Source organism: Bubalus bubalis, chromosome 5, assembly GCF_019923935.1.
Source record: "Bubalus bubalis isolate 160015118507 breed Murrah chromosome 5, NDDB_SH_1, whole genome shotgun sequence".
NCBI classification, from domain to species: Eukaryota; Metazoa; Chordata; class Mammalia; order Artiodactyla; family Bovidae; genus Bubalus; species Bubalus bubalis.
This window is the reverse complement of record NC_059161.1, coordinates 126,096,247-126,165,698: the sequence shown is the minus strand read 5'-3', so window position 1 is coordinate 126,165,698 and position 69,452 is coordinate 126,096,247. Positions and strand designations below refer to the sequence as shown.

General features: G+C 47.2%; 4 protein-coding genes across 18 annotated transcripts; 1 reads left to right on the top strand and 3 right to left on the bottom strand.

Annotated features, from left to right (window-relative positions):
• Nucleotides 1–11,084: 11,084 nt before the first annotated feature.
• Nucleotides 11,085–23,581, bottom strand: LOC102409878 (RNA-binding protein 4). 8 transcript variants are annotated; one of them, XM_025286726.3, is made up of 5 exons: nucleotides 23,447–23,581; nucleotides 21,954–22,377; nucleotides 18,611–18,689; nucleotides 18,005–18,280; nucleotides 15,945–16,157 (listed from the first exon to the last, which is right to left on the bottom strand). In XM_025286726.3, exons 2-4 carry the CDS (start codon nucleotides 22,363–22,365, stop codon nucleotides 18,013–18,015), a joined length of 759 nt encoding a protein of 252 aa, XP_025142511.1. In that variant the 5' UTR covers nucleotides 22,366–22,377; nucleotides 23,447–23,581; the 3' UTR covers nucleotides 15,945–16,157; nucleotides 18,005–18,012. The 8 variants fall into 8 exon arrangements, 7 of the variants coding, with proteins under 7 accessions (XP_044799674.1, XP_044799672.1, XP_025142511.1 ...); XR_003109679.3 differs by lacking the exon at nucleotides 18,005–18,280 and adding an exon at nucleotides 17,675–17,839; XM_044943737.2 differs by lacking the exon at nucleotides 18,005–18,280 and having other exon boundaries at nucleotides 15,745–16,157.
• Nucleotides 23,504–39,527, bottom strand: LOC102409101 (RNA-binding protein 14). 4 transcript variants are annotated; one of them, XM_025286724.2, is made up of 3 exons: nucleotides 39,079–39,525; nucleotides 33,288–33,398; nucleotides 23,504–23,642 (listed from the first exon to the last, which is right to left on the bottom strand). In XM_025286724.2, the coding sequence occupies exons 1-3, from the start codon at nucleotides 39,413–39,415 to the stop codon at nucleotides 23,626–23,628; spliced, it is 465 nt and encodes a 154-aa protein (XP_025142509.1). In that variant the 5' UTR covers nucleotides 39,416–39,525; the 3' UTR covers nucleotides 23,504–23,625. The 4 variants fall into 4 exon arrangements, with proteins under 4 accessions (XP_025142509.1, XP_025142510.1, XP_006044409.1 ...); XM_006044347.4 differs by lacking the exon at nucleotides 23,504–23,642 and adding an exon at nucleotides 30,278–31,158 and having other exon boundaries at nucleotides 31,934–33,398; nucleotides 39,079–39,526; XM_006044348.3 differs by lacking the exon at nucleotides 23,504–23,642 and adding an exon at nucleotides 30,950–31,158 and having other exon boundaries at nucleotides 39,079–39,524.
• An 11,348-nt stretch (nucleotides 39,528–50,875) lies between these two features.
• On the bottom strand, nucleotides 50,876–64,485 carry CCS (copper chaperone for superoxide dismutase). 5 transcript variants are annotated; one of them, XR_003109678.3, is made up of 9 exons: nucleotides 64,326–64,485; nucleotides 63,921–63,993; nucleotides 56,697–56,834; nucleotides 56,305–56,482; nucleotides 55,683–55,743; nucleotides 55,364–55,509; nucleotides 51,455–51,532; nucleotides 51,280–51,383; nucleotides 51,160–51,199 (listed from the first exon to the last, which is right to left on the bottom strand). XR_003109678.3 is itself a non-coding variant. In XM_025286718.3 (9 exons), exons 1-8 carry the CDS (start codon nucleotides 64,362–64,364, stop codon nucleotides 51,501–51,503), a joined length of 849 nt encoding a protein of 282 aa, XP_025142503.3. In that variant the 5' UTR covers nucleotides 64,365–64,485; the 3' UTR covers nucleotides 51,280–51,383; nucleotides 51,455–51,500. The 5 variants fall into 5 exon arrangements, 4 of the variants coding, with proteins under 4 accessions (XP_006044415.2, XP_006044416.2, XP_025142503.3 ...); XM_025286718.3 differs by lacking the exon at nucleotides 51,160–51,199 and adding an exon at nucleotides 53,452–53,633; XM_006044353.4 differs by lacking the exon at nucleotides 55,364–55,509 and having other exon boundaries at nucleotides 50,876–51,199; nucleotides 64,326–64,484.
• A 106-nt stretch (nucleotides 64,486–64,591) lies between these two features.
• Nucleotides 64,592–68,533, top strand: CCDC87 (coiled-coil domain containing 87). The gene has a single exon (XM_006044355.4). It carries the CDS (start codon nucleotides 64,618–64,620, stop codon nucleotides 67,189–67,191), a length of 2,574 nt encoding a protein of 857 aa, XP_006044417.3. The 5' UTR covers nucleotides 64,592–64,617; the 3' UTR covers nucleotides 67,192–68,533.
• The last annotated feature ends 919 nt before the right edge of the window (nucleotides 68,534–69,452 follow it).

Genomic DNA, 69,452 nt, shown 5'->3' with positions numbered 1-69,452 from the left:
GGTGATGTAAATTCTGCGAACCTTTAAAAATTGCATTTTCCCCACATATTTTGTACTTAAAATATATCTGTCTGACATAAGTGAAATAAAATTTCTCCCTGATTTTTGGGGGTAGTAGACAACAATCTAGAAAGGTTCCCTGCTCTGTGCACACACTCCCAACTAGAGCTGATGTACGCGAACTTTAGCCCCAGGAGGCAGAATTGTCCTAGTCGGGTTTTTTGGGTTTAAGGGCAAAGACACAGATTTCATTGTGATTGATCTGTAAGGCATCATGCAGAGCAAATGAATATGTACAGATTTTGTTAGCCTCACTAAAACCTCTGGTCCTGCTCTGTGCTAAGTTAATGTTGCATTTCTTAAAAAATATTTGACTGTGTTGGGTCTTAGTTGTGGCATGTGAAATCTAGTTCCCTGACCAGGGATTGAACCCGGGCCCCCTGCATTGAGAGCGTGGTGTCTTAGCCAGTGGGACACTAGGGAAGTCACAACATAGCAACTTAACATATCTTGATTCCGTATCACTGGCAGAAAAAGCCAGAAAAAAACCTGGATTCAGTTACAGTTCTACATCAGCACTGTCCAGTAAAACTTTTGGCATTGTTGAACATGTTCTATATCTGTGGTCCAATTTATAGCTACTAGATACATGTGGCTATTAAAAGTACTTGAAACGTGCCCAGTGAAGCTGAGAAACTGAAGTCTTTAATCAGCTTCATGTGACTAGTGGTTACTGTACTGCACAGCACAGTCTAAACTGAAGGACGGACCTCCCTGGGGGTCCAGTGGTTAAGCCGCCATGCCTGTACTGCGGGGGACTCAGGTTTGATCCCTGGTTGGGGAACTAAGATCCTGCATGCTGCATGTTGTGGCCAAAAAAATTTAAAAAAAAAGGTAAAGGAGAAAAAGCCTTGAAGAATCATATAAAATACTTTTCCCCTAGAAAATCCTTTCACTCTCCCCAAAACAGATGACACTGGAAAGGGGTTAGTTTTCAGACAACATAAGAGGACTGTTGAAACAGGTTTATTTCTAAACCTCAGTTTAAAAACTCCATGTGGGGGTACATAATTCCTTTTATCCACCAAGACCAAATTCTCATTATAGACCATTTTAAAGTGCCACAAGGCATCTCACACTAAAAGTTCCTGAATTGATTCATCAGTGATTTGAATTCCAAACCAGGATTTTGATGAATGAGATGTGATTTTTGCTGTAAGCACTGCGGAGGGACGAGTACAGGGTACTTTGAAAACATGTAAATAGTGGCTGACTTTAGGGGCTGGGTGGAGGGGGGCAACTGCTATTCCAAGTTGAAGAAACTGCATATGTTAAGGCCCCTGATCAGCAAAAGTGTGGTGACCATTAGGAAGCAAAGTCTATATAACAGAAATCTGAAGAGGTAAGTTCCAACACAGTTACAAGCGCGTTATGGGCTATGTTAAGGAATTTCATCTTTAACTGGAAACTGGAGAAAGAAATAGCGACCCAATCCACTATTCTTGCCTGGGAAATCCAAGGACAGGAGCCTGGTGGGCTACAGCCCACAGGGCCACAAGAGAGACATAGTGACTAAAGAAGAACAACAATGACTAATGATATTGAGCACCTTTTCTTGTACTTACGGACCATTGGTATATTTTTTCAATGAAATGTCTGGTTCAAGTCTGCATATTTTTAAAAAATGAGTTGTGAAAACCACCCAAATGTTTGTCAACTGATGAATGAATAAGTACAATGTGATAACATCCGTATAACCCATTAATTATCTAATAATGATATCTAAGAATGAAGTACTAATATATGCTACAACATGGATGATGCTGAAAACCTGCTAATTGAAAGACACCAGACACACAAGGACCACATGCTGCGTGATGCTATGCACATGAGATGCCCAGAATACGTAAACCTACAGGGACAGTGAAAGGCGCTCAGTCACGTCTGACTTTTTGTGACCCCATGGACTATATGGTCCATGGAATTCTCCAGGCCAGATTACTGGAATGGGTAGCCTTTTCCCTCTCTAGGAGATCTTCCCAACCCAGGGATCGAACCCAGGCCTCCCACGTTGTGGGCAAATTCTTTACCAACTGAGCCACAAGGGAAACCCCAGAATACTGGAGTGGGTAGGGTAGCCTTTCCCTCAGGGGCTCTTCCTGACCCAGGAATCGAACTGGGGTCTCCTGCATTGCAGGCAGATTCTTTACCAACTGAGATATCAGGGAAGCCCGCTCATCTACTTACCATCACAGGGATAGTATATGAGTGGTTGCCTAGGCCTAGAGAAGGGTGTGTGTTGGGGGTGGCAGGGGGGCAGGGGGTTGGGGGTAGACAACCAAAATGAGCAAGATTTCTTTTTGGAGTAATATACACGTGCTCTAGAATAAATTGAGGATGGATGTACAGCCTTGTGAATATACTAAGAGCCACTGAATTATTATTAAATGGGTGAATTGGGGACTTCAGAGCATATGCAATTCAGAGGATATGGGTTTGATCCCTGGTCAGGGAACTAAGATTCCCCCAAGTCCTAAAGCAACTAAGCCCATGGTGCTGCAACTGCTGAGCCCACTCAGCACTACTAGAAAGTGCACACCACAATGAAAGCCTCTGCATAATGCAACGAAGATCTGGCATGCTGCAACCAAGATCTCATGAAGCCAAGTAAATATTTTTTAAATGGGTAAATTGTACGGCATGTGAATTACATCTCAATAAAGCTGTTAGACGTGAAAAAAAATTGTGTATATTCATAGTTGCAAACATTCAAATAAAGGCTGGCTAAGGGGGAAAAAAATCTGGAAGCTATAAAAGGGCTTTAAGTTTGAGGATAATAGGATCAGATTCATTTTTCATGAACGATCACTATGACTGGACAGGAATAAAAGGGAATAGCATTATACTTCAATGTTCACAACAGTATTATCTACAGTTATTATACCAAGGTATGGAAGCAACCTGTGTCCATCAACAGATGAATGGACAAAGATGATGTGTGGAGTGTGTGTGTGTGTAGATGGTGGTATTCCTATAACACTACTCTGCCATAAAAAAATGGATTTTGCCATTTGCAGCAACATAGATGAACTTCTGACTAAGTGAGGCCTTCCCTAGTGGCTCAGAAAATGAATCTGCCTGCATTGCAGGGAACCTGGGTTCGATCCCTGGATCAGGAGGAAGATCCCCTGGAGAAAGGAATGGCTACACACTCCAGTATTCTTGCCTGGAGAATTCCATGGACAGAGGAGCCTGGTGAGAGTCAAACACAACAGTGACTAACACTTTGACTTCACTGTCATGCTAAGTGAAATAAGAAAACAAATACTGTATGATATCACATGTTGAATCTAAAACTACAACTGAATGACTAAAATAAGAAGACTTACATAGAGAAGCCAACTGGTGGTTACCAGTGGGGAGACAGAAGCTGGAGGGGCAGCATAGGGGTAGGGGGGAAAAAGTTACAGGATTATATGAAATTGTGTGACTCTTGAAAACTGTAAAGCACTACAGAATTGAAACAATCATCCAAAATTTTAAATATTTTTTAAAAGTTTAAAAGAATATTGAGATTTGCCTGGTACATGATAGAGGTCTCTCACCTAATCATGAAGCCAATAGAGTTCATGTTTTGTTTTAAAGGAAGAAAAAATACTTCACAGAAAAATAACCACACATACACAATTCCAGGGCACAGGGTTTAACTCCCTGAGGATGACTGGTCAAGCCTTTGCCACGGATGGGCTGTGCCTCTCCACTCTACCACCACCAAGCACCTGCTCCAGGCCAGGCCCTACCTAAAGGCTGTACACCAGGCACTGCTGAGTGCTGAGGGGCAAGGGAGATGAGGTCAGTCTCAGAGATCTTAAGAGAGAAGCAAGTATTGACTACAATGGTAATTGCTATAAGAAATGTTAACAGCACTGTAAGAGTTCAGAGAAGAATTATTTGTGCAATTCTACCAACAAAACTGACTCATCTCACACGGTAGCAAAGTAATGCTCAAAATTCTCCAAGTGAGACTTCAACAGAACGTGAACTGAGAACTTCCAGATGTTCAAACTGGGTTTAGAAAAGGCAGAGGAACCAAAGATCAAATTGCCAGCATCCATTGGATCATTGAAAAAGCAAGAGAGTTCCAGAAAAACAAAGCCTTTGACTGGGTGGATCACAACAAACTGGAAAATTCTTCAAGAGATGGGAGTACCAGACTACCTTACCTGACTACTGAGAAATTTGTATGCAGGTCAAGAAGCAACAAACCAGACGTGGAACAATGGACTGGTTCCAAATTGGGAAAGGAATACGTCAAGGCTGTATACTGTCACCCTGCTTATTTAACTTATATGCAGAGTACATCATGCAAAATGCTGGGCTGGATGAAGCACAAGCTGGAATCAAGATTGCCAGGAGAAATATCAATTACCTGATACACAGATGACATCTGATACACAGATGACACCACCTTATGGCAGAAAGCGAAGAGGACTAAAGAGTGTTGTGATGAAAATGAAAGGAGAGTGAAAAAGTTGGCTTAAAACTCAACATTCAAAAAGCAAAGATCTTGGCATCCAGTCCCATCACTTCATGGCAAATAGATGGGGAAACAATAGAAACAATGACAGACTATTTTCTTGGGCTCCAAAATCACTACAGATGGTAACTGCAGCCATGAAATTAAAAGATGCTTGCACCTTGGAAGAAAAGCTATGACCAACCTAGACAGCATATTCAAAAGCTGAGACATTACTTTGCTGACAAATGCCATCTAGTCAAAGCTATGGTTTTTCCAGTGGTAACGTATGTATGTGAGAGTTGGACCATAAAGAAAGCTGAGCACTGAAGAATTGAATCTTTTGAACTGTGGTGTTGAAGACTCTTGAGAGTCCCTTGGACTACAAGGAGATCAAACCAGTCAGTCCTAAAGGAAATCAGTCCTGAATATTCATTGGAAGGACTGATGCTGAAGCTGAAGCTCCAATAGTTTGGCCACCTGCTGTGAAGAACTGACTCTGAGAAAGATCCTGATGCTGGGAAAGATTGAAGGCGGGAGGAGAGGGGGACAACAGAGGATGAGACAGCTGGATGACATCACTGACTCAATGGACATGAGTTTGAGCAAGCTCCAGGAGTTGGTGATGGATAGGGAAGCCTGGCATGCTACAGTTCATGGGGTTGCAAAGAGTTGGACATAACTGAGCGACTGAACTGACTGACCAAAACTCTATAGCTTATTTTTTGTGCTTTAAGATTAAGACTTTAAGAATATTTCTTTCCTTTGAAATGAAAATATACTCATCAGGAGTCCACAAAGCGAGTGAAATGTTTGTGAGAGATGAAGGCCGAGAACATGTCCCTAACCCAGTTTGGAGAAAAGAAAAAGGAAGGATAATACCCTAGGCCTTCCGTTTCCATAAATTTCTTCCTGAGCAGTCAGCTATCAGAGGCGGAGTTTCTGGGCACCACTCAAGCAAGGCCCAGCCGTAACAGCAGCACCTTAAGGTACTTCAAGTACAAGGCAAAAGAACCCCAGCCTAACTGAAATACTACAGCCGGAGAAAAGCATGCAGATTCCCCTCAGATGGTGTCTCAGAACCCCCTGGGTTTTATTCCTAGGGTGGTGGGGGAGATAAACCATTGAGCCACAGCTCCAACTTAGCAAAAGCTTAGACTACTGCAGCCCAAGCCCCACCTTTCAGGCCTGGGGCAGACTCAGATCTACCCTTTCCTCTAATTTCTGGCCACACAATGAAGTTAGTGTGGCATAAAAGATATAAGGCCCTCTGGGGACTCAAGGCACTGCTCAGAGATTGTCCAAGGGCAGGAAAAGGTTTCCTGGCTGCAAAGTAGCCCAGAAAAGGGAAGGAACTAGCCTAAGATTGGCCTCATGGCCTTTGGCTCACAAATCTGGGCCTCAGAGATGAAGTGTCTCTGGGACATTTGGGAGGAAGAAGATAAAAATACATTCCTAGGAAGAGTTGTCAGTTTTGTCAGAATCCATCTCAAGGCTTTCTTAAGATCAGGGCTATTTCTATTGCCAAGAGAACTGAAGAGCAAGAAATTATAGTTCAGTCCCAGGAACCCACAAAGGAAGAGGGAAAGGTCCGGCAGGATGATTTCAAATAGTAGTATCTTAGATTTGCAGATCCTTTGAGGATCCAGACCAAATTTAAACTGCACAGTGGCCCAGGTTTAATGACTCATCTATCAACTGTGCTAATCCACAAGAACTCAATGAGGTAGTAATCAAAGCAAGTACGGTTTAAAAAGGGGCTTCTTTGGTAGCTCAGTGGTAAAGAATCTGCCTGTAAGGCAAGAGCCACAGGAAACTCAGGTTCGATCCCTGGGTCAGATCCCCTGGAAGAGGGCATGGCAACCCACTCCAATATCCCTGCCTGGAGAATCCTATGGTCAGTGGAGATTGGCGGGTCACTGCCGGGAGCCGGCATATTGCATATTGAGTGCATATCGCATATTGCATATTGAGTGTAGCACTTTCACAGCATCATCTTTCAGGATCTGGAATAGCTCAACTGGAAGTCTATCACTGCCAGGAGCCAGCGTGAGGAACTCCTCCCGTGGCAAAGGTCATGAGGAAGGAGGCTCGGCATACGCAAAGGCAGGATCGAGCCTCAGGAGTCCCCCTGGAAATTCTCGAGCATCTACCCCCAAAACCAGAGTCTGCCTACTTTCTGCTTTGTGCTTTCACCTACACCTTTGACTTTACAGGGGGCTGTCCCCCACTACCTCTCCCTGAAAAAAGAGTTAGCTTACAGCTCCAGTTAATAATTCCTGGATGTGACAGTGTTTCAACCTACAAACTCCTTTGGAAATCCTCTAGCCTGCCTGAATAGGTTTTTCTGGCCACATGTGATTGTTCAGAGCCTCCCAACTGTGAGAGGCAGATGTTCTAAACTGTCTAAACACAGATTCCTTTGAGTAGTTAAAAGAATTATTAGAAATTGTATTGGTGGAGGGTTTTTCACTTATTGGGCCAATGTTTGCTGCTAAGTCTCCATACCCCTTACCTACTGTGTCCTTGGCAGTGTATTGATTGATATAATGGGTGTATAGAAATGTAAGTAGTAGCCTCAATGTTTGTAACCTTGGACCCTTGAGTTAATTCTTTTCTTGATTGAGCCCACCTCACCTTTGCCCTATAGGAATGCAACTCTATCCAATGCTTTTTGGAGGCTGGCGCCTGACTTTAGAATAATCATCTTTAGAGAAAAATAAGTTTCTTAAAATATTAACAGGCCTCCTGGCCAGAAGATGATGTAAATCACCTGAATTTTGCATATGATAAGTTTCAAAGCTTGGCTTGGATTAGGACCAGGAACTGCTGTCCTTGCATGACTCCACCCGTTCCCCCATTATCCTCTATGCACAACTTAAGAAAACTTTGGAAAATAAAGTACGCCCCCTTTTTTTGTTCACCAAAATTTGGTCTCCCCATGTCGTTCTTTCTTTCACCTTCTGGCTGAATTTTTCCTCTGAGGCGGGGAAGCTCGTCAAGCCTACTAATTTTGCCTGGGCTTCTAAGATCTGACCGGGGAGGCCTTAGTGTCTCCTCTCCTTCGGAAGAATGGGAGGACGCCTGCGGCCTTCGTAGCTGACGTTAATTCCTTGCTTTGGAATTTTATTCAGCCTCTTTTCTTCACTGAATTTTCCTACTGAGCTATCCTTATTTCAGCCGCTTTTCTCCACTGAATTTCCTCACTGAGCTATCCTCATTCTATTACTCTTTATATCTTTGATAAATATTTAAATAAATAGGTTGCCTACACCATCTCTCCTTCGAATACCCTGGATCAGCCAGGGCTGGACCCCGGCAGGTCACGGTCCATAGTGTTGCAAAGAACTGAAGCGACTTAGCACACATACCATGTATGCAGGGTTTGAAAAGGTTAAATAGGACTTCCCTGGTGGTCCAGTGGATAACAGTCTATCTGCCAATGTAGGAGACATGGGTTTGATCCCTGGGCAGGGAAGATCCCACATGCTGAGGGGCAACCAACCTGTGTACCACAACTACCAAAGCCCAGGTGCCCAGAGCCCGTGTTCCCAACAAGAGAAGCCACCACGGTGAGGAGGCCTGAGCACCACAGGACAGCAGCCCCCACTTGACTAGAAAGCCCTCACACAGCAGCGAAGACCCAGTGCAACCAAAACTCAATAAAATAAGAACACCCTCCCCACAGACACACAACAGTGAGGAAAAAAGACCCCCAACTCCTGCTTCTTGTTCACCACGGGAGAAAGCCAAAGAAAGCAGCTACTGAAATGAAGAAATGGCAAAGGCACCAGCAGCCCTAAGGCCAGATGCGAGATCTACCCTGCATGCAGGGGGTGTGGTGAGGGGGCAAGTTCCCTCTGCACTGGGCGAGGTGAACTAACTTCCAGGGACCGTGGCCCCGCCCACCCTTGGCTCTGGTGTCCTAGAGGAAGGACAGGGGCTATGAGAATTAGGAAAATGAGTGGTTAGGGGAAAAGACCCTCCCCACCCTAAGTGCCATTATACTGCCTCCAAGTTGGGGCACAACCGGTATGCTTCAGTGCCGTGTTTGTGAATCATGTGTCCACGTTTGCGCCTCTCCATAGGGACACAATGAGGCATTTGCGCCAACATCCTTAGCAGAGCAACTGGCCAACAATCCAGAGACCAGGCCACTGCTGCCATAGGCCCCCTCCCACCCCTCACCTGGAACCACATTGTACTAGACAAGGTGAACCAAGTTCAAGACGGGCAAGTGCAGGGCTGGCCGGAAGAGGCTCAAAGGTCTGGACGCTGCAGGGAAGACAGAACCTTGAGTGCAACTGAGAAAGGAGCTCACAGTGCCACAGGTCTCAGGACAGCCTGACCAGACTAAAGGTTGAAATTCAGGCTGCAGAGCTGGGTTGCCAGAACTTAAATCCATGCTCTTTCTATAGTCCTAGACTTGCTACTTAACCTCTCTGAGACTGCTGCCTCATAATAAGCTTCCTCTTAAAGAGTTGTCTGGAGTAAATGCAAAGCACTCAATTGGTTATTATCACAGAGAACTGTGATGTGTGCAAGCAAAATAGACGTTCCACCCCATCCATGAAGGGAGCTAGAGGGAGAGCAGTCATCACTTCCTCTTCAGTCTTTAGGGATTCCAGCTCCCACTTTCTTGCCCAGCTGTGGAATGCTGGGCACCCAGCATGGCACCCAGACGTGGAACCCAGACAAACCTGCTCAAGCTCTGCCCCGAGGGTTCATCAGCTCTCAAAGCTAAAGGGCTTTCCTAAGTTATCAGTTTCACTGTTTCTGTCTTTGCTGACTTACAGGATGGGGCATAACACCAACCCTAACGGGCCATCCAGGAATCCTCTGGTCCTGCCCGAGTCTGGTCCTAAGCTGACACTCAGCTTCTTGAATGACTGGTGACTGCTAAGGCAAGGAATGAATGGGGACAAGGGCAGAGGGTAATAAGTTCCCAACAAGAGCACATCATTCAAATGCAAGCTTACACATATCAGTCTATGAGTGTGTGCTCAGTCACACCCAACTCGTTGCGACCCCATGGACTGCAGCCCACCAGGCTCCTCTGTTCATAGAATTTTCTAGATAAGAATAGTGGAGTGGGTTGCCATTTCCTCCTCCAGGGGATCATCTCAACCCAGGAATCAAACCTGCATCTCCTGTGTCTTCTGCATTGGCAGGCAGATTCTTCATCCCTGAGCCATCCAGAAAACCCACACATATACACATGTATTATTAAATGCCTGTTTACATGTCAGGCACTGTTGCTAGACACTGGGGCAGTTTCCTAGCCTCCTAACTTACCATTCTGTGAGGCAAAAATTCAATAAATGAGTAAGCAAAGAAACTTAGATAAGTACCACAAAATACACAAACTGGGCACAATGGTGGGAAGAACGGGGTTGGGGAGGGCCCTCTAAAGCTTGATCCTGAACCTAAGACCTGAAGGTAAGACATTAGCCCTAAAGTGGTCAAGGGAAAGGCCCTTCCAGGTAGAAAGGCCGAGAGGCAGGAAAGTCTTTGGTGAATAGGATCTGAAAGAAGGGCCCATGTGGTTAGAAAAATGTGTATGAGGGGAAAGGGCCTGAGATAGGGAGCGCGTTGAACTGAGTTGTGATGGTGTCTGATTTCCATTTTAAAAGGATCAATCTGGCTGTTTTATTAACTGGATGGTAGAAGCAGGCACATTATTTAGTAAAGAACTTAGGAAATCCAGGTGAGAGATGCTTGATGCTGGCTCTGACTCGAGAGTACTACTGGGAATTCTGAGTAGACCCAAGACTGATAGGCTGAATGCGGGCAGAACCATCATAACCTCCATTTTCAGCCAGGTGCATCACATCATGATACTCCTCTGCTTAAGAACGATGAAAGACTCCTTTCAGAGTAAAGGCCAAAAGGACCCCTCAGATGATCATTTAACTGTCTCACCTCTTCTACCTCCCCCACCCTCCCCCACTACTCTGGCCTCCTTACTGTTACAATCTGACCTTGAGGCCCTCGCTCAAGCTGTTCTCTTTACTTGAAGTACTAGAGGACTGTCTGGCCAACTTCCGCCTCCTTCAAGACTGCTTAAATCTCAGTGTCAGTATTCTGCACACGTACACAGCGCTCTCGCTCTCCCAATCCTTACTCAACCCTACCCTCTTTAATACAAAGCTCTTATTTCCTAACATACTATTTGCTTATTTACTATGTTTACGGTCTCGGGCTGGAGTGGAAGTTCCAGAATGTGGAGCCTCCATCAGCTTGGGTGATGAGATGAGACTAACAGAGAGGAGAAACCAGCATACAACAATAAGGGACAAGTAGCAGAGCCTTGACCTTTTAAGTTTAAAAAAAAAAAAATCATTTTGGAAAAGAGTAAATAAATTTCTTCAGTCAAAAAAAAAAAGATCCTTTCGTGATTTAGCATGAAATCACTAGCAACATTCCTATGGAATGGTAGGGGTGAATGCCTGATTAAAAGTTTAAGAGGAAATGAAAAGCAATCATTACATAGGGACAGAAACCATATAAAACATTTTTGAGTTTTGTACAAAAGAAATGAAGAAATAAAGTGGTGATAACCAGCAGGGAAAACAAAGCTATTTTTTATTATTTTTTTTGTAGAGGTGCTGAGGATTGAAGACATGTTAAAAACGGGAATAACAGAATGTTTGTAATGCAAATAGGACTGACTTAATAAGGAAAAATGGATGACCTAAGAGGAAAAGGTCATCCTCCCCAAGAGCAAGAGGCTGGGTGCTCACGCATGCGCAGAACCACCAACCTCAGACAAACGCAGCTAACTGGGCTGCTGGAAGGTGGGCAGGTGTGCTGATTAATTCTCTTCGGACTGCTTTGGTTTCTTCTGCAAGGTATGAAGCAGGTCATTCATTATATGCATAAGCAAGACAGGAGAGGAACTGAATGGGAAGGCAAATGGACCAAGGATCTATTTTCCAATTCTGCCTGGCAGAATTGGAATTATGGGTCTACACAAGATATGAGGTTTGTAGTAACTTATTTAAAATGAAAGCAGTCACTGAGATTGTTTTTCTCCAGTAACCTTCAGCCTCATCAGTCAGACAAATGAATAGATGAATTGTATTTAACCTGGCAAGTTTTTCCAAGTATAACAAAGCCTTGGGGCTTGCAAGAAAAATGCTGCAGCAAAGAAGTGAGCGACTGGCACGGTTTTCAAGTTGGATAAGGAGATGAAACAGCAGAGGGTGAAGGACACTGAAAAGTAAAATCAACAGACTGTTAAGTTCCAATGAGTCAAAAGGGTTGGCATACTAAAGAAAGCAATCTGGAAAAGACAGACGATGGCTGATTTGACAGTAAGAAATAAATTACAAAAGATTAAAAGGATGGCATTTTTGAAGGGCTATCTCCAAACCAAAACAAACCCCCTCCCCACACTTCCATTTCAACTGGTGTTTTAGTTCACCATGGAGGTGCTTTACCCATTCCCCCTTGGTGAAAACACTACTCGTCAATTTCTTATCCATGTTATCTCAAGGGACATTCAACACTAAAACCTAAAGAAATTTGCTTAAAGAAATCGTTTTATGACTAATCTATGACTGGCTTTTGAGGATGCCCAGGTACTATTTATATTCATTCTTTACTTTGGTAAAGCAAATCAGTATGGTTCTAAACAAGACTCAAAATCCGAAGTTATAGCCAAGTACCTAAGAGTTCATCTCTGATTAAAAACTGGACCAAACAGTAGAAATGCCTGTCTACATATACCAAGTCAAATATGAAATCAGGGGTTAAAAAAAAAAAAAAAAAAAAAAAACCTATAGCTTGACCTACACAACCATCACAGAAAACCAGTTGGGTAAAGGTTCAGCAAGTCTTCCACCCAGTAGAAAACATGGGGAAGATCTCTGCTGAGGCCAACACTGTGGCCCCAGAACTTGTTAAGTCTAAGGTATGTCCTGCAGCCAGGGAACTACACATTCTTGGCCACCGGACCACCAGGGAGTCCCTCATATAGTAAACCTTAGACTCAGTCTGAGTCATTCCATTCTAGAACTCCACCTTCTCCACTTTCAACCTAGAGTACTGTTCTCCAAACCCAAGTAGAAAAGCAGTGCTGGGAATTCCTAGCACAAGACCACACGGAGAATTCTAGTACTAAGTAACCTTTAGGAATTTGCACCAGAATGTAATACCATGTAATGCAAATGCCTCTCATGATTCCATCCCCCTAGAATCTAACTTATTGCTGACATCACTCTGGAATAAGGAACCTGGTTTAATTAAGCATTCACCCAATTCAACCCCAATTTTGAGGGTGTCTGGAAGACTTTTGGAGAAGGCAATGGCACCCCACTCCAGTACTCTTGCCTGGAGAATCCAGGGACGGGGGAGCCTGGTGGGCTGCCGTCTCTGGGGTCGCACAGAGTCAGACATGACTGAAGCGACTTAGCAACAGAAGACTTTTAAGTCAAAGTTAAGAAGTCTGACACCAAATCAACATCCTGAAAACTGCATTCCTAAGTCCTCTGACCTCCAGAATCAGGTTGGGTCAAATATGTGGCAACAGAAGTGTAGCCACCCCCATCCCCACCTATCTCACAATGATGTACCCGTTATTTGCACACCCAAACTGCCAAGGCAGAAAGCTGCCTGTGGAGGTAGAGTTAGGACAGGCACCCATTCCTCTTTGTATTCTCCACATGGTACTTACACATAGTAGGCAACCAGTGAGTACATCATGAAGTGCAAAGCAAACTCTCAGGTGAATGCTAACCAGTTTACTGAACAGGATAAAAAGTGGAAGGCTACATGGGAGCTCTCCAGTGGTCCAGTGGTTAGGACTTGGTGCTCTCACCCCTGAGGGCCCAGGTTCAATCCCTGGGCAGGAAATAAAAATCCCACAAGATACAAGGCACAGCCAAAAAAAAAAAAAGGCGAAAGGCTATAGAAAGCCAGTGTATTAAAGCCTCACTTAAAAAAAAACTATTGTACAACTACTGAGGCTAAGTGACGACAGTGTAACTGACAGAGCAGAGACTATGTGGCCTCAACTCAGATACGCCTAATTGTAAGTTTACACAAAAATAATTCAAACAATGTAAGGCATTTCAAACAATGTAAGGCTGAAATATTAGCAAGTTAAAATCAATCATTTCAAAAGACTTAAGGTTGGTTTCAGAACTTGGGTCTTTTCCCACTGCTTTTTTCTTCCTTTTAACAGTGGTTTTTAAAAAACCACTCTAGGAATACAGCAGTAAACCAGCACAGATTCAGTCATGAAAAACTACTTGTCTGTTGTAGGGAGATTGTGCTCTCAAATGGAGAAAGACTCCTTTTTCAAGTTTAACCAGACAGCATGCTTTATAATGCAAAACTATATTACCCCCTATACTGCAGTGTGACATCACCATCTTCGCTGACCATTCCCACGTAAATAAAATTCTCTACTTGACACTCTTAGAACACAAGCTCTAGAACTACACCTAGGTACCTTTCAGAGTATCACTCAAAATGTTTTATTTGTTCAATCAAGAAAGTTAGCTTCCATCTTTTGAAGTTTGCCAACTCCATCCATCAGACCAAGGGGTATGTTTGATTAAAAACAGACCAAAGCAGGCAAACCCTCCAAGTGGCAGAAATCCAACCCAGCCAGGGAAGATAAAGACAGATGCAAGGAAAGGACCTAGCCTAGATGTAATAATCCTCTTTGGTGATCACTTATCTGTAGGAACTAATAGTTTTTTAAGTTTTCCTGGAACTGCTCTTTTCTTCTCACCAGAGACAACTTCCACATTCAATAAAATGGTGGCTGGGAGATAAACACATAGAACACCTCACAGGGTTTCAGCGAGCAAATATCCAATAAATTACAAGCTGTACTGATAGTTATTCCCATCTCAAGCTTCTGTGAATTAGAAACTAGTAGGAAAACCTGAGATTACCAAAAATTAGCTCATTTTTCTTACCTCCCAGTACCACAATTCACCTTTCCTAAAACCATATGATTGGCATAGAGTGAAATATTAGTCACTTAGTCATGCCCAGCTCTGAGACCCCCATGGACTGTAGCCTGCCAGGCTTCTCTGTCCATGAAATGATCTGAGCAATTATACTGGAATGGGTAGCCATTCCCTTCTCCAGGGGATCTTCCCCATCTAGGGATTGAACTGGGGTCTCCAGTGTTGCAGGTAGATTCTTTACCAACTAAGCCACCAGGGAAGCCCATAATGCTTGGCAGTTAGGTGCTCGTGATTCTTCAAATGATGCTAGGAAATACCCTAACCAGACACAACCCCACTGTATTTATGCTAAAACTGGAGCAAGAAGGTATAGACAAAAAGTATCTTCAAGACAGTCTATTTTGATAGATGCACAGAACTGAGGCAGCGGCTCTTCCTCGTACCCTGCCCCCCCTACTCACCCTTGTTAAATAATCCAAGGCTCACTTCTGGGTCCTTCTGTGCCTATCATTCTAAAGACAATGAGGTACTAGTGGGACCACTGAGGTATTCTTTGAATTCCAGCAGAACTATACATTTTTGGGCTTCTCTGGTAACTCAAATGGTAAATAATCCGTCTACAAGGCAGGAGGATTTGGGTTCAATTACTGGATTGGGAAGATCCCCTGAAGAAGGGAATGGCTGCTACCCACTCAGGTATTCTTGCCTGGAGAATTTCATGGACAGAGAAGCCTGGTGGGCAACAGCCGATGGGGTCACAAAGTCAGACACGACTGAGTGACTAAGCACACACATACAGATGGTGAAAGGCATCAAAAAGCTTTACTTGCTGACCTACAAAATAAAGCCACGACTTAATTTTCCACATGTCATGAAGTGAAAGCTAACCTCCTGGTCCCTCAAACCCTTCATTTTCCTAGACCTATCCCTTGGAAAATAAGTCAAGCTAGAGGTAGTGACTGGGCGGTTTGAATGGTAGTACTAAGGGGTGGATAAGGATTGTTTTGCAAGCATGGAAAAGTCCCACATTTCAAAACTGCTAGTAGGTACATGGTTTTATAACAACGGTCTGATTAAGTGAAGGAAGTCTTTAATGGAGTAAGGCTGCCTGCCTGGGTTCTTCCACATAATCCCTCTCTTTCCTTTGGCACCTATCAATTCTCTCTATGATAAAGAAAGTAATGGCAGTGATGTTCAGCCAGAACTGAATGTCAGACTCTACCCACTCCCTTTCTCTTCTAGGGACAAATAAAGAACCCAGACACAAGTCTAAGTAAGAATTCTCTCAAAGCACACATTTCCTAAGTTGAAAAACCATTTATTTCACCGGAAAGAAAAAAGTGATTCAACTCTATGTGTCCACCCGCTACAAGCCTTTGGGTCAAAAAGACTCAGGAGCGGTGACACTCTCACAACACCCACTGGAAGCAGGAGGTGGGGCGACAGCACAACCCCCACCCGTTTCTGCACACAATGAGGCCTGCTGGGAGAAAAGAACATAATGGGGAGCTACAGAGGTACTGAAGGACAGAAAGAAATGGGAAACGGGCAGGAGAGAGGAGAGGAAGAGGTGGTCTGAACTTTTCAAGATAAATTTTAAGGTCCACGTTTCCTGAGGGACTGAACGCACAGAGCCGTCCCGGAGATGGGGTACCACGAAGGGTGTATTCTCATGCACAACCGCAGCTTGGAATTTCAGCCCACACACATCCCACCTGAAAGAGAGCAAAATACAGGGGCTTTACAGCAAAGCTCACAAGGGCGTTTCCACTTAACCCTTCAAAGAACATCCATAAAGTATGGTAACTTGACACTCTTTTTAAATCTACTTGTATCCATCCACAGTATCACAATAATCTCTCAAAGTGAAAAAGGGCCTGAAGGCCAGAGTAACTGGGAAGGTCAAGTAACCCCAGATTGGGCTCTTTTCTCTCAATTAATTGGCAAATTTTCTTTCATGACAGTAGTAAGACATTGCATTTCTCTTGATGTTAATATATCAGCATTCCTCAAAGAAGGTAATTTCCACATTTACAAACTGTCATTGAAGGGCAGGAAAAAGAAAAAGGTTCCAATTAGCTCTCTGGAAAAAAAATATGTTTGAATCTTGGGGCTGCAAGTTAAAAACCATTTAAAGTCTAGGAAAAAGTAACATCAATTTGAGTAAGTTGTAAGACCTGAGGGCATCCAACTCTGCCTAGGGAATAAAAGAATGTACTGGAGAGCATGTGTAAGCTAAACATCAAGTCTCTCAAGTTTCTTTTCCACTAGTTTTATTTCCTATCCCAAAACCCTGGGCAAGTCACATATCTTCTGCCCTAATGGGAAAAGGTGGCAGTACCACCCATCCTGTTACCTCAGGATCATGGATTAGTGGGAATGTCTGGGCCACAATGAGAGCTACTCAAGACAAAGGGTATTGTGAAACACCCCTAAATACAACAGCAATCTCATACACCTAGAGCCCAAAGTTGGCAAGCGTCAGAAGAGAATACAGTCAAGTAGAGCCAAATGGATCATGAGGCTCAAACTGTATAGGAAAAAGCCAGAGGACTCAAGGTACAGCTGGTGGTTCAAGAGTGTTAATTGCCCAAACCTGGTGGGAAGATGAAGGGAGTGATCCGCTTAAGGCAAAGCTCCCAACCTTGGATTTCAACATTACTGAAGAGTAGAACTGGCAGGGTGCATACATTATTTACATTATTATGTACCTTAAAGAGATGGAGAGGATGTCAAATCTAACACTGTGGGGACAGTGGGGGGAAAAAAAACTAGACAAAGTAAACAGGCTCTCAGAGAACAGATTCAAAGATAAAGCAATGGAGTGGGCATCCTATTCAGCTCAGAGAATGAATGTGAACTGAGGAGAGAAGTTGAATTTGAGTCTATGCCCCAGACTCCGTGTTGAAATTAACTTCATAAATTGAAAGATCTTTTTCTACTCCTCTCTACCCCAACTTACCATCAAGTAAGTTTTTTCTCTAAAGCTCATAGGGGATTAACTTCAGAAATGTCAGAAACACACTGCTTCAAGATTAAGATGATACCATTGGGTAGTCTTCATAGTAACTGGAACTTGAGCAGTGATGACCAATTATAACTACAATTACAGATTTTAACTGTGCAGGTCCTAGCAGACCTTTCACATAGCATGAAGCAGAAGAGGAACCTGCAAACATTAATAATGTCACACACCTAGGAATTCCAACAAAGGCTCTGAGAAACGACACACCTGGGTCTGATGTCCGGGTTCCAGGTTCAGTTCAATTACAGCACACAGGTGTGACCCGAGATTCATCACGTCACACTGTTTGCTTTTCCAGACACAAATGGAATCAGGTTGACTCCTGGGACTAGGAGTCCTGGAAAAACAGCCATGGCGGCTAAAGATGTTTGTCTATTTCAGAAAAATTAAATAATTAGGACTTCTCCCTAATCCCCTGAACCATTAGCAATCTTACCCTAACCCTGCAAAAGCAAGCAAGCAGGGCAGCCTAATTGGAGCCTTTAGGCTGCAGGAGGGACGGCAAAACCAGAACCAGGGACACCCCACCGCTCTCACCTCAAGCTTTAAAAGGCTGAATACCGCGCCCGATCCGCATACTGCTCCCGCTCATACCGGGCCATGTCGTACAGGGAATTCCGCGCAGCCGACGAACCTTGGGACAACTCACTCTCATGCCCGTAACCGTAGCCCTCTCCGACAGTAGGGACTGGGCCTGTAGCGCGACGCAGGGGGCTCCGATCCCGCCCGTAATATGAAGAGGAAGCTGCAGTAACAGCAGCAGCAGCTGCTGCAGCAGCAGCAGCAGCAGCTCCCGAGGTCGGCAACAGGTGTCTATCGTAGGGATCGAGAGAGGTGGAGGTGAGGTGACTGGCCATGGCTGTGTTCTGGACTTGTGGCAGCTGGGACAAGGTCTGCTCTGCGTAATTATATGCAGAGGCAGCTGCAGCAGCCACTGCCTCATAGGACCGGGCAGCACGGCAGCGCTTGTAGTAGGCATCGAGCGCTCCGTACGCGTTGTTGTAATACAATGAATCCCCGTAGCCCATGGTGTAAGGTGTACGCACTGCTCCGTATTGCTCATTATATTGCTCGGTAAAGTCTGCCACGCGGCCCGAACGATCTACTGGACACTCTTTGGACCAGTGCCCCTCTTTCCCGCACCGATAGCAGCCGCTCTGGTCTCCCATCCCGGGCGCAGTCCTAAGCCGGCTGGTGGACAACTGCACGTGCATTCTTTTGCCTTGAAGAAACAGACGCAAGAAGGGTTGCTATCACTCTTAGTCATAGCCCCAGCCCCTACCCCAGACACTGGTCATAGCTGGCTTTACCTAGACAACTCTAATGCAGGACTCACTGCCGTTTTAAAATGGTTTTTTAAAGGGCCAGTATAAATTCAGTATGATGACCTGACTTCAGGCAAAGATAAATGAAGAAATGTTTCCGCTCAAACATCAGTCTAATGCTTAAGAAAAACTACTCTCGTTCAAAAATAGGCATTTTATTTTTTGCCAAGTAACTACGGACACAAACTGCTCTGAACAGTGGCCCAATGTCAGAAGACACCACAATTAAGAGTGCTCTACAACATTCTGACACCTCCAATCTTCACTATTAAGACTCCTGACTTCATTAAGCAGGAAAATGCCAAGGTCAGTCCTCCGCATCACCCCAAAATCAAAGAGAATAGAGCAAGACACTGAAGTTACCACTGATAGTGATCCAGACTTGATCCATGGCTGAGTGCTGTAGGGAAGTTTCAAGATTTTGGGGAGGGGGGGGGAACCTCACGAATGCGTGAAGAGGGGCAAAATACAAGTTGAAGGGCTGCTTTATCCTTAATTGGGTCCTTTAAATTGCTAGTTCTGATATTCATTATAACAAGAATTACTTAAAATCTTCAGTGACCTCTTGAAGTAGGGGGTCAAAGAAAACAGGGCAGGCAGTTCACAAGATGGCTGAATTTTCAAAAAGGGTATTATGAAAAATGTAGAAGAAAGGGGGAAGGATGAGAAAAGTGGGGAATGAGTACTTATGTTAGTGGATCAAACTGTTCATTTCAGCAAGATTAAAGTACTTTTCCTCAAGAAACCCAAGATCCCAACAACATGTACTTAACACTATTTTTTTGCTGAAAATTAGAACTTGTATTCTGGAAATGGAAAAATATTACTTTTGAAAATCTAACAGAAGAAACATTTCTTAGAAAGTTTAAGTTTTAAACCTTCTCACAGAAGCAGTGTCCACCTAACATGATCTACCATTTTAACAGTAAGCAAAATTCCAGCAAAACCTTTCCAATACAATTGGTTATCATGCCCCCAAGCATGCAGATGGCAAAGAACAGTGGCCCCATGCTTAAAAATGCTTAATCAGGGGGGTAAACAGAGAGGTCGGGTCATCTATGCACCTAACATTACAGAAGGTGGTACAATTTCACCTACAAAGTTCAAGGTAAATTCTTAAAGACTAGAAAAGGGACAGGGGATGGAAGGATCAAACTATCAAAAAAATGTTCTGGTTCAAACAAACTTTCTGGTAGGTGCAGATTGCCAGTTAAGAGATAGGATATGCAATTAAGTACTTTTAAGTGCTAACCCACGTTCCTTGCATTTGCCCAAGTGGCCACTTTGGCACCTAACAAAACCAGAGATAACAAGAGCAATTAAGGAACCAATCATGTACCTTCAAGGCATGAAGGTCACTAATAAATGTCCTGATCTAAAGATTCGTCAGGAAAAAAAAAAAAAAAATCCGCAAAAGTAACTAAGCATCAAAGAGCCTACAGTTCAGAAGCCAAGAGTCATGGTCCAAGGATTTATCCTGTGTTAGCTCACACTGTCCTTCCCTTACATGTGGTAGCAAGGAGACACCACCACCTCTTCTGTAACTTGGTTAAAGTGTAGAAGAGTATTAAAACCTCCACAAGAGCAGCCTTTGCGCCCAATTACACTGTTGACACAGGGTAATTCTCAACTTACCAATTAAAAAAGGAAAATGAGACCTGAGAGACCTGTGACATTTGTCCTTAATAATGCACAGTAATACCCATGACACAAGGCACCCATTAACTTAGGGGGAATGATGATCAGACTTCCAGATCTAAGAAAGTTCAATTTATATAAACATCAAAGATAGCCAAAATGATTCTTAAGAGGAGTGCTCAGGAAAAGCAGCAGCCACTACCTTGTTTGGCTGAAAAAGTGGAATACAGGTTAAAAATATAGCAAGGAGTTATGGGAATAACCTATAATTTAGAAGCAGCTACACCAAAGGGGAAAGGCTCATTACTGACTTCCATACTGGGAACCCAAAGCAGATGGAAGAAGACTAAGGTTAGCAACTCACCATGGTTACCATCCCCTTCATGACTGCCACTCTTGCCACAGAAGCTCAGATCATAAACCACCAAAATATATTCCAAATAAACTATCATCCATAGCATGCTGCCTTCCAGGCACACTATTACTCTAGTCAAGGCTCCAAGATACCACCCATCTAAGTGGTCTTTTCACCAAAATGTGAGAGCCCACTCCTCAAACCAGCAAAAGGCATCAACTTTATCGCCCCCTCCCTGATGACTTCCCCTCCCCTGCAAATCCCCATACGTTCTCCTCAGACACTCCTGAAACTATCCTTTAATCCCACAGTGCCCTCATCCTCCAAACTGAACCTCTGGTGCATGCATAATAAAAAAGCAGTAAGAGATAAAGCCCTTTAAACACACTAGCTCTCTCAAGACTTAACAATGAATTATATTTACTAAGAAGCTATGAGTTGGGATGAAGTTGGGAAGCTTAACTGGTATTTTGCTTCTGAACAGGTGGCTTAAGGCAGCTTTTGCCAGGTCCTTCATATGCAACATGGTGTGCTGAGGCAATAAATTTCAGAGTGAAATACCGTTCTGCGCTTTACTACTACCGTTACTACTACTGCTGCTACTGCTAAGTCGCTTCAGTCGTGTCCGACTGTGCGACCCCATAGACAGCAGCCCACCAGGCTCCCCCGTCTCTGGGATTCTCCAGGCAAGAACACTGGAGTGGGTTGCCATTTCCTTCACCAGTGCATGAAAGTGAAAAGGGAAAGTGAAGTCGCTCAGTCGTGTCCGACTCTTAGCAACCCCATGGACTGCAGCCCACCAGGCTCCTCCGTCCATGGGATTTTCCAGGCAAGAGTACTGGAGTGGGGTGCCATTGCCTTCTCCCTTCCTACTACTGCCAAAAAAAAAGAACAAATCTTCAGTGAAAAGATTTCTGCACTAATAGATAAAAATGCCTAGGGGTTCCAATCTAAAGCCAAGTGATTTTTCTCCCAAACTTGATTTGCCTGAGGTAAAGCCTCTAAATCCCATGCATTCTCCATTTAAGTTCATCATCCACTCTTAATCCTCACCATCCATCAGCCAACCAACAGCTGTCTCTACCCATGACCCCTCCCTTCTACTTATCCAATCTATTCTCTACACAAGCCTTGTGTTCAGCCCTCTTTCCCAAAAAGGATGGTTCACCTTGAAACTCTGTGTTGTCAAGGCCCCTGATGGCCTCCACTGCATCCTCAGCCCGCTCCATGTGTACAAAGGCATAATCTTTCACGATGTCACATTCGATGACTGGACCGTACTCCTCAAACTTGGCTCGGAGCTCTTTGTTGGTACAAGTAGGGCTGATATTGCCTACATGTAACTTTGTAGAGGTTTTGCTCTTATTCTTGCTGGCTTCCACGTTGATGTTCACCCCGTGCAGCTTGTAGTGGTGCAGGTTGCGGATGGCATCCTCGGCCGCCGTCTTGTCCTCTATGTGCACAAAGCCGTAGTTCTTAATGATGTCACATTCCAGCACCTTCCCATACTGCTCGAAGAGAGAGCGGATCTCCTGCTCTGTGGCCTCCCGGGGCAGGTTTCCGATGAACAGCTTCACCATCTCGGACACAGCCTGGGCGAAAAGAAACAAAATTTCTAACAAAAGATCTCAGGCCCGTATCAGCTTAAAAAAAAAAAAAAACCAATACCGCCATCTGCTTTCTGTCTGGCAAATATTTCCAGTTTTCTCTCACGTCCCACACGCACACTTCTACACAATTATCAAAGGGAATCGGGAATAAGAAGGCCCGCTACAGAACCAACAGATACAAGAAAGCATCTGTAATAAAAATCTTTGGTAGTCAAATACGGTTTGATAAGACTTGAATAATTTTAAACGGTAATGGAAATGAAAGTGAGAGCATAAATGTAGCCGAGAGGATAGTGGACTTTCTAACTACTATAAAGACAATCAGGGGGACTTCCTTGGTGGTCCAGTGGTTCGGACTCCACGCTTGAACTGCAGAGAGCTCGGGTTCAATTCCTGGCCGGGAACTAAGATCCGCAAGACGTGCGGTAGAGCCGCCAAAATATTTTTCTAAAAGAAAACAAAGGTCTAACTGGATTGACTGTCTGAAACTATGCACTGTCTCTTCCTCTCGTAACCGAAGAATCAGCCACCATTTCCGGAAAGGTGGACCTTTTAAAAGTAGGTTTTAGGGTTTCCTTTAGAAGCAGTGAACCGCTGACTTAGGCCGGAGAGCCAGGCGTTCCAAGAGTACGTAAGTGTAGAACTGGGAACGCCTCTCTTGGGGGGCCGTCCTACGAATTCCTGGAGAATTGGAGAAATGCATGGTTGGAAAAGGGGGCTTGAACCTCATCGGCCTGACAACCAAGTCTCGGGGCCCAAGAGATCCTTAAAAGGTGGTTAATTCCTAAATCTAACCGAAGCGCGGTTACTCGATGGAAACCTCGAGGCAGTAGGCCGAGCCTAGTCGGGCAGAGGGCAGGGTGGGGAGAAAGTATATTCTCAGGGGAGGTTGTGGGGGAAGGGCTGCTTCAGGCTTACCGCGCAACGCCGAGCAGAGGTCGGCTCTCAGTGACGGATGCGGAGGCCACTACCCCACAAGAATACCCTTGAAGCCCAAGGAATGAGATTTAACAAGGCAAAAGAAACAGTGAAAAGGCTCGGAGTCTCTCACCCGCACGAAAAGCAGCAGATGCTCTTCCTCGCGGCGCGGACGCTTCTGACAAAACGCTAAAATGGCGACGGCCGCAGTAGTGACTCTGGGTAGAGAAGGGGAGGAGAACCTACCACCGGATTGGCCAGTCAACAAAATAAAAGGCAGGCGTTCCTGTAGATGCTCTTCCTGATTGGTTATCACGAACGCCAATTACCTGAGGCCGGGAAGAGGTGGAAACGTCAGTAACCTCGGAGCGTTTATGCGAAAGCCAATGAGCAACACCCTCCAAAAGCCGAGGTCATTGATTGGGTAGGAGGTCGGCATGAGGGCGGGCCTACCAACGTAAGCTTCGCAGGCGGGGTTCCGCCCGCCATTAGGCGGAGCGAGTTAGGACTCCGGTGTGGCGGTCGGTGTTTACCGTCATGGCGCCAACTTTTGTTAAGTCTCCACTTCTCGCCAATCCACGTGCGTTCCATTTTGCCTTCTACTCCGAATTTCTCCCTCTAAATTCCCAAACGCCACCCTTTAGCAGCTCGGATGCTGCGAAGGACGCTTACGCAGACCCAGAAGCCAGGTAAGAAAAACAGCGAAGCGTCCCATCTGAAGAAACCAACCTCCTCCTTCGGCCGAGTCCACAGTGGCGCCCTGGGAGTCCCAGAGCTACCCTCCAATTGAAACTGCTCTCAAAACGGTTAATGGGCTCAGCTTCAATTAGGCTATAAAGGTCCCCGAATTCGACTCGGTTGAGGGTTCCCTCAAGAAACCACCCTCCTGGGATTCAAGATAAGGAAAAGGTTTCTCTGTGGAGGTTGAGAAAACACCCCCACCCTGCCCTGAGAAAAAAACTAGAGCAGCAAAGTTTTTTGTTTTATTTTATTGGGCGCCATCAGTCAGAGATGTTAGGTTTAAACTAGAACCGACCTTAAAGGGAATAAAGAACCTAATAAATCACAACCAGCTAAATAAGCAAAAATACAATCCAAAACAAGAGTCCTCCAGGGCGTCCATTTGGCTTTTTAAAAAAATCATCCTTTGGTTTCTTCACATTAATCCCATATTATGAATATGACCCTTTTGCAGGCAGTTCTTGAAGAGGGAGTTTAAAGGGGAGAATGGAAGAACTTAAAAGCATGATAGAAGCAGTGGTTTGAGGAAAGGGATCCTCAGGAGTGGAGATAATACAAATAGAACACAGCACCGGTTCAAAGGAGCTCACCACCCCCACCCCCCGCCAAAAGGGGTGGGGATCATAGCGAGAAAAGCGAAGTCAAAGTAGAAACATTTTTAAAACCTGACGACTCCGAAATAAATGGTGGTCAAGAATTTACGCTAGGGTTCAGTTCGGTCATGTCCTACTCTGCGACCCCCATACGGACTGCAGGCTTACTCTAGGGTAGTAAAAGATAATCTAAAAAAATGTGAAAATGTTGTATTTACAAATGTGATCACTAATCGTGGTCCATTTTCATTGTGCATCCTGATGCTGACACTCCAGCTGTGAGTAAATTCAGGGCAAAGGATCAATGATGGAAAAAAAAACAACTGCGTGTTAGTCTGCTGCAAGTTGGAGGCAGTCACAACTCCATTTGGGCAGGGAAACACATCCGGTCTGGAAATCCTTTAAGCTCCTTTGTTTGATCTTCCAAAATTTTTGCCCTGAGTGGCCTTGGAGATAAACCTTTCAAAATACCAAAGCATATGAGGTCAACTTACTCTACCGGGAATCTCTCCCAAGTCCAAAGGTGAAAAACTGGGAATATAAATCTTCTCAGGATCACAGTTCAGGCCAGTTTGCAGACCACCAACCACACCCACTCCCTAATCTGATTTACCTTTTGAAAGCCCTCTAGATTGAGTTGTATTTGATTTTGCTCCAACTGAGCAAACCACATTAAATCATTTAATCAAATCCATCACATCATGGGTTTTAAATTAAAACCCATGGCAACTGGAAAAGCTTCAATTCACACTACCCAATCTGGTCCTTGCCAAAATCTCCAATCTCTTTAACAGTGCTCCTACCACCCCACACACACCCCACACCCCACCCCCACTAGGCTCCTGCACAGTAGCCTATGTCCCAAGCTCATTCAGGCTGAATGAAATGTTCTTTTTCTCCAGGTCCTAAGCTGGTCACCCCATCTAGACATCTGCCCACTCCAACCCTACATACACCTTGGAATTCTACCCCATGAACTCCACAGTAGTTTTCCAAATACTTACCACCACTTGAAATCCTACTTGTTCATTCATTTTCTCACTTCCTCCTACCCCCTGCCCCCAGCAAATACTCGTTCTACAAGGGCAAGGACATTTTCTTACTGCCTACTAATTTAGTTGCTAAGCCATGTCCGACTCTTGCAACCCCATGGTAGCCCGCCAGGCTCCTCTATCCATAGGATTTTCCAGGCAAGATTACTGAAGAAGGCTGTCATTCCCTTCTCCAGGGGATCTTGCAGACCCAGGGATCGAACCCAGGTCTCCTACTTTGCAGGCAGATTCTTTACCATCTGAGCCTAAATCTCATCAAAGGAAAATGAATTTTAGAAACAATGTGTGCCCTTCTGCACTAGGCATTTTGAGAGAATGGGTATGTGAGTATGCAGATTATTTCTCCTTCCTAATGTATTTATCCTGTGTTAAAACCGTACCTGGTACATGGCAAGCACTCAAGTATTTGTTAACAAATGGATAAATGAACGCATGAGTTAAATTCTTGATAACCAAGAGGAAAGAAATAACTTTGGATTTTTAGTCAACACCAGCTTGAAAACATGGACACTTAGTACTAACAAGCAGATGCTCAAAAGCCAGGGGGAAACATTCTCTGGGAGTGTTCAGAGGGAGCCACAAGGCCTCCAACACCACTGCCAGCTACACCCTCTAGTTTCAGTTCAGTCGCGTCTGACTCTGCGACCCCATGAACTGCAGCACGCCAGGCCTCCCAGTTCATCACCAACTCCCAGAGTTTACTCAAACTCACGTCCATTCAGTCGGTGATGCCCTCTAAGCCTCCCATTAATGTCTGGGGAGGTCCTCTATCTTCATGGTTCCCAACCTTTTTGGCACCAGGAACCAGTTTCATGGAAGACAGTTTTTCCACAGACCACAGCTTGGAGGTGGATTTGGATTCAGGATGATTCAAGTGCGGTACACTCACTGTGCACTTTTTTTTTTTTCACTTTTTTCTATCATTACATCAGCTCCACTTCAGATCATCAGACATTATTAGATCCTGGAGGTTGGGGACCTCTGCCTTACCCCATACCTTTCTTCTCCATACCTAGAAGAATCTGATCCCCAGCATACAACAGTGTTGTCTGAAACCAGAGGTGACCAAAACTGGTACGGTCCAGTGGCCTACATCACACAGGTACCACGTGCTACAGAAGTTTCCTTCCTTCACTGTTACTCACATGCTGCACTCACACCCATATCCAAAGTCCTTTCCTCAGCTGTGTGCTTTCAGTAGGCCATCCCAACCTCCCCAAAATGTTCTAACTCCTTATTTCTGAGATGGCTAGCAGTGACTATATATGAGGCCCTATACCTGATACATGCTATTTGCTCCTTCCAACAGTAGTATTACAAGCAAAATCCTGGATGGCTCAAAATGGCTGATTCAATTCCTTGATCCACTACTTTTCAGCCTTGTGAAGTTACTTAACCTACACTCTCAATTTCCCAATTAATCAAAGGTTTATAAGTACCTAATACATTTGAGTTGCAATAAAGTTATGTTCGGTAGATGTGAGCTATTATCCCCATTTTATAGATGAAAATACTGAGGTAGAATTCCTGACATGTCCAAGACCACACGGATACATGGCAGAACCAAGATTCAAACTCAGAAAGTCTTTTTTTTTTTTTTTTTTAATATTTATTTGGCTGTGTCAAGTTGCATGGGCCCTCTAGTTGGGGCACGCAGGCTTAGTTGTCCCACAACATGTGGGATTTTACTTTCCCAACTATCAATCAAACCCACGTCCCCTGCATTTCAAGGCAGACTCTTAACTACTGGACCACCAGTGAAGTCCCAGGAAGTCTGATTTTAGAGCCAGCACCCTCAGTAATTCTCTCTGCCAAGTCAGTTTCAAAGCAAACAAATTCTAGCCCCAGTTTTCTCTAGCGGGACTGCACCATCCTCGCTCCTCCTTTACCTACAACCTCCCTAGTGTTATTTTTTTTGTCTCCCAGGACATACGGGGATCTCAGTTCCCCCACTAGGGATCAAACCCACACTGCTCTGCAGCAGAAGTGCAGTGCAAACCACTGGACTGCCAGGGAAGGCCTGGCACTGCTATTAACTGTATGTAACTAGTTCATCGAGGCAGGTCCTGCCTCCCCTGGGCTACCCATTCCCCAAGATCAGCCCAAGGGTGATCACTGCATTTCACCTCAGCTGCCTCAACACTATTTCCAACAATACAGACACACCGTATTTCTAATGATTTACAGACTTGAAATCATTTTAAGAACTTTTTTCCTGGAAAACTAGATTCTACCCTTAAAGGCACCTAAAGAAAGAAAGAAGGTGTATTTTCCACCTATCCTATCCATCTTATCGTTATTACCCAAACCTCCTATTAAATACATTACACACTGGTCCATAAATCTAGGAAATTTATTTTCATTATGACATTATAGTCAACTTACTTGGCTTAATAGGACAAAATGACTGGAACCAACCATCTGTGTACAGACTTTGGCAGAGCTTAACTAATGGACAATGACTAGAAAGGCAGCCTACTATAGAGGCTGATCACTCAGTGAGTCCCATTACCGCCAGTACAAGGGTAGCAGCCCCAGACCCTCCCCAGACAATCTGAAACAAGGTCCAAACCTCAGAGAACAGACTGATGAGGTGAGAAGACTTTAGTCTTGTTCCAGGAATAAATCATTTAAAACTTCTCCAATGAAGGTCAAGTTAGAGCTGACAGATCGAGCTACAAGGACCTGAAGAATATTGTGAGCCCATATTCCCACCCCCTTTTCCCAAAACACACATTAAATGTCTATCCTCCCATTCACTCAACCCAACCGTCTTCAAGTTATAGGACCCTGGAAATCAGAAACCCACAAAAAGCAAAGTAGGAGAAGCGGGCTATAGGATTAACACAGGTAGCATAATTTAAATAAAAAAGGGGAAGAGAATTTTAAAACAATCGGCAAGGAAGAGGAAAATGACAGGTGATTTGGCTTTAGAGCTCTTCAGAGCTTAAACCAGAAGCCTGGCAGCAGAGGCAGCAAGGGCATCAGTACCTAGAGATGACAAGTTGAGTGATCATCTCAGCCAGGTTGCTCTGAAGAACTTAAGCTGTAATAAAGAAATATCAACACTGGCCCTGAGAGCACATTAGGCTATTTTTCACACAAACTGTGGGACTGGGACAGTGGCTGAACGCTCACTGGAGAGAAAGATGACAGAAAATCACACTAAAGAAAGAAGTAATTACAAATACACAGGCCACAATCACAGCACTACAATTAAACAACCCTTGATTTTCCAGGGAAATAACCAGAACTAAGTCTGTTAGGTTGGCCCTGTGATAACCCCACTCTCAATGCAGAAAACTGACAAGAAACCTATTAGATTCCCCCTCCTCCCAGTCCTTAAAAGAAACGGAAAGCAGCAGCAAAGCAGTGAGCAGAAAGAAAAGTGAGAAAGCCATGGCCTCAGCACCCCTGAGATCACTCCAGTTTGCATCCGCAAGTAGTTCATACTTAACACAGAGCCTGTGCTTTTGGCCCACTGGGCAGAGGGAAGAGAACACCTGGGGCAAACTACTGTGTCACAAGCAAGTTCGCAAGAAACCAGTGGAGGCAGAAGAGAACCAACCTGAACTCCACTTGACAATACACCTCCCCCAAATCACCGTGCCCAAAGACTCCCAAATCAAATCTCTAAAGCCCCTTTCCCAAAGGAATGTTAGGTTTCCTGTTACCACCCTACCCAACCAGTCTTCCATTCACCCATCAGGAAGGCCAAGCTTCCATCTTGTCATGGCTAGAATCATCTTATTTTGTGCCCAGGTCCTCTGAACCCCTAGCCCCAGAGTAAAAGTATAGAAAGATTCAATTCCTTACCCTATCCCAGCGCCCTTCTTAGTTATGTTTGCACCTTGCCCCCTTCCCATGGTCTACCGTAACACCTTCAAATATAAACCCAGCCAGAAAACATCTGGAAACCCTAACAGATGGAGAGAAGGAATTTGCAGTCGCCGGTGACTATGATGGCAGGGGTTGGCAGGACGCGGGCAGGACGCTCCAGGATGATGTTCAACAGGCAAAATACCAGGTCTATGGCCAGAATCCCCCCATACTGGCTTCCAAATGTCCCAACCACAGAGACACCGCCACAGTTAACATGACCCCCTGAACCCAACTGACCCCTTTCCAGGTCCCAGCCCCAGTCCTCACTGGAGCCCACTGCCTGAAGGCCCTACTAGTCTTCTAAGCACCAAAGGAGCCCATTCCCCACTTCTCACTTGAGAAGTCAAACCCGAGAACCACCCTGCTGGAGTCCAGGTTGTTTCTGAACTGGAGACAAGTCAAGGAAAACAGCCAAGCACAGGCGAGGAAAATGGGCAATAAATTTACTGCATTTTGGTGTGATTAACCCAAGTCGAAGCAACTTTGTCCAGATTTTCCAGTCCTTAAGATGGCAGACTAGCAGAGAAAGGAGTTAAATCCCTCTGGCAGCAGGGAAATCATTCTAATTCCCAGGTTCAGACCCCTTTCCTCATCTGCCCTGGGTCCTCTGGCCACCTTCCCTTTAGCTGTCATGTATTCCTGGATGTCAAACTGGCTTCTCTGAAACTGAGTGCAATCAAGACAATGACAACCAGGTTTCCAAACTGCAAATCGCCCCAAGTTTTATTTGTAGTCCATACAAAAGGGAAAAAAAATTAAGGTTTTCTAACACCACCTACTTGGGGAGATGGGGAAGTGCACTGTGGCGCACAGCATCAGCTAGAACGTCAGGGGTCAGTAGGGACTGGACATGTACCAACCGACTGTCCCAACAGGAACTCAGTCTCAACACAGTCTATAGAGGGACACAGTCAGGGCCCCCTGGACACCTGGCACAGCTTGGCGCATAGGAAATGGTTAAGCTAACCCTTTCCTGGCCTCCCTCACATCTAAAAAGAAAAAGGCGCCGCCGACCTCAGCTGCAGGTTGCTTCCCCATCCAGACGACCTTAAATATCGCGCACAAAAATAAAAGGGAGCCAGGAAAAAAAATCAAAACATAAAAGAGATTCCCATCCTAGGGAGATGGGGCAGGGGAGAGGGGAACCGCAGATCTAGAGCCAGTAGCAAGATTTGCTGCTGAGGCGAAGGAACAAAGTAGGTTACTGCCGAACACTCAAAAGGATAGTCTCCTGGGGAAGGCCCACATGGTAGAGGGGATGAAAAACCACCAACAGGAGAGGTATGGGCCAGCAGTTATAACCTGGATCTGCACCCGACCCCATCTCTCCTCTCCTTCCCTCCCTGTGGTGCCCCATCCCAGGACGGCCCTACATGCGGCGCTGGTAGCCAGAGTGCATCTGAGCTGCCCGCAGGTAATCATTATAGGAGCCCGAATAGCGTGCGTAATCGGAATGGGCATCGGGCAGGCGACGGTAATCCAGCGAGGACTTTGTCGGCGAGCGGCGGAACGAAAGCTGCGACTCTGATAAACGGCGGTAATCAGAGAGCTCGGCTAAACGCCGGTCGGAACCATACCTAGTCGAGAGAAGAAGACAGTTGGTGAATGAGACAATCGAGGGGAGGGCTCCAGGTGGGCACTGGGGAAATGCCAATGGGGGCAGGGAGGGCATAATCAGACTGGTCTCCAACAAACAAGATTTTTCAGAAGGCTCATCACCTTATCCAGGGCAAGAAATCAAGCCTGGTCCAACTGTGGGAAACCAAGCCCACCACTGAAGCCCTCCCTTCTGAACTGGCCAAGGTGGACGCTGGCCTACATTCCCAAACCACAAACAAATTATCCCCACCCCTGGGCCCTGCAGAGAAAAGACCTTGGTTGTTTACCAACAGAACGGCGGACGAAAGCAAGGTCCCCAATTTCCCAAAGAGTGGACGCACCACATACACCCTGCCTTCAGCCAGTGAGTGCCAAAGGGACTACTCTTTCAAACCCACCCCCACCAAAGGCCAGGACAACCACGTTAACAGGCTTAAGGATCCTTGAGACAGTGGGAGAGGCTATGGGCCACAATCTTGCAGGCAATAGCTCCAATAGCACTTTGGGCTAGCCTAGACAGGTGACACTCCTCCCGGCCTGACTAGCTGGTACCACCCCAGGCTGAGCACGAAGCTCCACCTGAACCCTGGTGACCAGGAAGTTCACAGACATCACCCACTTCGGCCTCTGGACATCCCACAGGAGTAGAGAAGGCCAAGGGAGGGGCCGATGGCTCCAGTTTCCCTCCCATGCCAACCTCAGCCCCTTGCCCTGAGCCCCAGCTGGGGGCAGAGGCGGGGGGGCATACAGTACCTTTTCGACATGGCGACAGCCTTTTTGTACGGATCGTCGTAGCTGGCCCGGGGTGGGGAGAGGCGGGTACGCTCATAGGGCGGCGGGGTGCTGTTGGCGTTGGCAACGGCCCCCTGGGACATGGACAGGTAGGCTGCAGACGGCTGACCTGTCCCGTCGTAGGCATTGCCCGGCTGGCCACGGTAGGAGGCAGCAGCCTGGGGATGCTGCTGTGCAGCATAGGAAGCAGCCAATGAGGCTGACGACTGAGTGCGGTAAGGAGCTGCCAGGGCGGCAGAAGGTTGGGCCCCATAGGCAGCTGCAGCGCCATAGGAGCCGGTGGCCGCAGCAGCTGACTGAGCCCCATAGGAGCCTGACAGGCCCATCGATGCTTGGGCCCCATAACTATTCAGCTGGGTCTGAACAACTGGCTGGGCCCCATAGGAGCCAGCCATCGGGGTGGTGGCTTGTGCAGCATAGGCAGCTGGCTGGCTCGCGTAAGCAGCAGCTGTAGCTGGTTGTGCCACATAGGCAGCAGGTTGGGAAGAATAGGAAGCAGCCTGCTGTGCAGCATATGGGGCGGACTGGGCATTATAAGAGGCTGAAGGCTGGGCATTGTAAGAAGCTGCCTGGGCCCCATAAGCTAGTGATGAAGCTGCAGACTGGGCCCCATAGGAGGCTGCCTGGGCCCCATAGGAGCCTAGGGAGTTAGCTGCTCCCTGGGTGTTGTAGGAGGAGGCAGCCGCACGAACCCCGTAGGAAGAAGCAGCCTGTGCCCCGTAAGAGGATGGTTGGTTACCATAGGAGGCAAGGGAGGAGCCCTGAGCCCCATAGGAGTTGAGCGAAGAAGCCGCAGCTGGCTGACCCCCATAAGAGGAGAGGGCCGAGGCCGAGGGCTGGGCTCCACCGTATGGGCCAAGCGAGGAAGCTGCGGCCGATTGGGAGCTAGGGCTAGCCAGCTGGCCCCTGTATGGGGCCCCAAGGGAAACAGAGGGCTGAGCGCGGTAAGAGGCTGCCTGGGCTGTCATGGGCTGAGTCCGATAGCCGACACCCAAAGAGGCAGAAGGCTGGGCCCTGTAGGCAGCGCCCAGTGACACTGAGGGCTGGGCCCGGTAGGTGGCTGGCTGGGCCGTCAGAGGAGCCACATACGAGGCTCGGGGAGGTGAACGGCGCAGGGGGCTGCGGTCGCGACCAAAGAAGGGTGGTGTGGGCTGACGGGCTTGCCCATCAAAGCCACCAGTGCTGTTGCCAAAAGCCTGCTGGTAGTCGAAGGTGGCAGAGAAGCCACCAGTTCCAGGGAATGCCGTATCCCCAGCCCCTGGTTTCTTGGTCTTGTCCCCAGACTGGATAGCCAGGCCAGGCCCCTTCTTCTGACCCTTGGTTGAGAGTTCCACGTTGATGCGCTTGCCCTTCACTTCTTTGCCGTTGAGCTGCGCGATGGCGGCTTTGGCATCTGCTTCCTTCTCCATGTGAACAAACGCGTAGTCTGATAAAGCAGCAGACAGAGGGTTAGCAATTAGGGGGGCAGGGCACGCTACCTGATGGGTCCCAAACTGGACACACCAACAGCACCCAGCTGTTGCCAGCTACCTCCAGGCCTCCAAACCCTCCTCTCCAGGAGTAGGTCATAAAATGTAATTCCCATATAACAAAGCTTCTGACTGTCCCAAATAGTCAGCTTTGCCTATGGCTTTCTTCCCGTTCTCCCCAATTCCCCTGCCACCTCACCCAATTGCCTGCTCAGAAAAGAAAGAGCAAAGATGAACTGTAACAGAGGATAAAAATCTTCACTAATCTTCATCTTCTATTAAGTACAAATCCACAGACAAAAATGCAGAAAGCATTCCTGGATCACTCAATTATTCAGTATTCTCTAACCCAAGACCACCAAACACTTCTGTTCACCTTTGAGGCTTAACTCTCAAACACTGGAAATGACCATTTATGTCTCGACATGACCCATGTCTCAGCCCAGGGTCCAATTAAGGCAGAACAGCTACACAGCAATACACGATCTGTGACAGTCCTCCAATATGATCTCCCCTCAGTACTTCCCAACTCTCAAAGCATTCCATGCACAAGATCCCATCTGAGCCTCACAACAATCCCAGGAGGCAGGCAAAGGATCATTATCCCCATTTTACAGGTGGGCAAACACACTCAAGAGAATTTATATGGCTTGCCCCAAATCCACTTGTGAGAGCCAGAAACAGAATCCCAGCTCTCCATGCCTCTTCACGACACCAGTCTATCCCTAAGAAGTCAATGTATAAGGCAGGATTGTGTATTAAGACTAGACACTTAAGCTGAGAAGGGGAGATGCTGGACCCCATGTAAGCCAATGAAATGTGGGAATGGAAACTGAGCCGCCCAGTCTAAGCCAGGCCCTACTCAGTTCAGGTACAAGCCACTCCCCACTCCTAGGCCACATTACCTTCTCCACTGATGCTCGTATCAAGAGACATCCCTTACTCCTTGGGCTTCTGTTCAGAGAAAAGATTTAGTTTCTCAGCTTCATGGCAAGAAGCTGCAATTCCTGCAGCTACCAGGCTCTGCTAAGAGGTTATCCCACAGGCCCTCAATTAGGATCTGAATGAGCTGTGGGAGGACAGGCTCTCAAAGTCCTACTACAGAACAGGAAACCTTCAAGAAAGGAATAGGAAGAAATTCTTGTCCAAATCCAATCTCACAAATCACAATAGTGCAAGCAGAATCTGAAGAACAATGAGATCATGCCTGCGGTAACGCGGGGTCATGTACTTACCACCACTTGGACCTGAGGCTACTTTTAAAGTTGAAGTATCAGAACCCCATCTTTCTCACATCACTTTAGGAAATGAAAAATTACCTACATGAAATTACTAAGGTTCCATTCTTGATTTTAAAAAATCCTTTTAAATGTCCTCTAAACAAGTGTCCTAATATTCAGAAACTTCCACACTGGGACTGGCTCTATAGCTACTTCTATAAAGCAAGTCATTTTCCTGGATGTAATGCAATGCGACCGAAGTGACTCTTACAAAAATGAGAATAAAGATATAATCAACAGGTAGAAGTCAGAAGTGTGGTATGGCAAAAGAATTCTGGAACTAGCTGCTAAAATTTAGCCTCAATTGAAGATTCAGATCACTGACTTGCTTTATTAAGTTCTTACAGAACTTAAAATTTATCTCTCCCCCTGACAATCTTCCTGCCCACCTCAGAGTTTCAAGATTCAACAAATGTGCTTAGGCACACAAGTCATGTCCAACTCTTTGCAACCCCATGGACTGTAGCCTGCCAGGATCCTCTCTGTTCATGGAATTCTCCAGGCAAGAATACTGGAGTGGGTTGCCATTTCCTTCTCCAGGGGATGTTCCTGACCCAGGGATTGAACCCAGGTCTCTTGCATTACAAGTGGATTCTTTATCATCTGAGCCACCAGGCAAGCCCAAATTATTCAAATAAGATGATAAAAATGCCTTATAAAGTATAAATATGGAGAAGGAAATGGCAGCCTACTCCAGTATTCTTGCCTGGGAAATTCCAGACAGAAGAGCCTGGGGGCACAACCCACAGGGGTCGCAAAGAGTCAGACACAACTTAGTGATTGAACAACAGCTGAAAGTATAAATAGCTCTATGATAAAAATCATGATACTTATTCAAGCCTAGGAATAACCATAGGCTTATTTCCTTACAGGATGTGACCCTTCATTTCTAATAAAACACAAGAGACACAATGCCATCTGTAAACGCAACTTTGGAACTTGCCCGAGATGACAAAGAAACAAAATGGACTATCACAACTGTCTTCACTCTCTTAGGAACCAAACCTGATTCATCTACCAATTGTGAAAAGCAAAAGTGTTCTTTAGACCTAGCCACAGGGCACTAAAACTATCCTCTGATCTCTCACCTCCACTCTGGGTAGAGTGAGCTAAAAATCTCTCTTCAAAAGAAAAGACTGAGTTGAGCCTAGCACCAGGGGAATGCAATGGTAAGCAGAAAGCAAGTTTGTAGGCAGATTAAAGGGGATTACCAAAAAAAAAAAAAAAAAAGCCTCCAGGAACTATAAGGGAATCATACTATATTCCTGGTTAACCTATCCACAAATTCCTAGGACTATATGAAACTAGGGAAAAAACACCCAACAAAAATGTTTCAATGGGTTTACAAGAGCAATAGGATATCACATTGTCTATTCCCTACTTAGCTAGGTTTTATTTAGAGACCAATTTGTGAAACTTGAAAACTGAAATTTCATAGGTACAATTCAATTGACCACACAGATGAACTATATAACTGACAGAAAGCCATGAGATACAATTATAACCAATTTATATCAGAAGTTTCTAAGCCTGATACTGGAGGGAAGTGTGAAAAGGTTGTCCAGTTGACTCAAACACCTGAGGCCTAGCCAACCCTGAGCAGCTAAACCCAGGCCTAGCCCTATTATCAAAGACACCCAGGAACCCAACTCCTCTTAGGATGATTAAAAACAACAACAATAACAACAACAAAGAACTAGCAAACTCCAGGGACTCACTGGCCTGAATTGAATTAGTTCAAGGAAACTGATCTCTGAGGTAATTCATCTCATTTAAAAGGACTACCAGGCAATGATTTACAGAGATCCCCTAATGATCTGGCATCACAATTCCTCCAATACCCAACTTAAGAGACTGTGGAAACATGAGTTTTCCTATTCTCAGAGTAAAAACTTCTAACGTGAAACTACAGAGCTATACATAGAAGGAAAGAATGGCCACCCACAACATGGGAAACAGTTTCCTCTTCTGCCTTTCAGACTTCGGAAATCTGACTGGTTCCTAAAGCTGTCAGCAACTCTTGAGACTTCATCCTTTAACACCCAATAGAATTTAACTGTGGAGAGTGGTTACAATCTGCTGTTGCTATGGAGATTTTTACTCTCTCCAAATCAAATCATATCTAAGGTCCTGGAACCAAGCAACTAAAATTTCCCCCTGTGAAATAAAACAGAACTGGCTGTCCTGTGCAATACCAAGCTTCTGTGCTTTTCAAAGACCTGACAATCAACATAAGACACCTCAAATGTCCTTTCCCAGACCAAGAAATAAGTAAGCTATTTATAGAGCCAAAGCCAGTCTCCTCTACTACAGTCCTAACTTAAAAACCTCATTTTCCTTCACTCTAAATAGAAAGGCATGACGAGGGGGATACGATCCCCAAACCTTTCTCAGTCCTTTGTATCAAAGTATTATCGTGAGCTCACATATCAGCATAACTATAAATAACAGCTAACCACCACTCCCTGAAGAAGTCAAAGCACTTGGCAAATCAAATGTTCACAAAGGGACAAAATGCACAAAACTTTCACAAGGAAACATAATTTCTAAAAACCAGACCCAGTTACACAGTTCACCCCACTCCACCCCCACATCCACTGTCACTCTGTGTCAGTCCCAAGCAATTCAAGCAAATTTTCAGCTCTCTCTACCACCCCAAAGGAGGCTCCTTGACCAATGAGTTCCACAGACAGTCCCCTCAGATGCAAGTTTCAGAACTCTCAATCTAGTAGACTGCCTGCTTAAAGAACTACACACAAAAATGTAGTAGGTCAAAACACAGAACTCTCGTATACCCCTATCAATTCCTGGCCAGGAGCCCAATCTGAGGCCTTTCCCATTCTTTCACTCTAAATAAAAGCAAAAATCCATGCACCATACAGCCTGCCTCATCAGAGCACCCAGTAGGAAAGCCTGATTTTGGATAGTCATGAACTTGTACAGCCTGAGTTGAGGAAAAGAGAATGCAGTATTAATGCAGAAGAAGGAATTACTCCTAATGCTGACTACCAGCCTTTACACTTCCCCCAGTTACAGAAAGGATAAGGAATGACCCAAAAGATGCGCCTTTCAAGGACAGCAAATGATGCATCTTGGAGGAAATGAATAAAGCACCTGCCCCCAAATTTATTTACTATCCTCACAACTTCTCACACAGGTTATGAGCAGGTGCGAATTCAAAACCAGCGGCCAGGAACCAGATACTTACTCCTAGGTTGCATCCTTGAAGATGCAGCAAGGCAAAGTTAACTCTCATCTGTTTCCAAGTGGAACACAGACTGGACACACACAAAGACTGTATTCCTGATCTTGCCAACAAAACAGAAAAACAGCCTAAGGGTTAAGAACCCAGACTATGAAAAGAAGTCACCTGGGTCCAAAAAAGGAAGTCAGGCCTAAACTATAATGATACATTCTTCTCAGGATCTAACCTGATCATGAAGACTGCTCAAGCAAAGACGACTACTAAGTCCCCATGTTTCCTCAGCCAGAGTGTGCCCCCTTGCAAAATCACCATGTTTAGAAAAGAAGAACATTGCTCCGGGGCACCGGCTTGACAAGTTAGCGGCTCAGAAGAGGCCTTTTCATAAAACAAGCCTTCTTCCACAGGTCAAAGGTCGGGGCTTCCAGTTTACAGATGTAAAATCGGTCTCAAAGTGGGGGGGGGGGGGGGGGACAAGTTTGAAGGAGTTGGAAAGCGCAGAGTTGCCAGGCCTAACCCACCTAACAATACTGAAAGGCCAAAGTAGTTCGGAAGCCCTCGCCTCCCGCCTGGTACCCAGGAGTTAACTATGCCCATGAGTAGACCCAGCCACACAGTACTAAAAGATCCCAGCCCGAAAAACTTCCAAGGGCCCCTTTACCTTCCGCTCGGGAGCATTCACCGGGAGGGAACACGAGGGTGGCTTTTGATGGGGGGCGGGGGGATCAGCCCCCACCTTTTCCCTTGCTCTGACAGACGTCTGGAGAGGAAGTGGGGAAGTGGCAAAATCTTCCCCGCTCCATGATCCGGCTTGTGCCCGTCACTTCCCAATTTCCGCTCGGTGCCAGGCCCAGGAGACCAGTAGAAGGCGCGCCCCCGGTATACTCCCAAGTCTCTCAGGCGCGTCCCCGGCCCCGTAGCTCGGCTCACAGTGGCCGCCGCACCCACCCTGAGCCGCTTCCTCCCATTTGGTTAATGGTGCCTGGACCGCACGGGAGGACGGTGGCTCTACCCAACGCGCCCCCAACACCTCCGGCCTCACTCCCGCGGACTTCGCCCCACCCCCGCCCCACCAACCGCGCTGTGACCGGCCCCCGGGAAAGGGGCGTGGCTAACAAGCAGAGTGCCCCGAGCGCGCCCCCGCCTGCACGTTACCTTTTACCACGTCACACTCGATGACGCGTCCGCGGCGCTCGAAGAGGCTGCGCAATTCCTGGCTCGTGCACGCTGCCGATACATTGCCCACGAATATCTTCCAAGTGTTAAGAGGCCGTGGGCGCGACATCTCCACCACGAGCGCGCGCCCCGGCCGCAGCTCGTGGCCATGCAGGGCCTCGATGGCGCGCACCGCGCCCGCGTTCTCGCGCATGTGCACGAAGGCGAACTGTTTCATGACGGCGCAGCTCATGACCGTGCCATAGGGCGCGAAGAGAGCTGCCAGTTCCTCCGGCGTCGTATCGGCCCCATCAACGTTTCCCACAAATATCTTCATTTTGCCGCCGCAGCCGCCTTCCCGGAGAGCCGGGACCTCTCCTCCAGCGACAGGCGAGACGTCCGAACCGCCGGCAGTCCTCCCTAGGAATGGCTGGCGACCGAGAACCCCGCCGCGCAGGCGCCCTGACCTAGCCAATCGGAGCCCGGATCCCGCGCGTCATGCAGCCAATCAGAGAGGCTGAGAGAAAATCCACCCAGACGCAGCCAATCCCAGAGGGTCTGGAGCCCGCTCGTTAGCGGAGGGGGTGGGAGAGGGACGACGGCGCGCGACCAACCGCCACTGCCGGGGGGAGGGGAAGAAGGCCTGGGGTAGGGGTTACGCGCGCAGGGAGCGCCGGGGCAGCTGAGAGGCCTAGTGAGCGAGGCGGCCTCTGGCCGGGGTGGGGCGGGATCGGCAGGGCCCGAGGAAAAACTTAGTTCAGTCGTAAGTCAGAGCCTCTCCCATTCTGGCCGCCTAGGCCAAACCCGCGCCTAGCTAGGGCTAGCAGCGAGAGTGTCCACGGGAAGTCCTGGCCTGACGGGAGAAACCAGGACAAACGCCTTCCTTCAGCAGAAGACTCCCGGGTCTGGCTCCCAGGACTGCCGCTTGTGCTGGGCAGTCTGAGGGGGCCCTGAGCGGCATCTGCCCCATAGAAACCCTCGTGCCATTAATTTCTTTGGAAACACATTCCTTGAGGTTGCTGAGGTCCAGGCAGACGCTGGAGACACTGAAAAGCCAATCAGACCCACCTCTGCCTTTATGGACATTAAAAACAAGGAATAAGATATATCAATCTTGATATATGTTTGAAATTTTCCACAACAAAAAGTTTAATAAAATCGGAAATTCAGTCAAAAGAACAGTCCTTGAGAGAATGAAAGTTGAGCCTTTAAAAAAGAGGAAAACATTTTGCATGGCAGAAGATGTCAAAAATGTAAGAACATGTGACAAGTTCAGGAAAATGTTTACTTGCAAGTTCATTCTCCAAATTTTATTCAGCGCCCACCCTGTTGGGACAAGACCAAAAATAAAGCAGTGAACAAAAAGTGACAAAAATCCCGACCTTGGAGCTTGTATTACTGTGGAGAGAGGCAGATAATAAGTAAAACATAATAGCCTGTTAGGTAGTGATAAAGACTTGAAATAACTGAGGGAGCCATGCTATGGGGGAATCATTCCAGCCTGTAAGAACATGTCAGAAAGTCCTGGGGCAGGAGTGTGTCTGTCCAAAGAATCACAAGAGCTAGTATGGCTGGAGGGTGGAACAGAGTGAATAATAGATCAGGACAGCGAGGAGGTGTGGCACCTGGTGGGCCATTTAAATAATTTTGGCTTTCAGTCTTAGTGAGGCTGAAAGTCTATAGAGAGAAGAGGGGTTCGCCTGATAGGACTTAGCTTTCATAGTTTTATGAGTATCATTCTGGCGGCTCTTGAAATGGGCAAAAACAGAAGAGAGTCATTTGCTCAGAACAGTTATCACTGCAGCAAAAATCCAGGAGAAAGGGACCTGCCTGGCAGTCCAGTGATTAGGACTCTGCATGTCCACTGCAGGGGGTAGGGGTTTAATCTTTGGTCTGCTGCAGGGCGCTGTCAAAAAAAAAATCCAGGCGAGAAGTGAGTGGATTAGGGTGGCTGTAGCAAAATTCAGCGGAAGTGCTTAGATTTGGATGTACTTTGACTGTAGAGCTGACACAGTGTGTGATAGGATGTGAATTGTGAGAGAAAGAAGTCAAAGATGAGGCCAGGAAAAGGGAAGCATAAAGTTGCCATTTATTGATATGGGGAACATTGTAGATGGCCAGAAATTTATTTTTGGACATAAAAATTTGGGGGCTTGTTTTGTTTACTTGTTTGTTTTTGGGGGTTCATTGCCACTTTCAGGATCTTAGCTCCACAACCAGGGATAGATGGAACCCAGGCCCACAGTAGTGGGCACAGAGTCCTAACCACTGGACTGCCAAGGAGTTCCCTGGACACGATAAGTTTGAGATGCCTGCAAGTCATCAAATGGAGGTACCAATGGACAATTAGATATGTCTGGAGTTCAGAGAGAAGTCTGGACTGAAGATACTGATACAAATTTGTGAATCTATAGAGTTAATATCTATGGGGCTTCCCTGATAGCTCAGTTGGTAAAGAATCTGCCTGCCACGCAAGAGACCTGGATTCAGTCCCTCGGTTGGGAAGATCCACTGGAGAAGGGAAAGGTTACCCACTCCAATATTCTGGCCTGGAGAATTCCGTGAACTGTATAGTCCATGGGGTCGCAAAGAGTCAGACACGACTGAGCAAATATCTGTACTGTACAAGAACTCCTACAAATTGATAGGGGGATAAAGATGAGATAAATAGGCCAAGGATGCTAACTGGTAATTCTATAGGAAAAGAAGTACAAATAATAAAAAGAAACTTCAGTGCTAGTCAGGGAAATGCAATTTTGTGAGAAAATTAGAATATTTTCATGCCTCATATTTGAAAAAAAAAAAAAAGATTTATATCTGTTGGTCTTATGGGTGTGAGGAAATTACAGATTGTATGTATGAGTTACATATGTAGTGTGATCTCTATATCCTTCCTGGTAAGTATTCTGGCAATATCAACACTTTAAATGTAGTGAGCCTTTAACATGGTAATCCTGCTTTGGAAATCTAGCCTACAGAAAACTCATCAATAAGGATATTGATATAAATTTATTTATTGTAGCATTGTCTGTAGTACCAAGTAGTGGAAGCAACCTGAATGTCCATAAATAAGGGAATATTGGATGGAATACCATGTTGCTATTAAAGGTATGTCAGAGGGTACTTCCCTGCTGGTCCAGTGGTTAAGAAGCCTCCATGCAATGCAAGGGATTGTATGCACCCTTTGATGGGAACTAAGATCACATGCCTCAGAGCAACTAACCCTGTGAGTTGCAGCTACTGAACCTGCTCACCACAATTAGAGTCCATATGTTGTGTGAAAGATCCCACATGATGCAACAAAGTCCTGCATGCCACAGCTAACACCTGATGCAGGCAAATAAATTATTTAAATAAATAAAATAGGTCAAGGGACTTCCCTGTCAGTCCAATGGTTAAGACTCTAAAAACTAAAAATAGGTCAGAATGTATTGATGAGGAAGGATGATGTGGAAGGAGGACCATAATTTAAGAGGGAAAAAATGTGATTATATAACATTATCTATTTCTAAGATATAGGTTAAAAAAAAAGCTTCATATGATACACATGTTTTTCAGCAGAGAAAAATAATATGGATTACCTCAAGGGAATGAGATGGGGCTTAATGTTTTTTTTACTTTTCTATATCATTAGACTTTCAGCAATGAGCATCTAATTCTTTTATAATTTAAAAAAGTACATTATAAGGAGGAAAAGAGGGGCATCACTTTGATACCACTCTGATATCTCCACAAATTCAAACTGCTGGCAGTATTCTCAGAGCAGGGTATCAGCAGGCCTCTAGACACCCAGGGCACATAGCCATTTAAAAGGTATCATGTGCATGAGACAGGGTGCTCAGGGTTGGTGCCCTGACTGGGATGACCCTGAGGGATGGGATGGGGAGGGAGGTGGGAGGGAGGTTCAGGATGGGGAACACATGTACACCCATGGCTGATTCATGTGAATGTATGGCAAAAACAACCATGTTGTAAAGTGATTAGCCTCCAATTAAAATAAATAAATTAAAAAAAATAAAGGCGTCGTGGTGGCGCTTCCCTGGTGGCCCAGTGGTTAAGACTTCACCTTCCCATGCAGGGAGTGCAGGTTCAGTCCCTGGTTAGGGAGCTAAGAACCCGCATGCTCAAGTCAAAACTATTAAGACCCAAGGCTACAGCTAAAGAAAGCCTTCACATGGCTCGGCAAGGAAGACCCAGTGCAGCCAAAATTTAAAAATAAATGAAATTTTAAAAGTAGGAAAACTTTTGAAACTTGACTTTCAGATCAGTCGCTCAGGCGTGTCCAACTCTTTGTGACCCCATGAATCGCAGCACGCCAGGCCTCCCTGTCCATCCCCAACTCCCGGAGTTCACTCAGACTCATGTCCATCGAGTCAGTGATGCCATCCAGCCATGTCATCCTCTGTTGTCCCCTTCTCTTCTTGCCCCCAATCCCTCCCAGCATCAGAGTCTTTTCCAATGAGTCAACTCTTTGCATGAGGTGGCCAAAGTACTGGAGTTTCAGCTTTAGCATCATTCCTTCCAAAGAAATCCCAGGGCTGAGCTCCTTCAGAATGGACTGGTTGGATCTCCTCGCAGTCCAAGGGACTCTCAAGAGTCTTCTCCAACACCACAGTTCAAAAGCATCAATTCTTCGGCGCTCAGCCTTCTTCACAGTCCAACTCTCACATCCATACATGACGACAGGAAAAACCATAGCCTTGACTAGACGGACCTTTGTTGGCAAAGTAATGTCTCTGCTTTTGAATATGCTATCTAGGTTGGTCATAACTTTCCTTCCAAGGAGTAAGCGTCTTTTAATTTCATGGCTGCAGTCACCATCTGCAGTGATTTTGGAGCCCAGAAAAATAAAGCCTGACACTGTTTCCACTGTTTCCCCATCTATTTCCCATGAAGTGATGGGACCAGATGCCATGATCTTCGTTTTCTGAACGTTGAGCTTTATGCCAACTTTTTCACTCTCCACTTTCACTTTCATCAAGAGGCTTTTGAGTTCCTCTTCACTTTCTGCCATAAGGGTGGTGTCATCTGCATATCTGAGGTTATTGATATTTCTCCCGGCAATCTTGATTCCAGCTTGTGTTTCTTCCAGTCCAGCGTTTCTCATGATGTACCCTGCATATAAGTTAAATAAACAGCGTGACGATATACAGCCTTGACATAATCCTTTTCCTATTTGGAACCAGTCTGTTGTTCCATGTCCAGTTCTAACTGTTGCTTCCTGACCTGCATACAGGTTTCTCAAGAGGCAGGTCAGGTGGTGTGGTAGTCCCATCTCTTTCAGAATTTTCCACAGTTTATTGTGATCCACACAGTCAAAGGCTTTGGCATAGTCAATAAAGCAGAAATAGATGCTTTTCTGGAACTCTCTTGCTTTTTTCCATGATCCAGCAGATGTTGGCAATTTGATCTCTGGTTCCTCTGCCTTTTCTAAAACCAGCTTGAACATCAGGAAGTTCACGGTTCACATATTGCTGAAGCCTGGCTTGGAGAATTTTGAGCATTACCTTACTAGCGTGTGAGATGAATGCAATTGTGCGGTAGTTTGAGCATTCTTTGGCCTTGCCTTTCTTTGGGATTGGAATGAAAACTGACCTTTTCCAGTCCTGTGGCCACTGCTGAGTTTTCCAAATTTGCTGGCATATTGAGTGCAGCACTTTCACGGCATCATCTTTCAGGATTTGGAATAGCTCAACTGGAATTCCATCACCTCCACTAGCTTTGTTCGATAAGGCCCACTTGACTTCACATTCCAGGATGTCTGGCTCTAGGTCAGTGATCACACCATCGTGATTATCTGGGTCGTGAAGATCTTTTTTGTACAGTTCTTCTGTGTATTCTTGCCATCTCTTCTTAAAATCTTCTGCTTCTGTTAGGTCCGTACCATTTCTGTCCTTTATCGAGCTCATCTTTGCATGAAATGTTCCTTTGGTATCTCTGATTTTCTTGAAGAGATCCCTAGTCTTTCCCATTCTGTTGTTTTCCTCTATTTCTTTGCATTGATCACTGAAGAAGGCTTACTTATCTCTTCTTGCTATTCTTTGGAACTCTGCATTCAGATGTTTATATCTTTCCTTTTCTCCTTTGCTTTTCGCTTCTCTTCTTTTCACAGCTATTTGTAAAGCCTCCCCAGACAGCCATTTTGCTTTTTTGCATTTCTTTTCTATGGGAATGGTCTTGATCCCTGTCTCCTGTACAATGTCATGAACCTCATTCCGTAGTTCATCAGGCACTCTATCTATCAGATCTAGGCCCCTAAATCTATTTCTCACTTCCACTGTATAATCAGAAGGGATTTGATTTAGGTCATACCTGAATGGTCTAGTGGTTTTCCCTACTTTCTTCAATTTAAGTCTGAATTTGGCAATAAGGAGTTCATGGTCTGAGCCACAGTCACCTCCTGGTCTTGTTTTTGCTGACTGTATAGAGCTTCTCCATCTTTGGCTGCAAAGAATATAATCAATCTGATTTCGGTGTTGAGCATCTGGTGATGTCCGTGTATAGAGTCTTCTCTTGTGTTGTTGGAAGAGGGTATTTGTTATGACCAGTGGGTTGCAATTTTTAGCTAAAATGTATAATTTTTGTTAAGTCTGTAAACAGTTATAGAGTAATTTCACTGTATAAGACTTATCAGGAAGTTTGTTGTGAAGTTTACATTTAGGTCAGGGGTCTGTGGTAGTTAAGAATATTAAACAAATATGCAAATGCATTTTTTTTTAAGTTTGACGGAACTTAAGTTGCAAATGGGTATGATTATTTGGAGTCCAATGTAGTCTGCCAGCATTTATCAAAGAAAAGGTGAAGATAATAACTCTTATTTTACTAGATTTATAAACAGATCAATAAACTTTGTAGAGTTAAAGCCTTAAGGAAACTAGGCTTTAAGTGTGTTACTTTAATGCAATTGGCTAGTAACTGTATTAGTTTCCCGTGGATGCTGTAACAAAACCTGGGTCGGTTAAAACAACAGAATGTGATGTGGCAAGGGCTTCCTGGTGGCTCAGCGCTAAAGAATCCGCCTGACAATGCGGGAGACACCGGTTTGATCCTAGTCTGGGAAGATCCTACACAGCAAGGAGCAATGAAGTCCATGAACCACAACTACTGAGTCTGTGCTCTAGAAGCTGGGGACTGTGACCACTGAGCCCATGCACCCTACAGTACTCAGCAACAAGCAGGAGAAGCCCCACTCGCTGCGACCAGAGAAAAGCCCATGCGGCAACGAAGACCCAGTACAGCCAATAAGTAAATTCTATGTCGAAAAAAGTTATTCTTTCACAGTTCTGCAGGCTTAAAGTCCAAAATTAGTAGCACTGGGCTGAAATCAAGCGTCAGCAGGGCCTTGTTCCTTTAAGACTAAGAGAGAAACCATTGCTCGCCTCTTCCAGCTGTTGTAGCTTCCGGTGGTTGCTGGTATCCTCAGGAATCCCTCTAGTCTCCAGGGTCAACATCATTAAATTTCTCTCAGGACTTCCCTAGTGGTCTAATGGTTAAGACTCCATGCTTCCAATGCAGGGGGTGAGAGTTCAATCTCTGCTCAGGGAGCTAAGGTCCTACATGCTCTGCAGTGGGGGAGGGACTTGCTAGGCCTTCTTGTAAGAATACAGGTGCTTACATTTAGGGCCTATCCAGATCATCCAGGATAACCTCATCTCAAAATCCGTAATTCAATCATATCTGCCAAGATTAAGACCTGATAATCTGGAGGGCCATTATAAGCCAATCACAGTAACTTGACAAAAAAGCATAATCACAGTCTCTTCATGTCCACTAAAACCACTAAAATGCATAATAGACACAGTGACAGGATTCTATCCTGCCGATATTGTTAGTTGTATTATTAAGCAATTAGACCCAGGAACCCAGAGCACTTTCTTCTTTGCCTCAAAGCTGAGCCCTCTCTCTGTACTGGTGCTTCCCTCACCTGAATTTTTAGATATAATCTGCTCTTTCTCTCTGGCTAAGACACCTCAAGTCCTTTTCGGAAATAGGTGCCTTGTATGTATTTAAATTAGAGGGGAAGGGACTTCCCTGATGGTTCAGTGGCTGAGACACCATGCTCACAAGGCAAGGGGCTGGGGTTCGATCCCTGGTCAGGGAACTAGATCCCACGTGTCACAACTAAAGATCCCAAGTGCCACAATTAAGATCCAGTGCAGCAACCACATAAATAAATAAAAAGCTAAAAGCAGTAGCAATTCCAGGTAACTAGAAAAATTCTATACAATAAATAAAAACTAGAGGTGAAGATTTGGGGGGCTAGAGGATGGTTCTGACCTCTACTGCAACACATCATTCCAATTTTTTTTTTTAGGGCGGGTGGGTGTGCCCTGTGGCATGCAAGATCTTAGTTCCTGAACCAGGGATTGAACCTGGGCCGTGACAGTGAAAGTGCCGAGTCCTAATCACTGTACCACCAGGGAATATCCTGAGCTAACCAGTTTTTATAACTTGCAACTAGTAGTTCTCAAACTTTAGTGTGCTTCAAAATCACATACAAGGCATTTAAAAAAATTTTTTTATTGAAGTTCAGTTGCTTTATAATGTTGTATTATTAATAGTTTCTGCTGTGCAGCAAAGTGAATCCATTATACGTACGGATGGATACATGTTCAATTGCTCAGTCCTGTTTGACTCTTTTCAACCCCATGGACTGTAGCCCTCCAGGCTCCTCTGTTCATGGGATTCTCCAGGCAAGAATACTGGAGTGGGTTGCCATTCCCTTCTATAGGGGATCTTCCTGACCCAGGGATTGAACCTGCTTCTCCTGCATTGGCAGGCAGACCTAACCACCGGACCTCCAAGGAATTCCCTGCAAACTTATAACAAATGACTCTTGCTTTTCATACTTTATAATGAGAACCAATATAGCCTTAGCGCCAGAGTACCTGGGTCTGAATCTAGATCTGGCCGTGTTACTAGCTGTGTGATCTTGGGCAAGTTGCATAATCACTCTGTGTTTCTCTTTTCTCATCTGTAATTTGGGACAATAACAGAACCTACTGGGAATTCCCTGGTGGTCCACTGGTTAGGACTCCACCCTTTCATTGCTAAGATCCCATAAGCCGTAAGGTGTGGCTAAGAAAAATAAATATATAGCAGAATCTACCTTGTAGTTTTGTCATGAGGATTCAATGAATTACTACATGTAAAGTGTTCAGGATAGAACCTGGCACTTAATCATCATTATATAGGTATTAGCTAATATGACTAAGTTTTCTTCTCTTTTTTGTGAGGTAAGAAGTGGATTTATTTAGAGAGAAACACACTTCCCACACAGAGTATAGGCCATCTCAGAAGGTAAGAGGTCAAACTTTAACCCCACTTGGACTTGAACCCCACAGTCTTTTTAAAATTAGAATCACTCACCTGGTGTAAATTTTCCTTTTTAAGTAAGTTTAAAAGTGAGTTAAAGAACAGTATTTGGTTAATGATAGAACAGATGGTTTGTGGACACAGCAGAAGTTGGGAGATAACACAAAAATGCCTGAATTTGGCAAAGATTTTCCAACTGGACCAGAAGTTGGAAGCCTCCCTGGTGGCTCAGACAGTAAAGAACCTGCCTGCAATGCAGGAGAGCTGAGTTCAATCCCTGGTTTGGGAAGATCCCCTGGAGAAGGAAATAGCAACACACTCCAGTATTCTTGCCTGGAGAATCCCATGGACAGAGGAGCCTGGAGGACCAGTCCATGGGGTTGCAGAGAGTCAGACACGACTGGTCGACTAACACTTTCACTTTCCAACTGTGCTCCCTAGAGCTCCAGGGCTTTGGGGGAGCTTAGTCACAACTAAGCAGCTTTGGTTGTAGCTCCACTTCTGCTTTACAGATGGGGTGTCAAGGTATTTGAACAGTATTCTGTGATTTAAAAACAAAGTTCGAAGTTTGAAAACCACACAGCTGAGAATTTCAAGGAGAGAAAAGCTAATGGGAATACTGATCCCTTAGGAGTAGAAAGAGAGTGGCAGGGGATGGTGAGCAGCTTAGCCATAAATGGGTGAAACTAGCCAGAATTCCAGATGAAGGTGAGAGGAGGCCAGGGGTTGGCTGTGGGCAGAGTCCAGGAGGAGATTCTGCAATGATTCTGAGGTGGAGAAACACAGCCTGGGCCTAGGCTTAAAAGGACTTGGTTCCCCAGGAACCAAGGAAAGCTGGAAAGCAACCAATGTAGATTTGGTGAGAAAGAACAGGGCTAGAGGCAGAGCCAGCAGCCTTGATGGGGAAACAGGCAGGGCCTGGGGAATGGGAGCAGAGCCAGGCACATCTAAGCCAAGGCCAACAGACTGTGAAACCACCCACCCAGCTCCAAGCAGTCCATGTAAGGGGCAAAGTTTGCACCCCGCCAGCCTAGCTACCTGGGCACGAAAGCAGCTTTGTCATGGATAAGCAAGAGAGACACAGTTCATTGGGGGCAGGGGGGCAGAACAGATGAGTGGGGAGCCCCCGAGTTCCTGGCCTCATACACCGGTCCTTGGATGTTGGCCATCTGTGTGAGACAGGAGCTTAGCTCAGTCTGCCTCCAGGCACCCCATGGAGCCTCAGATTCACCACCACTGCTCCCTTAACCTACCATGCGCTAGGCCCTGTGCCAAGCACTTTATTTATTCCATTAATTAAGAGTCTTTTACTCGTGAATAAAGAAATCAACTCAAGCCAGATTTTAAAAAAATAGGTGGTGATGCATTGGAAGGGATACAGAACTGTCTCTTTACTTCTAGGTAGCTGGCCTCAGGGAAGGACCAGACTGGGGACTCTGGAGCATCTGGCATTCTCCTGCGACTCTTAGGTTCTTCCTGTGAATCTGCCTTATTCCTCCTCTCCAGCAGATCAATCAGCTTTTTCTGATATTCAGTCCCTAAGGCAGGGAGAAGGAATGAAGCGGCTGGGCCAAAGCGGAAACAATGCGCAATTGTGAATGTGTCTGGTGGTGACAGTCAAGTCTGATGCTGTAAAGAACAATACTGCATAGGGACCTGGAATGTTAGGTCCATGAATCAAGGTAAATTGGATGTGGTCAAGCAGATGGCCAGCATGAACATCAACATCTTAGGGAATCAGTGAACTAAGCTCCAGTACTTTAGCCACTTGATACAAAGAGCCGACTCATTGGAAAAGACCCTGATGCTGAGAGATTGACAGCAAAAGGAAAAGAGGGCTGCAGAGGATGAGATGGTTAGATAGCATCATCGACTCAATAGACATAAATCTGAGCAAACTCCAGGAGATAGTGAAGGGCAGGGGAGACCTGGCATGCTGCAGTCCATGGGGTCACAAAGAGTCAGACATGACTTGGGACTGAACAACAGTGACAAAGGCAGGGAGAAAAGGCCCACCCACAGCTCCCATATGCTCAGGGAGAAACTAAAGCTGGATCTGCTTTGATTTCTTCAGGAAAGCAAGGCCCTGAATGGGTCAGGTGTTCATCTTGGTTCCAACTGGCCATAGTGAAGGGAGAGGGGTCAGGCCACAAACAGAAATATGTCTGCTATGGTCTTTCGCTGTTACCCTGAGGAAAAGGATGTGGCCCTCAGGAACTGTGTGGATTTTCTCTTCTTTTCTTTTTGGCCGTTCCATGTGCATGCAAACTTCCCCAACCAGGAATCAAAACCATGCCCCCTGCAGTGGAAGCATGGAGTCTTAACCACTGGACCACTGGGTAGTCCCAGACCTGTTTGGATTTGAATCCAGTTTTCTTTGCCTACAAAGCCAAGAGGTGGCCCTCAACAGGGAGGACAGAGGCAGAGGGACTGTGTTTACTAAGCCCATTAAGGGAGGAGGGGACACAGACAAAACGCAAAGTTCCATGTGAAAATAAAACTTTAATTTGCCAAGGGAAGAGCAAGCAACCCTTTGAGATCAAACATAGCCTGCACACTGGTTCTCCCAGGACTGGGTGAGCAGGGCCTCCCTCTGGAAGTGGACGGTGCTCAGCAGGGAGGACGGTGACAGACCCGAGGCAGAGGCCGCGCTCAGAGGTGGGCAGGGGGCTGGGCAGGCTCCTTCCGTCCCTGGCCAGCGATGGGCCGGCCCCGCTCCTCCCAGATGGTGAGGCCATCACAGGAGCAGATCTGCTTGGGGTTCTGGAAGAGGCCAGCAGAGCGTGCGATGATGCCACAGGCCAACCTGCAGAAGAGCGTGGGGTTGAACTGAGCACCCACCAGGACCCTCCAGGTCTCTGTGTGTGCCGCGGGCAGAGCGCTCACCTCTCTCCTGAGTTCCCTGTGATCCTGGACAAGGGATGCCCGCCCCGGCCCAGGTCATCTTCTCCCTCATCGACGACCAGGCTTCGGCCAATCACATCCCACACCTTTGAGGGGAGACAACAGCCTCAGACATTGGATCTGTTAGGAAAGGTTCCTGCCTTCTCCTCCACCTCACCTTCAGCTGCTTGTCCTCAATCCTGAAGACAGCTCGGCCATCCTCATCAGCACGGACATTCCCCAGGTCTCCGCGGTGCTGCAGTGAGAGCCGGGGGAAGAGGGCACGTGGGACATGGCAGCTGACTTCTGGCTTCCCAGTGTCTGATTCCCTGTCCCCAGGGTACCAGTGTCCTCCTACAGGTTCAGTCTGGTAGGATGAAGGGACAGCCCAGGACACACAGAAGGCAACTGGACTCTCTCCCCCTGGAACTAAAACCCTGGGTAGAGTGATGGCACGCTGGACATAGCCACAGTGACCCTCTTCCTAGGAAGTCACGCCACTACCCAGGCTGCTTTCTCCTATGAGGTATCTGCCCATTTTGCATCCCAGCCTCAGAATTGACCCCGCTTCCTGCTTCTTTGTAAGCCCAGTTCTCCAGCCTCCCGATGACTCTGTCAGCCCCTGGCAGTCTGCAGTTCCCCTGCACTTAAGTTGGCCAAGCTTGGTTTCTTGACCATCAGAGGCAGCCAGCATCCCTTCCCTGATGTCCAGCCTCCAGGAACAGAGAGAAGAAACACAGGAGCAGAGGGCATATCCTGCCCCCAAGACTGTTTCTGCCCGCCTTTCCTCTTGAAGGTATAAAAATGTGCTAACACAGCTACTGGGGGCTTCCCTGGTGGCTCGGTGGTGAAGAATCCGCCTGCCAGTGAAGGAGACATGGGTTCGATCCTTGGGTTGGCAAGATCTCCTGGAGAAGGAAGTGGCAACTGATTCCAGTATTCTTGCCTGGGAAATCCCATGGACAGAGGAGCCTGGCAGGCTACAGTTCGTACAAAGAGTCGGTCTCGACTTAGTGACTAAAATAACAAGACAGCTACTGAGCACCTCCTACGTCAGACACTCTCTGCCAGGTGGGGTTCGGGGCTTGGGGATGTGTACATGGTCAATCACCCTCAAGGGGTTTGGAACGCTGTGGGGAGCCAGACATGGAACAGACTAGTGGCTGCAAAGCACAGGGTTACAACAGTGAGTGTGTTTCCCTGTGACAAGACCCTACTGGCAAGTCACAGTGGGATCTGTGCAAATAAACTGTCCCCAACCTGACACTTTGGGCAGAAGGATCCCTGCCAACATGGACTGGTACTCATGGCCTTGCCTTGGGCTGGTCACAAAGGATGTTGCCACGTGATGGGGCTGATGAGCAAGTGGTAAGAAGAGCCACCTCTGCTTTATCTTGTTTCCCTGGGGGACCTCTGTTGCCAACACCTAGCACTTTTTGCTGCACCTGGTGTTGGGGCCTTTTGTGGTGGGAAGGTAAGGGATGGGGAGGAGTTTCTAGGACCGGGCGGAGGATGCGAGCGCCCAGTGTGTGGCTCACAGGTGTCATCAGGCAGCAGCAGGTCTCTCCCCTGCACACGGGTGGGTGGAACTGGGCTTGGTGGCACCGAATGTCACACCATGCAGCCACGTGGGATCTGTACCCTCGGGGACTGGGGAGCCAAGAAGGGTTTCAGGAGGAGTGTGACATGGTTACCCTATGCTTTGGAGCAATTTCTCAAATGCAGTGCACGGAGAGGGAGGGGAAGGACTGGAGCGGGGCAGGGGGAGGGTGGAAGGAAGCATGGAAACCAGCTAGGAGACGTGCAAAGGGACAACCAGGCTTGGATATAAATCCCCTCACTGAATTCACTTCCGTTTGGGCAAAACCAGATGCTGAAATCCTAAAGGAACGTGCCAGTCATCGTGTACAAGGGCTTGGGTACAATGGAGCAGCTGGCGCCAGACCCTTCAGATGCCCCACCCCTAGCAGGCCCAGGCCAAGGCAAGGTAGTCTCTTGCCCTTCGAAACTCCACTTCCTCCCAGAACCCAGTCTCGAGGGTTCATGCCTCCGGGGCTCGCTCTGCAGGGCGGCCCCGTGCTGAGCCTCTGCTCCCACTCTCCCCGCTTCACCTGCTCAGCACCTTTCAAGGCTCATGAGGAAGACAGCCTTGAAGGAGCGCCCCCGGATTCACACCTGCTGAGTGTGGGCTGGACCAGGCATCACCTCCGAGCTGAGGTTTCAAAAGGAGTGTGGCTGGGGTCTTGGACGCCTTCTCTCTCTGGCTCTGAGGACAGGCAGCTGCAGTGCCGTGTGCTGCCCTAGGGAAAGGCTCATGGGGCACAGGACTGAGGTCTCTGGCCAACACCCAGCGAGGCCTGCCAATAGCAACATGCACAAGTGTGGAAGTGGGTCTTCCCCAAATCAGGCCTTGAGAGACACTCAGCCAGAAGCTCCAACTAAGCCGTGTCCAGATTCCTGCCCCAGAGAAACTGTGAGATGACAAATGCTTGCTGTTTTAAACCCCTAAATTTGGGGAGTCCCTGGCAGTCCAGTGGTTAGGACTTGGTGCTTTCACTGCCAAGGGCCCCAGTTTAATCCCTGGGTGGGGAATTAAGATCCTGCAAGCCTCGCGCCACTAACAAAAAACCAAAACTCTTATGTTTAAAGTAATTTGATTCTCAGCAATAGATAACTGACGCAGGGAACACAAGCATGGCCCTACGCAACGGACCCCATAGAAAGGCTTCCTCAGCTCCCTAGGGGGTGTCGGGTGAGAAGTAAAAACTTTTGACTGTTAGAAATGTAACAGAGCTGTCAGAAGTCCAAAAAAGAGAGAATTATCACTTACATGAATTAAGAAACACACACCACATTCTCACTTGTTTGCCCTGGTACTGAATTCGCAAGGAGGGGAACACACCACCACAAGTGGAAGAGATGGAATTACGAGTATGTCGATGGGCCATTAAGAAATATCCCCAGGTGGCCGGAGGAGGCGAGCAAAGCTATTGAGCCAGCGAGGAGTGAAGCTGAGCCTGGCCTCACACGCTCCTAGAGGACCACCTCCTGAGACAGAGTTCTTTTTCCCCCTTCTTCTTCTTTCTCCAAGCTCCTTCCCTCCCTCCCTGCCCAGTAAGAAAAAAAAAAAAGAAAGAAATATCCCCAGGAGAGAAGGCGGTCCTCCTGGACAACACCCAGGACCTCTCTTAACATTCACTAAGCACTCTAACAAAGATAAGCAGGCCGCAGTCCCTTGTAGGCATTTAATGACACTGTTTTTCTTTTTTTGGTCACACTGAATGGTGTGCAGGATCTTAGTTCCCCAACCAGGGATGGAACCCATGCCCCCTGCAGCAGAAATGTAGAGTCCTCACCACTGGACCGCCAGGGAATTCCCCTAATGACACTTTTAAGGTCTGCACTGATTTATTTTTACAAGGATCCTTCTCTTGGAGCTAGAAGTACTGGTTTCTGTGGCAGTATCGTTTCTTGTTCAAAATAAATCTACTTGAATTACATGAATGACGTCTTGATTTTCTTCAAAATAATGGAGAAGGGCCAGGGGTGTAGATGGAATGGGGACTGGCCACAAGCTGGCAACTGTTAAAGCTGGGTGACAGGGACACAGGGGCTTGGGACCCTAGTCTGTCCACTTCAGAACATGTTTGAAATCATGTTCCATGATAGATTAAAATGTTAAAAATAAATGAAATTTACTTAAGGGGGAAAAAAAATCAGCCAGTTTAAATCAAAACATTGAGTAACTAGCAGAACAAGTAGGACTCAGATAAGGCAAAAATCATTAAGGTGGCATGTGACTCACAGCCGAGGGGGGCCAATTCTCTGGTGTAAAATGAAAGTCCAGGGCCAGGAGCTGCCGAGTCAGGAACGGCCTTTTTAAAAAATTATTATTATTTGGCTGTGCCAGGTCTTAGTTGCAGCATGAGGGATTTTTAGTTGCAGCATGTGAGATCTGGTTCCCTGACCGGGATTGAACCCAAGCCCCCTGCGTTGGGAGCCCGGAATCTTAGCCCTTCGACATCCAGGAAAGTCCCAGGCACAGCCTTTTTACTTAAGGTAAAACCTTTAACTTCCACACCATCACCTTCTCTGGGAAGCTCTCTCCCACAGCCTGTGCCCTTCGGACTGGATCTGGAGCTTGCTCTGGGTTCCCAGGGCCTCCTGGAGGCTCCTGCAAAGATGTTCTGGCTGTGCTGCAACCACAGAGTTCTGAGTGTCTCCCTCGCCAGGCTGTGAGACAGGGTCAGGCCTTGAGCACAGGAAGTGTCTATGTTTCTAAACCGAACAAAATAAAGTGAGGGAGAAAGACTCCCCCCAGATGGAATCACACTCTCGGGCTCCAAGAGCTGCCTGCCCTGCCTCTGAGATCTCGGGTTCTCTCCCAGCTCAAGACCAACACTTACCCGTTCAGAGTCCTGGGGGCCCCCATGGGACATTCCATCAGGGTTAAAGTGGTCCCCACAGCTAAGAAGAAAAGATAGCAGGTAGGCAGTGAAACAGCTCATGGACCAGGTGATCCATCCTTTTACTTTATCTACATTTGTTCCATTCATTCTCATTCATCCACTCATTCAACAAATGGACCCACTCTGTACCAGGCTCTGGGTTGAGATCAGTAAGAAGAATCAGTCATGGGACCTGTCCTCAGCAGGCCTCCAGGGTAAACATGGATGAGGAAATACTAATTGCAGCATGATAAATACCATGACACTCACGGAGAACTGATCCTCCCATGTTCAGGAGTCACCTTCCATTTGGGAGCTAGGAGCAGGAGCGTCAAGGTCAGATTTTGGTTCAAATTCCCACTCTGTCATTTACATGCTCTAGGGCTTTTGACAAGTCATGTAACCTTTCTGAGCCTCAGTTTTCTCATGTGTAGACTGGGCTTGTGTGTATACGCCTCCCAGGGTACTTGTGAGGACCATATGTGAATGTATGTGTAAAAAGCTGAGTACAGCCCCCTGCGCACAGTGGGTACACAACCAGGGCAATGAGGATGCTCCAGGGAGGTTCCAGAGGACTCACCTGTTGCAGTTCCTCGTGAGGTCCCCGAACTGATGGACGTGGAGTCCATGCAGCCCAGGCTGCAGGCCATCAATGGTCCCCTCGATTAGGCAGCGCTCAGGGGTCAGCTGCAGGAAGCGCACCACTCCCTGCACAGGGCCAGGCCCCCCGAGAATGGCCACGGCTGCCCCTAAATTCTCTGTAAGGTATCAGACACCAGGGCTGGCTCGCCACCTCACCCAGCCCCACCCGTTCATCAGCTTGGAAAGGGCAGGGAGAGAGCCCCATGTAACCTTCACATGGTCCCCGAAGCCTTTCCAACCCAAAGCCCCCAGATCCTATGGTTGGTTAGAGCTGTACCACACCCAGGCCACCTCCCTCCCAGAGAATCCAAGGCCATAGTGGTTACTCACGCAACAGGCCACTGCCCATGCCCTTGAGGACCGCCTGCCTCCCAGTGCCTTCTAGAAGGGCCTGCACCTCCTGGCTGGGCAGGGTGGTCTGCACCAGGACCATCTGGTTCTCCAACTGCACCTCCACACTTTGGATGCCTAGAAGACAGGGGGCAGAGGGCAGCAGAGGGCTAGCACCCCTCTGCTGGGAGCAGGGAAGAAAGAAACAGATGGTGATTCACCATCTCCATCTTCATCACCTTTTTGTGGCCAGAGGCAAGCTCCGAAGCCGCCTTCTAGCTGTAAGGCCCTTAACCTCTCTCTTTTATTTTCCCGGCTGTGCCAAGCAGCATGTGGGGTCTTAGCTGCCCAATCAGGGATCAAACCCTCGGCTCCTGCAGTGGAAGATTCAAATCTTAGCCACTGGACCCCCAGGGAAGTCCAGGCCCTTAACCTCTCTGAGCTTGTTTCTTTACAAAGTGAGGATAAAGTCACATTGCCCCCAGGACTGTTGTGAGTTCTTATTTTGTGCCAAGAGTTATTCATCTATGTTTGAAGCATAGATGCATGTGATCATGCTCAGTCACTTCATTCGTGTCCAACTCTTTGCAACCCTATGAACTGTGGGCCATCAGGCTCCTCTGTCCATGGGATTCTCCAGGCAAGAATACTGGAGTGGGTTGCCATGCCCTCCTCTAGAAGATCTTCCCAACCCAAGGGATTGCACTGGCATCTCCTCTGTCTCCTGCATTGCAGGTGGATTCTTACCCACTGAGCCACCTGGGTAGCCCTTTGAAACATAGATAGTTCTTTTAAAAATATTTGAACACAATATCATAAATCAACTGTACTTCAATTTTGAAAAAATAAATGATGAAAAAATGTTTACATAAAAGTGGGCTATCAGGCTTCCCTAGTGGTCCAGCAGTTAAGAATATGCCTTGCAATGCAAGGTACACTGGCTTGGTCCCTGGTCTGGGAGGATCCCACATGCCGCAGAGCAACTAAGCCTCTGTGCCACGACTACTGAGCCCACGTGCTCCAACTGCTGAAGCCCAAGCACCTAGAGCCTATGCTCTGCAACAAGAGAAGCCTCTGCAATAAGAAGCCCAAGTACCACAAGAGTAACCCACACTCATTGCAACTAGAGAAAGCCCGCAGGCAGCAACGAAGATCCACCACAGCCAAAAAATAAATCTTAAAAAAAAAGTGGGCTATCGATAGTCACAATATTCATGATAGTCAAAAGGTGAAAATAACTCAAAAGCCCATCAAATGATGAATGAATAAACCAAATGTACAGCCATACGATGGTAGACGTTCAGCCATAAAAAGGAATGAAGCACTGATACCTGCCGTGATGTGGATGGACCTTAAAAACATTAAGTGAAAGCCAGTTACCAAGACTACATATTGGATGATGTCACTGTGGATGAAATATCCAGAATGGGTAAATCTACAGAGAGTGAAAGTAGATGAGGGGGCAGGAGAACAGGAGGGTGATAGTTGACGGGTATAATTTCTTTTTTTTAAGATTTATTTATTGTATTTTTGGCTGTACTGGGTCTCCAGTGCTGCACTCGGCTTTCTCTAGTTGTAGTGAGAGGGGCCGCTCTCTAGTCGTGGTGCACAGGTGTGGTGCATTGTGGTGGCTTCACTTGTGAAATGCAGGCTCTATGTATCTGGGCTTCAGGTAATTGTGAGCTGTAGGCACTGGGCTTTAGTAACTGCAGAACATGGTCTCAATAGTTGTGGCTCATGGGCTTAGTTGCTAAGTGGCATGTGGGATCTTCCCACAGGGACTGAACCCGTGTCCCCTGCATTGTCAGGCAGATTCTTAACCCCTGGACCACCAGGGAAGCCCCTGAAGGGTACAATTTCTTCATGAGGTGATGAAATACAAAAATTGATAGTCGTAATGGCTGCACAACTCTGTGAATATACTAAAAACCACTGAATTGTATACTTTAATGGATGAATTTTATAATACATGAATTATATCTCAGTAAAGCTGGCACACATAAAAAAAAAAGACGGGGCTATCACATCATTATGAAAGCTAACATTCACTGAGCATGCACTGTGGGCTTTCTCATACTGTACCTGTATTAACACAAGTAACCTTAGGAGTTGAGCACTGTTATCCCCACTTTACAGGTGAGAAAACTGAGCCACAGTGAAGTTAAGAACTTGCTCCAAGTTCAGTTCAGTCACTCAGCTGTGTCCAACTCTTTGAGACCCCATGGACTGTAGCACGCCAGGTCTCCCTGTCCATCACCAACTCCCAGATCTTGCTCAAACTCACTGCACTGTAGTAAATGGAGGGACTCGAACTCATCCCAGGCAGCCTAGCTCCAGCTTCCAAGCACTTCACCTGGACACTGCTCACCCTGAGAAGCAGCTCCAGCCTCCAGCTTTGGGGCCCCCTCCCCCGTCCTCCTGCAGCAGTTCCCACTTCCCCCACATAACTCAAGCTGTGTGGACTGCAATCCTCTGTGTGGTCCACAAGCATTAAGGTTCACAAGTCAGTGGCTCTCAACTGCCCTCCAAATCCCTGAGTCACCCTGCTGTGCACACAGCCTGCAGGGTGACTCTGACGCACACTCAGCTTTGAGGGCTGTCGGGCCAAGAGAAGGACAAGAAGGGGCTTCTCTTCCATTCAGATCTTCAGGGGTCACAAACCTTTCAAGAGGACATTTGAATTCTGAACCAGAATACAGGGGATGGTTGGGAACTCTTAACGTTGACCTCACCTGTGGAGCTTACAAACATTCTGCTCTGATCTTAGTGTGTTTGCTGTTCTGGGTGAGAGTAAAGCCCACCGGAGCCAGGAGCCCTAGGCAGCCCAGCAAACGCAGGTTAAACAAGGCATTTCCTTCTGCTGAGCCAGCACTCTGTGGACTGAAGGCTAAGCCATCCAAGTTCCCTCCATCCTTGGTTTCCCTCCCTCCCCTGCCAGCAAGGGTATAATCATCCCTGAGGCACAGACAAGGAACCTCAGCTGTTCAGATTCCCTCCAACTCGAAGCAACACGGAAATGATACTGGGAAGAGGCAGCATCCAAGAGGCAGGACTATCTGACCTGTGTTACAAAAGGTCCCATGGGCTTGTGTCCATAGATCCCAGCCGCAACAGTTGGGGGAGGGGCCGGATTTGCAAACAGACACACCTATATCCTCCCCAGCAAGTACAGGGCAATTCTGCCAGAAGAAAATTCTCCAAAGAACCCAACTGCCATCACTTCACACAACATCTCATCCTGGGCCACCTGGCGTGAAGCCTTGGCGCTCTGGGTTCACCCAGAGGTGCTTCCGGGTGCCAAGGAGCTGTACAGAGAATGGCAGGGAACTCCTGGGGCCTGAGCCTCTAGGGAATGCCATGAGCTGTGTGCTCTGCTTTACACACATCAGGATGGTGATACTGTCCTCCTCGGGCAAGTGAAATGAGGCAGGGGGGTTACACAGCTGGCTTGAGATCACAAAGCTCAGAAGGCAGCTGGTCCAACCCCAAAGCTGACTGTTTGGTCCCTTCGTCCCACATGAAGTAGAACTGGGCCCCAAAGGACTGACTGTCTGAGGCTCCCAGGGCTCAAAGAAACATGAAGTGCAAGGGATTCACATGCCTATTCAGTCATTTAACAAATGTATACTAAGCACCTATCATGCGCCCCGTTCCGGGTGGCAGGGATGCAGCAGGGAACAAGTCAGGTGATGTCTCTGCCCTACAGAGCAGCATGTGTTCCAGGGCAGGAACATGCATACCAAACACACGCTCAGGGAGATTCGGGTAGTGCAATGTGTGCTCGATGAAGCAGGTCTTAGGGAACAACTCGGGGATGAACACTTAGACAGGCTTGGTCAAGGAAGGTGCAGGGAAAAAGCAAACTAGCCAAGATGGCGTGGTCAGGCCCTTTTGTGAATAATGATTATGTAACAGCTGAGATCACTAACAGCATTGCGCATGTGTGTCACAAGGTACTCGCTTGGCCACGGGCTACTTTTGTTCTGTAAGCATACATAAGCTCCACCTGGAAAGTCCTTGTCGGGGAGGTTACCTTACGTTAGGCTATGTTATGTCTGCTGCTACACTTGCTGCACCAGCCAGAGAGGATAAACACGTCTGCAGTTCCTTCAGCTCCTTGAGTTTTCTTCCAGCTTCCCTACATGCACCTTGCCTACCGTGGGTTCAGCGAACAGCATGCACAGTGAGATACAGCGAGACAGAAGGTCTCTCTGAGCCTTGAAGCAAATACCTGAATATAGTCAGGGAAGAACATTCCAGCAGAGGACACAGTCTGGGCAAAGACCCTGAGACAGGAATGACATCTATGTGTCTGAGAAAGGCCAGAGTGGCTGCAGCTGGAGTAAAGAGAAGAATAAGATGTGAAGGTACAAGTGGAGACCAATCAAACAAAGCCCTGCAGACAACAGGAAAGAAACTGGATTTAATTTTAAGGCGGGGGAGGCCGCTGGGAGAGGCCACGGAGTATAGTGGTTGAGGGTATGGGCTCTGGAGTTGAAATCCTGAGTCTGCCATGTACTAGCTGTGTGGCGTTAGACAACTTACTCAATCTTTCTGTGTGAGTTTTCTTTTCAATTTCTGTATCTGCAAATGGAGATGATAATACAACCTATTTCAGAGGGCTACTGAAGGCCTAAATGAGTCATCTCACATAGAGCACTTAGAACAGTGCCTGGCCTATGGGAAGCTCTTAATATTATTACTGTTTGAGGATTTTAAGCAGAGCAGTGACAACATCTCTTAAGAGCTGCTTTTCTGCATTGGAAGGGAAGAGGCCCGGTAAGAAGCTCCCTGTGACTACACATTTCCTGAACTCTTGACGTGGGTCTTAACCAGGAGGGCTGGCTCCCTAGCAAAGTAGCAGTTCAGTCTTGCTGGTGTGGAGCGTGGCCAGGCCCGTATCTGTTTAGCTCAGAGAGGGAGAAAAAACAAGGCCATAGGGGGCTCTAGGGTAGTGATGATAAGGATTCAAGGGAGTGAGCCTTGGGCTGGGAGGGCCTCCCACTTACCCTAGGAGGAAAGCAGAGCCTTTGTCCCCAAAGCCCAGGCCTCTTGGACAGAGCAAATCAACCAACCCATCTCTCTCCTTCTCTGCATTCTGGGAAGCCAGCCCATGAGAAAGCCAAGCTGATTCCAGTTACCCAGGCTAGGAAACAGAGTCACTGGAAGTCTTTATCTGGTCACTAAGAAATCTGCTAACGGCTAGAAACTGCCCTATGTTCAGCAGAAGTCCAGCTGTCTGCTTTCCCAGCAAGAATGTTTTACAGGAGGTAGAGAGCCTAACAGCCTTGGAAATCTGTGGTAAGAACACTCGACTCACAGTGGAATGGTTCAGTTTTCTTGGACCCTCACCCACCACCCTCAAACACACAGTCTAAGCAAACCCAGCTTTAGGATCTCTACCCTCTATGAAAGTGGTGCTGGGAGCTGCCATGGAGCACTCTGGGGGCTGATGGCAGGCAGTGCCCGGGCGCTCTGTTCTCCATGAGTAAATTCACAGGCAAACACGCATGACTAACAACAGGAAACGGTGTTGGAACAATGAGAATCAGCATATTTGCACAGGAAGCTTTGGGAGACGTCATTTCCTGTAGTCTGCCTGGAGTGGGAACAAAATTGAACAAACAAGAGGAGTCTGGTGCTGTGGAAAGTGTGAAAGCTGCTAGTTCTCCTCCATCAGGAGAGGTAACTTAAATGAATGAAGCTCCTGCAGAAAATCCAGGACTTGTCAACAGATGCTGTTATGAAGATGGTTGGCTGATCAAGATGACATTCAGTAACCCTTCAGAACTAGATGAACTAATGAGTGAAGAAGCCTATGAGAAATACATAAAATCTATATTGAGTGAAAATGGAACCGCAAAGTAAACCAGTTTGAACAACTTTAAACAAATGACGTGCCCCTCATTCCTCTGCCCATCCATTACCCCCATAAGCCCTTCCTCTCACAGGTCCTAAGATTCAGTGGGCTCTCACTATATGCAAAGTCCTTTTCTAAAGTGCTTTTACACATATTAACTAATTTACTCTTCTTGATGATTTTCTGGGGTAGCTTCCATTATCTTGCACATATGCCTGAAGAAAAAGGCATAAAAAGTAACATGTGGGACTTCCCTGGGGGTCCAGTGGTTAAGAATCCCCCTTCCAGTGCAGGGGCCGTGGGTTCAATCCCTGGTCAGGGAACTAAGATTCCACATGTCGTAAAGCAACTAAGCCAATGAGCTGCAATGAAAAATCCTGCATGCCGCAACAAAGATCTGAGACAGTCAGATAAATAAATATTAAAAAAAAAAAAAAGATAAAGGTCTAAGACTTCCATTTTGGAAAAAAAGAAAAAAAAAGTAACATGCATGAGGCCTTAGTGCCATTAAGTGGCAAAGGGGGGATTTGAATCTGAACAGTCTGACTCTAGAACACATACCCCTAACGCCAGCGAAACACAACTGCCTGACACAGAGCCAAGTGCCATCAGTCTCAGCTTCAGAAGCAGGAGTTATTCTTCAAGAACGGCTCTTCCCAGCACAATGCTCAAGTGCTCATTTTACCTGAGGGCAGGGGCTGTGCCTGAAACTCTTGAGAACCCTTTTCCCTAAAAAGCTCCCACTGTCTGGTCTATACCTGCTGAATCACTGAATAAACGTTTAACAGACTCAAAGACAGGCAGTTCCCCAGGCCATGTTGGTGGCCTTGCCTTCTCAGAGCTTGCTGATCGTGCTAGATCAAGGACCTTCCTCATGGTCCAGTGGTTGAGACTCTGCACTTCCCCTGCTGGTAACACAGGTTTGATCCCTGACTGGGGAAGTTCCACATTCCAGGTAGTGTGGGGAAAAAAAAATCCAGGGCTACCTGGACAGAACATGGCCAGGGCTGCTGTTTGCTTTGTCAAGATTATGCTGCTTCTCAAGCAAGAACTAACTGTCTATTTTCCAGGGAACACCCTGTAGGGGGACTACTCTCTGCCTACCTCCTTACTTTCCAGGCACCTGAGGTTAAGACACCAGAAAGGCAGGAAGTTAGGGCCAGTAGAAAAATCTGGCAGAGCAGGCCTGAGACCTGCACACTAGACTCCATTTCTGGGTCTCAGTGTGCCTCTGAGAACATTCTTTCCTCTCTCCAGGTTTTCATTTCTGTTTCTGTAAACGGGAGCGGGGTAGGCCTAAGAGATTTGCCAGCCCCTCCCCGAGGTCTCCGGTTTGCTTTCACAAAAGTTCATCTGGTTCTTACCTGCGATTCCTTGCAGGGACGTGCGCACCGCGTCCACGCAGCCCTGACAGGTCATCTGCACCGCGAACTCCAGCTGCAAGGGTGGCAGGGACGGGTTGACAGGAGCTGGGGAAACTTCTTGCGTGACCCTGTTTCACTACCTCCCCTAGGACCACCCCCAAAGGCCTAGAGTAACGCCCCATGTGACCCCTCCTCAAGCACCTTCTTCACTGTCGCTCACGAACATTCCAGGAGCAACACCCCGTAACATTAACGCCAAGCGTCCTGCTACTCTCACAGTCCAGCCCTGGCCCCAGGCCCCAGGCCAGGTGTCTGCTCCTTCCCTCATTCTCAAGTTAACGATCGCTCTCCAGGGGCCGAAGTTCTCTGCACTGCGAGGCTCCCACACGAGGCCTCGACCCTCACCGTGCAGGCAGTCCCGCGGTCCTCCGAGTCCGAAGCCATCCTGGATCCAGCTATCGCCCGAGGGCCGGAACTGAAGTGCCAGCCCAGAGCCGCGCCGCGGGGAGGGGGAGGCGGAACCCCGGAAGCCACTCCTTGCCCCGCCTTCCGCTGCGCGCGCACGCAAGGCTCTGCTCCTTCTTGCGTCCACGCGACGGTGGGCAGGGATTGCGCAGGCGCACTTGGGCCCGCCGGCCCCTCGTTACCTTAGTAACCGCTAGAGCCGCCGGCGCTATCGGCGCCGCCTCGTCTTAATATGGAGCCGTATAAGCCGGACCCCGAATTCCAGCGGATTTACCACCGGTTGCTGCGTCCGTTGTCGCTCTTCCCCCGCAGGACGACACGCACAGCGTCTCAGGAGCACCTCTCGCAGGAGGTTCCGATGCTACTGCCTTTACCGGTTCCACGGCTGACGGCGGAGTTGGTCTGCCGCCAGGTAGCCGAGCGGCTGACCAAAAGCGGGCTGGAGGCGCGGGCGCCTCACAAGGTACGGCTCCGTTTCACCGAGGTCATCCTGGACGAGCTAAAGTGCAGCTGGCAGGAGCCCCCCACCGAACTTGGCATGAGTCACCTGAACAATCAGAGGCTACGAAAGCGGCTCCTGATCTACGTGCTGCTCAGCTGCGAGCAGCTCTTCGTACGCTACCTGCACCTCCAGAAGCTCATGTCGACCTCCTCAGTTGTCTTCACTGAATCAGCCACGCTTACCCGCTTGGCCGCCAGCCTCGCCAGGGACTGCACAGTTTTCCTCACCGGCCCCGACGTCTACCGGAGCCTGCTCTCTGACTTCCTTGCCCTGCTCAAAGAAGAGCAGGCCCGAGTCTCCGCGCCCAGACTGCGCGCCGTTGGCCTTGGGGCTTACAGGCTCTTCCAGGTCCCATGGCATCACATCACTGGCGTCACCCAAGTGCCGCATTTCAACCTCAGCCTGAACTACCTCATCCAACTCAGCCGCCCGCGAGACCTTGTCAGTGAGCCTGAAAAGGATCCAATGAAGGAATTGAAGTCCATTCCCCAGCTGAAGAAGAAGAAGCCTCTGCGCTGGCTGTCCTCCATGCAAAAGAGGAGAGAAAGCACCTTCACTTCACAGATTGCATCACTGCCTGGGACCTCTGTGGCTCCCCGCAGCCGGGCTCCCCCGACCTCGCACTTGCCCCTCTACTCCCAGCTCCAGAGGAGCCAGTCCATGCCCTCTCTGCGTGAGGGTTGGAGGCTAGCAGATGAGCTGGGCCTTCCTCCACTCAGTCCTCGCCCCTTAACCCCACTGGTCCTGGTGGCAGAGAGCAAACCAGAGCTGGCAAGGGACACGGTGGCTGAGGACCTGAAGCAGATGATGAAGCATATGCAGCTGGGGTGGTCTCAGTACTCACAGCTGGACTCAGGGCTGCCCCCACTCCTGGGGGCCCTGACCTACCGCCCAGCTGCTACCCATCACCTAGAAGAGCTGCAGAGAAAGTTGAACAGCCTCGAGGAGCAAGAGGCCTTGGAACATCGGGGCCTCCATTCCCCTAAACCCCCTCTGCTTGAACCACAGCCAGTGACTGTTACTTTGAAGCTAAAAAATCAAATGGTCCAGATAGCTGCTGTACAGGTCTCAGGAAGAAACTTTTTGGATTCTTTCCACATTGAGCCGGCCGGTGTGCTATACAACCATCTGGCTGGTGAACTGGAACCCAAACTTATTGAGCAAATGGATATGGATCGCACTTTTGGCAGTAGCATCAGGGAAGTCTACAAGGAGCTGATGAGCCGTGTCTCTAACAACCACTTCACTTTTGACCAGGGGCCCCTGGTTGAGCCTGCAGCCAATAAAGACTGGTCAGCCTTCCTGTCCTCAGCCTTCCTACGTCAAGAAAAACAGCATCGTATCATCAACACCAAGCTGGCTGAGCTTTATCCCCAGAAAGCAAGCACTTTACAGTCCAATGCAGATAAGATATCCTCCTTCACATCACTCCAAGCAAGTAAAAGCTGGGACAGGTGGTCAAACAGGGCCAGATGGCTGAACTGGTGGAAAAGCACTTTGTCTGTGGGTGACTACTTTAAGTACCTCACCACCCAGGAGACAGATTTCCTCCATGTCATCTTCCAAATGTATGAAGAGGAGGGTCCTGTGGAGACCGTGGCCCCTATCAAAGAGTCCATAAAGATCCAACACCCACCCTCCTTGCTAGAAGATGACGAACCAGATTTTGTGCCAGGAGAGTGGGATTGGGACACGGTGCTGGAACACAGGCTAGAAACTAAGAGCAGCCTCCTGGAAGATTCTCACAAAATCCTGAGCCTGCAGAAGCGTTTGGAGCGGGTTTGGTCCATGCTTGACGTTCCAGAGAAGGACCGGCTGGACATGGCCATCAAATACAGCTCCAACGCCCGCCTGAGGCAGCTGCCGGCTCTGGTGAGTGCCTGGGAGCGGGCCTTGCAGCCCATCCAGCTGCGGGAGATACTGCTGGGGAGACTGGAATGGTTTGAGCGGCAAGCCTCTGACCCTAACCGCTTCTTCCAAAAGACTGATGCGGGCCTGAGTCGCTTCCTGGAGGAGAATCAGATCCGCGGCCGTCTCCAAAGGAAGCTTAGTATGGTGGAGGCTCCTTTGGTTCCCCTCCTGGAGGAGATCGAGTTAGTCTTTGGTGAGCCGGTAACCTTCAAGGGGCGGCGCTACCTGGACAAGATGAAGCACGACAAAGTGGAGATGCTCTACTGGCTGCAGCAGCAGCGGCGGGTCCGCCACCTAACCCGGGCCAAAAGGGCCTCCCATCAGTCAATCCTGTCCAGGAAGCTCAGCAGCCAGCCTTTAGTAGCCCCAGGGAATACTCCCATTACTCTTTGACCGGACCAAGCGCCCTCGGATCTCTCTGTCACCCCCATACACACAGCAGCTCATCCAGACCTCTTGACTCCTTTGAAAGAAGAAATATCTGGGAGGGCAGGGTTCAGGAAACCTGCATTCCAGCTACCAAGGGACTGACATTAACACTGTATTTTGACCAAGAAGTTCTCATAAAAGAAGCCCCAAGCCCAGTAGTCCCATTTCTGTCAAACCATGCACATTACAGCCAAAGTCTCATGTATCAAAAGAACTAAGACCATCCCTTGAAGTTCATTGTAATAGGAAATGTTAGACAGATAGAAACCATCCCCTGTGGAACACCTCAGCTCAGCGTTTCTATCACGAGCCATTAGATTGACTGATTAGAACACCAAGCCAAGAGGCTCAATGGCATGATGACTAAGATCTAATGCTCTGGGTTAGTAGATGTGGGTTTAAGCCCTGCCTGTGTAACCTTGGGCAAAGTACCTAACTGCTGTACATCTGGACCTTCCTATGTCAGATAAAGGAGTTGGCTGTCCCTTCTTCCAGGTCTAGCACACTGTTGGCAGAGCTAAAATTTTCCATTAAATTTATTTACCAATTCATACAAGCACCTGGTACAAAGTACACAAGGGTGTGCACTGAAAAGTATTTCTTGCCATCCTTCCTTCAGTAACCCCGTTCTCCTTGTGGTGACAGCTGTTGCCAGTCGCCTGTGTATCTTTCCATTCCCTTATTCAAAAGCAGATATTTATTGAGCACCAGCTAGGTACTCATGCTGGGTCTTGATCACTGAACAAAACCAAGACCCTTACCCTTTGTAAAGTTTACATTCTCCTGAGGGAACACAGACTGTAGACCATAAACACAGTACGGAAGCACATTGAATAATAGAATGGAGGATGATGATACGTACTCTGGAAAAAAGAAAAGGCAGAGGAGGGCAAGAGGAAACGAAGGGTGAAGGATGTGAGTTTACTGGGGTAGTCCACTCAGGCCTCGCCGGGAAGGGGAGATTTGAGCAGAGGCTTGAAGGAGGGGAAGAAGTGAGCCCTGTGGACATCCGGGACAACAGTGTTCCTGCCAGCTAAGGCAGGCGGACGCTTGGGGTGTTCCAGAAAGGCAAAGTGGCCAATGTGGGTGGAGCAGAGCGAGGAGGAGAAGGACATGAGTCAGAGGGGTCATGGCAAGGAAGGGGGGCAGGTTGAATTATGTGAAAATTATTTCAGAAAGAGCCGATGTGTGTATGAACGTGCGTGAATGTACTGTTCATACTTGCATCTGCAGCTGCACCAGCGTAGCATTGTCTCCTGTTTTGCCCCTTTCTATTCTTCTCCTAATTTGCCCGGAGCTCATTCCACATCGATACACATAGAGCTGCTTTATTTGTTTGGGTTGCTATATAGTATTCTACTGTGTGTATTTTTATTTTGCTTAATCAGCCCCTTACTACAAACAAAGACATGGGCTTCTTTGACGGTCCAGTGATTGAGACTGAGCTTCCAATGCAAGGGGCGCAGGTTTTATCCCTGATCAGAGAACTAAGATCTTACACACACACACACACACAATGCTCTAAAAAAATCCTTGTTCGTTTATTTACTATGTGCAGCTGTTTCTATGGTTTAAAGTTTCTCGAAGTGGAATTATATCTAAGCATAAGTGTATATATATATATATATATATTTTTTTTTTTTTTCTTCTATTTGGCCATGCCATGCGGCATGTGGGATCTTAGTTCCCCCACCAGGGAGCCAACCTCACCCCCTGCTTTGGAAATGCAGCGTCTTAACCACTGGACTGCCGGGAAAGTCCCAGCATTTGTAGTTTTGATAGGTATTACTGAGGCTGTACACAAAGGCTGTAAGCATTTGCATTATCAGCCACACTGCCTATAGTAATAGTTCCCCAGTCTCACTAGAAGTATTATCAAAAAGTTTCATCTTTGTCATGTAATAAGTGAAAAAAGAGGATCTCATTTGAGTTGTGTTCTCACCTCTCTCTGAGTGAAGTTGCATCTTTTTTAAGTTTAAAGGCGTTTTTTCTCTTCTAAGTACTTTGCTTATTGTTTGGCTGTGCTGGGTTTCTCTAGTTTCGGCAAGCAGGGGCTAATCTGATTGTGGAGTGCAGGCTTCTCCTTGTGGTGGCTTCTCTTGTTGTGGAGCACAGGCTTTAGGGTGCTTAGGCTTCAGTAGTTGTGCCAGTTGGGCTCTGGAGCAAAAGCTCAATGGTTGCGGCACGCGGGCTTCGTTCCTTGCGTGTAGGATCTTCCTGCGCCA

Coding starts and splice junctions, on each gene's coding strand:
- CCS (XM_025286718.3), bottom strand. CDS start 64,364: ATGGCTTCGGACTCGGAGGACCGCGGGACTGCCTGCACG. Junction 55,744..56,304: donor CTCACGAGGAACTGCAACAG/GTGAGTCCTCTG, acceptor TTTTCTTCTTAG/CTGTGGGGACCACTTTAACC. Junction 53,634..55,363: donor GAGAGAGCTTCCCAGAGAAG/GTGATGGTGTGG, acceptor TGCTATTGGCAG/GCCTCGCTGGGTGTTGGCCA.
- CCDC87 (XM_006044355.4), top strand. CDS start 64,618: ATGGAGCCGTATAAGCCGGACCCCGAATTCCAGCGGATTTACCACCGG.
- LOC102409101 (XM_006044347.4), bottom strand. CDS start 39,415: ATGAAGATATTTGTGGGAAACGTTGATGGGGCCGATACGACGCCGGAG. Junction 33,399..39,078: donor CGAGTGTGACGTGGTAAAAG/GTAACGTGCAGG, acceptor CTGCTTTATCAG/ACTACGCGTTTGTTCACATG. Junction 31,159..31,933: donor GCTGTCGCCATGTCGAAAAG/GTACTGTATGCC, acceptor TCTCTCGACTAG/GTATGGTTCCGACCGGCGTT.
- LOC102409878 (XM_006044350.4), bottom strand. CDS start 22,365: ATGGTGAAGCTGTTCATCGGAAACCTGCCCCGGGAGGCCACAGAGCAG. Junction 18,690..21,953: donor TGACAACACAGAGTTTCAAG/GTGAACCATCCT, acceptor TGTTTCTTCAAG/GCAAAAGAATGCACGTGCAG.